Source organism: Lissotriton helveticus, chromosome 6, assembly GCF_964261635.1.
Source record: "Lissotriton helveticus chromosome 6, aLisHel1.1, whole genome shotgun sequence".
Lineage (NCBI taxonomy): Eukaryota > Metazoa > Chordata > Amphibia > Caudata > Salamandridae > Lissotriton > Lissotriton helveticus.
Genome location: NC_136067.1, coordinates 2,002,264,537 through 2,002,336,625, shown reverse-complemented (window position 1 = coordinate 2,002,336,625; position 72,089 = coordinate 2,002,264,537).

The window sequence follows — 72,089 nt, the reverse complement described above, 5'->3', positions numbered from 1 at the left end:
TCCTTTATTTGTTGGTCTGGAGCTAACCAAGACCTTTTAATTTTACAAACATGTTAGCTACTGTCTAACATCATTGTGAAGGACAAACACTCTGCTCTATCACATGGAGCATATCAACCCTCAAAGTAGTTCCCCCAGTGCTTTTGGAGACCATAAATTATTTTTGCTTTTATCCCAAAATTTTTAATAGTGGTGAGCGGCCAGCAGACTCCCCACAACAATAATTGTGTACATCATGACAAAGCAAAAGAAAATTACAAAGCAAAAAGAATGCCAGACCCACAGGCTTTTGTAATGCTTCTCTATGTTTAAAATGAAGCGTGCTGCAGAGTGTATGCATACATCAGGAAGTAAAGAATATTTTTGGAAGGCTAGTAAGAAGGAGATGTCTAAAGTCAACATGGGAGTTCACAAGGGTTTGAAACGTCATGTCAAGATCTTTTTGCCATGAAGATTTTAGTGTGTCTTCATTGTCTAAGTTGATATCCTGCACTCCAAGGGCCATAATATCAAGAACGGGCGATAACATTACCGCCCCTTTGGTGGCAGGAAACTGCAGCTAAAGCAGCGGTAAAGGGCTTGATAATATGCCCTACACAGAAGCAATTGAGAAAACATAAAATACTTTGGCATTGCAACAATCCCATACAACAAAATAAGCGGCAATCAGACATCAGTAGATTGGAGTCACGCCTGATAATTAGGTTTACAACTAAAGCCCATTTTGGGCTTAATGGGGACAAGGAATTACATGTACATTTATAAACAAATGTAAATATTTTGTTCCCTTAATTTCTGGGAGCTAGTCCCATGATCTATGTGTGTAGATATACCTATACAACATAAGGTATTATGAACTTTGGTAAAAGCCGAGATTAAATAGAGTATAAATCAATTGATAAATTGCTAATAAAATGGTGAATATACTATGAAAATGTACACATGTAAAAAGACGTTCTCAGTGCAGAAAAATATGATTGAACCTTTAGCTAAATACAAATCCCAAAATGCATCAAACTGGGTGTAGATTGCAGCACTATGAAGGGTGAAATAGAAAGGGGACTCACGTAACCATGACAAAGGCCATTTCTCGCCTGAAACATACTTGGTGGTGGAGGTGGTGCTTATGATGCTTTGATAAAACTTATCAAATCTCTGCAACTTCTGGAGTATTTTCAAACCTTATATATTCATTGAAAAAACATAGGTTTCTGGGGTGTTGTTGTTAGCTGGACATATCACTCATACAAAACCATTGAAATTCCTCAGTTATAGTTAGTTCTACTAACTGTAACTCTTGCGCCCGCAATCCACTGGTGATGATGTCACATATTACATCATTCATGACCTGGTCAGTGACATCACTGATGACATCTCAAATGACATACCTGATGACATCATTCAGTGAATGAAGTTTGGTCTGTTATTTAAATATGTATTAAATATACACCAATCTGCATTGAAGAATCAGTGGATATATAAATATCTAGATGAAGGATTTAGTAGCAGTGTGATTGACTGTTTACTTGACTAATTTATATTGTCTCCCTAAATATATCGGATAATGACTAAACTGTGTGAATATCTGTATTACTTTGTCAGTTGTTGTGTAAACTGCAGAGACAATTTTGTTAAATTATGTAAGCATGGACTGAAAATTCGCTCCGCTTGCTTAATCTGTGAATTTTTGACAAATTTGCAGTCCGCGAATAGCGCAAAATTATCAAAGAATTCGCAATTCGTAGGTTGGCAGATTTTTTTTTCTTGGTCGCGCTTCAAAAATACAATCTCGCGTGCGCGGCATTGACTTACCGTGATTCTGAGTTCGTCGAGTTGTTTTCCTCCCGGTTTGAGTGCGCTGCGCCATTTTCGATCTTGCTGTGTGATCGCGCGATACTTTTCGACCGCGAGTACGTCATGACGTGATCGTGCAAGACCTTTCGACCGTGAGTACGTCATGGAGTCATGCCATCTTGCACTGCGAGACTTTAAGAATGTGAATACGTCATAAGGGCCCGCGATCACGCATCGCAAGAGTAAACAATAGCGAATACGTAGAAATCGCTGGCAGCATAAACCTTCTGAAAATGATGATTTCGATCAGAATAACTCCTCAGATTGACATTTGGCTCCACTTTTTTGAGCAAGGAGTCAATTTTTAGGGGGTTGGGAGGAAAGAAGTGACCCAGAGTCTCCAACTTCCTGTTCCTGTCCAGCAGCTCCTCCCAGTGCTTTGTCCATTTCCTGGTCACTTTTCATTTGGATCTGGAGCTTTAAGAATTACTCTTTGTGGCTGCTGCTGGATATTTGTATTTGAGGACTTTTTGTTTGGTGTTGTTTGTTTGGGTCATTGTAGTTGCTGCAAATACAATTTATAAACTTTTTCACAACTTTAAAAAAATATATATTGTGGGTAGCCACAGTATCCAGTAGGCCCAGGGTTAGTCATGGGTGCATGATACAACTGTTTCTGTGACTTTTGTTGAACTTAAATATCATTTACGGTATGGATGGCATGGAATTGAATAGCTCAATGTTATATGTGGAAGTTTTTTTTTAATTTTGGGGTGCGTGTTAAAGCCACACTAGCCTATAGGTTCAGGGGTAGTCAGTGGTGCATGGACCAAGTCTTTCTGAGGGGTCTCTTGAATTTAATCATCATTTAGGGCATGGATGGCATTGGTTTGGGGTGATTTATGTATGTATTTTGAATTTTTGGGTGTTGTTGGGGCCTGTTCCATGGCCTGGCCATGTGGGTGGGCATATTGAGGCCAGGCCGTTTTCGGCATAGGCCAGTAGGCCTAGGGTTATGAATGGGTGCATGAAACAACTCTCTCTGTGTGGTCTCTCTTCTATTAATTTAAACATCCATTTTTTATTAGAATTGCATGTTTTATTTTGCGTCTTTCCGTTTTTGGGTGTGTTGTGTTAATAATAATAAATGCCTAGTTGCAATAGTATTAACACAACATTTATTTAACTGATGTTCCTCTGGCTTCTTTGCTTTTAGGTGCACAAAGACTGAGAACCAGGAATCATTCTCATCATCATCACTTGTTGTAGTGCCAGGAAGAAGTCCTGCTGCGTTGTGTGCACAACGTCACGTGACGTCATGTGTGGTGGCCACAGACAACTCTGCAACTCCTGCAACTGCATCCTGCTGTTCTGACATCTGAAGAAGATGGGCCCAAAGAAAGGTGGCCTTAGCTCCTCTACCAAGAAAGTTGCCAGTGCCACTGCCAGTAAGAAGGAGCAGAAGAAGCAAGTGGGGCCACTTACCAAGGAGACTGGTGTGCCGAACGACACTTTTTATGGGAAAAAAAACACCGCCTGCAGCAGCGGTGACCACCAGGGACCAAGCTGGGAGCAGCACCTCCGCATCATTGGTCTCAGTGCCACCACGCCAAGTTAGGCCCAAGCCCATGAGTGCCGCATAGGTGGCCACTTTAATTGCTCTTTCACCATCGACCAGTAATGTTGGCGTTGACTCATCACAAAGTAGCATCCAATCAACACAGGGTGTAACTCATCTGACGAGTGTTCAACCACAGCCTCAACAACAACCACAGGTGCAACAAGGAGAGGCGCAAGGAGAGGTGCAAGGAGAGGCGCAAGGAGAGGTGCAAGGAGAGGTGCAAGTAGAGGCGCAAGGAGAGGCTCATAGAGAGGTGCATGGAGAGGCACAAAGAGAGGCACAACTGCCCACAATACTTGTTACTCCAGAAGTAGGGGAACATCAGGAAATCGAGATTCATGCGGAGGTATCGACCGAGCAAGCCTTTGCTGATGATCCATTGTGTTCCAGATCCCCAGCAAAGAAAAGTTCAAGGAGGGCTAGTACAAATTCTTCTTCAAGCCCCCTTCCTTCTGATGATCTAGATCTTGATTGGCACCCACCAATTCACTTCACAAAGCTAGGTAAAAGGAAGGTTCCCGCACGCTTCAAGTTATGGGTGATGACGAAGAAGAAGTAGAAGTGGTGTATTTTGCTGCTGATGAACAGTCTGACGATGACGACCCAGTCATCACAGTCGTCACTCCAGCCCAAGCGGGCATGCAGCTGACAGAAATTTTAACCCTATCCCGAAATGCTGCTGTGCAGGATGTGGGCAGCGTGGCCCTGGTACCACCACCAACACAGGTAACTACTACACCAACATGACCTACAGCTTCCATATTTTCTCTTCAGAAGGGCCGGCAGGGACCTCCATCCAGCTCAACCTCCATTACCTCACGTAGTGGTGCTGTAAGTGCACAACAGAGTCAAATTCCTCCACGCCCATCCTCCACTTGTGGAAAAGTAAATTTTGCCATGTTATATGTGCCTACGTGTTCCCCTTCTTATATTATATGTGCATGATCGATATGCATGTATTCCCCTCTGAATCTGTCCATCTCTAGTATGCCAGTTTCCAGTCTTCGTGAAAACAACGAATATCAGGCCTATGTAAACCTGCGTTGCCACATTTTACAGTGTGCACGTTAATTCATTGAATTGTCCCCGTTTCTAGGCCTCAAAAGGGCCCGGACTCAGATTCAGCTCCTGTCTCCTGAACCCTCTCCGAGGAGCGATACAGCCCCCACCTGTATCCCTGACCCTTAGCTTACTTCTTGCCACGCAGTGCCCGGCCCGGCCTGGCTCTGCCTCCCAGTCTGCCAAGAATATGTTATGTTTCTAGTTATCAGTTCAGCCCTCCTTCTCTGCATTCCTAAGCTACTGAATCGCATCAATAGTTTCCGTCATAGTCTAGCCTTTACGTCTCCATGCAAGAGAAATACTGTATTAATATTCATAGAATATTCCTCGCACACACAATACATATAGAATTATGCACGCACCAGTCTTAGTGTCCATTAGCCTTTGCCCTGATAACTTTTGGATTCTATCAACATGTACTCTAAACACCAGATACTAGATATGCCTTGGGTACATGTCGCTCTGACACTCCAGACTTTAGTCTCCTCTTCTAGCGTAGAAGTCATAGCCCCCAGTTCTCCCTGGTAACACGTCATTGCCCATTTGCCCGCACCACTAGGTTAGAGGTCCCAGCTGCTTAGGTAGCCCCCTCCATGTTTCCGCCCCGTTTATGACATATTCTGTTACGTTTACATCACATGTCTATGTATACGCCCTGTACACGCCTTCTTGTTACTTCATTTTGTCCTTATCTTTCGCGACTGCTACGAGTCACGCCTACTGCTACGCCTACTGTATTGAATGTAATGCAATTGTTTTGATATATATGCTGTGAACTGTTACTAAAAGTTGTCCAAGCCTAGCGCATTTATTCCCAGATCCTGCCCCCGGCAGCTGCCATCCTATTCCCGTACAGGCTGTCCTGTTCATGTCCTTTATGCCTGATTAAAGCCTGTAAACTCCAGCTACCTCGAATCTTGACTCTTATTTATTGAGCTACCTGTTAATTGATTATTCTGAAAAATAGATCCGGTAATAAATTATTTATTTACCACACACTTCATCTGGCATTGAAAGTGGCACCTCCACCACCACCACCAGAAATCTCAACTCCCCAGTTTGGGACTTCTTTAGTATTAGCAAAAAGGCAGGAAACCAAGTTATTTGTCCGATTTGTAAACAAATAGTTAGTCGGGGTAAGCTTGGTACCAACTATGGTACTAGAGGCCAGAGAGGTCATCTCCAAAAACACCACAGCATCCAGTGGGAAGCGCACCTAAGTAACATCCGGAAAGCCAAAAGTAGAAATCCATATGTAGCCATTGATATTGCATCTGATGACGAGGAGCTGATCGTGCAGGGGGGAGGTGAAGAAGTGAGAGACATTTTTTCTGGTACACACAGTATGCCTGGCAGCAGCACTTCAGTGGTAGCGCCCACACCCTCTACCCCCAGCAACATCTAGGTGGCACAGTAAGAGTCTGGTAGAGACACCAATGCGAAAAAGTACATCAATGAGCCTAACTGGGTTGAAGAAGTCTGGATCCTCCCCACATATGAAAACGGTCCAGACCACCATTAAAAGCATGTTTTGGTCAGAGGCGCCATTTGAACTCAACCACCCAATGGCACATCTGTATAATGCAATGCTGGCTAAAATGTTAGCGCTGGACCTTCTCCCTTTTTCTTTCATGGATTGGGTGGGTTTTCTAGAACTTGTGGCAACAGTCTGCCCTAAATGGAAGGTTCCTAGCCGGTCAGAGTTGCGGTTCCATCACTACATCAAGATGTGCTGGATGTGATTGGGGCAGCTTTGCAGAAGAGTGCTGATCACACTATCCACCTGACAACAGACATGTAGACCAGTTGCCATGCCATTGATTACATGTGCATCACTGCACACTGGGTCTCTTTTGCGGGGGTTAGAGAGAAGATTGCTGCAGGTCTTGACAGTTTCACAATTTTTCAAGCTACTTGGAAACATGCTACAGTTGCCATGTTTGCCATGGAGAAATCTCATACTGCAGTCAACATTTAGGAGGAGTTTAACAGTAAGGTCTTTCAATGGCTGCTGCCAAGAAAGTGCATGATTTGTTATGTTTCCACAGATAATGGCAGTAATATAGTTAAGGCCATGTCTGATGGTGGCTATTTCAGAGTGCCTTGTTTGGAGCACAGCATTAACATTATTGTTCACGATTTCTTTAAAAAAATAAACACAGTCAGCAAGTTACTGACCACCTGCCGAAGAATCTGCACACATTTCAGCCATTCTTTTAAGGCCTGGAAGCAGCTGAGGAGCATTCAACATGAACGTAGACTGCCAGTCAAAGGACTCATCCAGGAGGTGGCAGCACGTTGGAACTCAACCTTCTACATGCTTGAGCGTTTGTTTGAGCAATACTTGGTAATCAATGAGCATGTCTTTCACGCACGGGGTGCTTCTATGAAAGACATGAGGCTAGACATGGAGGAATGGGACCTAGTTAAAACCCTGACTGACATGCTTCATCCTTTTGAGGGATTCACGTGTGAAGTCAGCACGGAGGACTGTACTTTGAGCAAAGCTATCCCATTGTTGGGCATGCTAGAGCACCAACTGAAGGTGGTGTCTTCAACGTTCCGAGTTGATGCTGAAAAGCAAGACATATATCAGTTGGTGGAGAGCTTATTAAGCTGCCTAGTTGACAATGCAAGGCTTAAAGCAATCCATTCAGAACAACATTACATTTGTGCCACTATTCTAGGTCAACGGTACAAAAAGGCACTGGCCAGCAATACATTCATTCCTTTTTCTGAAGCAGATGTTTCCAAGTACAAACATTGGCTAGCTCTGTCAGCCACTCGGTTTGAAAAAGAGCGCCAGGAAATTAAAGGAAGTACAACCACAAGTACTACTGAAACAGCAGGCCATCCGGCGTCAAGGTCCACTTCTGTGGCCAAAGGCAGTCAATTTCGCTCAGAGCCGTTACCGACACTAGCAACGGTATTATCATCATCACCTGCACCAGGCCCAACCATAATATTGTCGGAACTCATCAAGGGTTTGCTTGTTCTAGTGTCGATGCAAATGCAACATATGGTTCGCAAAGTGGAGCACCCCCGGAGGGCCTTGAGTGGATGGTGCAGGCCTATCTGGATGACCCAACAGAGGTCTTCTCCGATCAGAACCCATTGGTGTATTGGTATGGTGAAAGGGCTCAATGTCCACTGATCACCAAGCTTGCTATACATTTTTTGGCTTGCCCACTCGCAATCGTGTCTTCTGAACGTATTTTCAGTGCTGCTGGTGCCATTGTAACTTCAAAAAGGACCCGCCTCTAGCCCAAAAATGTGGAGAGGTTAACAATCATCAAGATGAATCAGCACTTCATACCACCAGATTACAAAATACGTGAATCCCCGCAGGAAGAAGAGGACACCGACTTAGGTGACGGTAGTTCTTTTCTGTTAGCCTACCTACTCCCAGTTCAATTCACAGAGTTTGAGGACGAGCTCTACTTCCCTGACACCTAGGCCTGAAATACTTACTTTTTTTTTTTTCGTTCTTATTCACTTTTATTTCTGTGTGTCTTTCTTTGTTTTGCAACTTTTAGCACAACAAAACTCTAATCACAACAAATCCATCAGCAACACTGTCTTCTTCTTATTTCCATATTGAAGGTGCCTCTGTCTGCATTCCTGAAGTTCACAGGTTCACAACTCAGTCCTGCTCCTATATCCTCATCCTCCAGACTCCCCCTATCCATTTCCCTCAAGGCAGATGGCCGGATTACGCAGAATCAAGAAACTGTCTCTTCGTAGACGAGTCACCTCAAAAAAAGTGGGACTGGAATGACTGACTATGCTGACTGTTACTTCTGAAATTAACACGAGAGGCTGCCCTGTGGCCCTTCACTTAAGAATAGGATGCTGACAAAAAGTGGAACAGGTAATGAATGATGAGATGGCATGCACTGGACAACACTGGCTGTCTGGCTCTGATGAAAGCAATTGGTGTTTGTTTTTTGTGCATGAAATGAATCCTCTGTGATCTGTTATTATTTAATCTTTTACACACTAAATGTAACTCAAGTCTGCTCTGTTTACCTTGTTCAATGCAAATTGTACTTCTACTGCAGGGGCCGCTACGTTGCATTTTTTTAATATGGAAAATGTCCTTGGACTCACTGTGTGTAGACTGTGACTGCATGAAGAACATTGAATTTGCAAATACCATGATGATGATGAGTCTTGATGATCAAAGTTACATAATATCTTTACAGTCACTCACTGGGATGGATGGTTCCTCATCGTCAATTTATGGAAGGACTATGGCCATTTCGTGAGTGGCAAACAGGTAAACAAGTCAACAACAACCACAGCAGAACTACATGTCTGTCTAGTCGTGGTATGAAGGGGTCGAGCCAGTGTAGTGTTATGCCAGAGTCCAGACAGCGGTTCATGTAAAATTGCGGCTATGTGGCTATGTGGCTTGTTTTATAAAATTAGAACTGCTTTGTCTGTCTGTGTCAAAGAGGTATGCAACATGGAGGTTGGTGCACTCAGTGGTGCCTGCCTTGACCGGCTGCATGGCCCTGGCCTGCTGTGTGCTAATTATTATCCTTGAAACAGAGACTCAGAGTAGGCACTTTAGAAATGATGCATGTATGTAATACTGTCGCCTTACCCTGTGTGATGGGAAAAACATTAACTCAGGCTTACCATAGCAATACGCAATTCCGCATCTGCCAGGTAGGCAGTGGACAGTGTGGTCACCAAGATTGATCGACGGAGCCTCCGATGGAATGAAGGAGTACTGTGAATAAGAGGAATGGCTGGATGCATGCAACTTACCAATTTGACCAGGACAACTACAACAAACAGATACAGTATCCACTTCACTGGTCCTTATCTTTTAAATAATGTTATTGTTGTGAACTTCTATGAGCGCGACTCTGTGCGTTTGCTCTCTGCTTCAAATTCATCCCTACAGCTATTTGATAAGTTTCTTTGCTAATGTAATGTACTACTAAGTGTTTATTCTCTCTGAGGGCATATGGGCAAGTAAAATTGCGTAATTAGTGCAGCCCTGTACTGTCAAATAGTTTAGTACTAGTTAGTAAGTTGTAGTAAGTACTACTTTTTAGTAACCTAACCATCCATTTAGCAAACAACTTCATGCATGCACTTCCTTTATGTGCCTTAAAAGATTTATGGATATATTTGTATCCAAAGATTAGTTTTTCTTCATTTGTTGTTTGTCAATGCTGTGTTATTTTTTCTCCCTCTCCAAAAAACTTTCCCAAAAACCCCCATTTCCATCCATTTTTCAAACCCTAACCCTCTTCCCCTGGGATGTGTGGTTTTCATTGAGGTGTGACTAAATGACACCAATAATTCAACACGCTTGCTGGGGAGGATAAGATCAAAAGCAACAGAAAATCAATTTCAAGGCAGGTCAAGGAATCCGAGGATATATTCATATTCTGCTTGACACGCACCCATGAGTATTTGCAAATCAATTCAGTATTTCATGTCCGCCATCGAGTGGATTCATCATCATCAACAACATCCTCCTACACTTGACGAATGCTTACGCTGCTGTGTCCTTCAGTACTAGTTCTTGTAGTAGCCATAATAATCCACGCAACTAGTAGTTAACTTTAGATTGAATACTTTAGCATTGCTTAGGCTACAATTTATGGCACTGTTCTGGTGTACTGTACTATCGTACTGTTCTAATACTCCTCTCAGGCCACTCAATGTTTAATTTCCTTTTTTTCAAATGCTGCTACTGCCAGTGTGTACCACTACTACTACCACCACAACGATGATATTTCATCCGCCCAGGATTCCATAGCCAACCTTAATCGCCATTTGCCATGCAGCCAGCCCTGTGCCTAGCCCTATTCTCAAACACGAATCACAGGTAAGATAAGCATTTTGGGGGAGGAAGAATAATGGAGAGACTGATGTTCGTACTAATAAAGTAGTATGACAGTTGAATTCACTAACTCTGTCAGTGGCACTTTTGTACAAACATGGGGGATTACTTAGACAATTTGAATCTACCAGCCAGTTAAGTTTCAGGAAAACAAATGTACAGTTAACACCCCCTGCCTCCCCTCAAAACAGTAAAAACGCGTATGCTGTGTTTAAGTTGAAAATAAATAAATATTTCGACCCTAACAAAAATAAAACTATCCTGCAAGATCCAACCCACCCCCCTCCCTATCCTTAACCAATGTCCATGGAATGTCCTCAAAAATCCCAAAACCCCAACGCCCAATTCCAAACCCCCCCAAAAGTCTTTAAAAAAGGGGCAAGGGACAGTCTCCCTCTACTTTGGCCAGCAGTATCCTGAGGCCAGGTGGTCACACAGCTCTCTCCGGAGGGCCTTGAGCAGGACTTTCTGCCTCACCACCTCCTGCTCAAGGCAGGCCACTCACAGGGTTAGGCGGTGCACACTTGCCATGCAGGTACTGTGGTGGGCAGCTGTTGGTTTTGCTGCTCAGCGGTGGCGGGTGGCTGCCGGACCACGGCACCATACCGCTGGAGGATTGTACTGGCTGTATGACCCAGGGGCAGTGGAGGAGGATGCAGCTGTTGTTGTTGACTGCAAGTCATCCTCCTCCTCCTGAACCACCAGCCACAGTTATTCAGAAACAATTGCCTCCAGCTTCCGTTGCCTGGCCCGGATAGCCAACTCCTCCCTTGATAATTTAGAAGGAGCATCTATATGAAGGAAGACAAAAATACTGCAACCAATACTCTTTAAGATTAACACAAAATAATTCAAAAGAAAGTTGTCACAGTAGCACTAGCAACTTGCAAACACAGAACATAACATTTGTGACATGCATCTATCTAACCTCCCACTTTGTCGGCCTCTCCTCTAACATTAGTGGAGTTTCAGGAATTCTACTAGCACTATGGACTCACTACATTAGACTCAAACAGTACACCATTCTTCTTCTTCTCTCTTGTTTAGCAAAATTAGTACGTAAACTTGTGGAAGCCAGCATAATGCCAGCGCAGTCAGCTTGCACCCAAGAAAAACAGACGCAAACCTTGATGACGCAGACTCGCGTAACTCTTAACAGTACATGCAGATGGGGAAGCTCTTACTTTTCTATTAAGTGTGGCACTGGCCATACTCTGTTACAAGTTACAACAAGGGCTACTGCTCAATTAATGTAACTTTCCCCCTGCCCTGCCCTGGGCCCTGACTACTACAAAAGGGAAATGAAGACGATAATATCCCTTCTCATGATATTTGCTTATATAAGGGATGACATTAGGTGCTTTGTTTTTATTGATTGAGTGAACACCGATAGGCCACACATGAATAACAGAGTTGAAAAAAAAATATTAACATAGGTAGTGAGTGGTCCCCATAATCGCCGGAGGAAGGCACTTGTGACTTGACTTGATAATGTGAACTATACAATATAGATACACAGTATATGCTGTGCTTGTAAACTACTAGTCAAGGGAGTATTCTGAAAAATGTCAACTTCTACTTCCCTCGGCTTTCCTACTCTGGCACGGACGTGCGGTGTTACATGCTCTTCAAACTAACACTCTTCATCCAGTGACCGTCTACTCTGTCTACTCTACATACACCTATGCTGTTATCTATGAGGAAGATACCAGCATCCAGCCATTCAAAGTAAATGTCAATCATTCTTCTTAATGTCTCAACTGAACAAACATTACTTTTTCTCACCGAAAAACACCCTTTTCATTTTATTTTGCAAACCGCCACCCATGCAGCCGTGCTTGACTTTCATTTGAATTTGACCCAAATGATATATTGAGCACACATACAGTTTCTGTTTCACCCACCCATGCAGTCCTCTTTTCTTTCTCCTTCCACCCATCCTTGCTTCAACCGGCCATGTATAAGATTCATACCAGCCACCTCTGCCTGCATTCGAAAACACGTATCATTGTTTGCCTGTCATTAATTTAACTAGCTCGTCCTTCCTTACACCCTTCTTTCCCTTTTCGTTCATCCCATCCATCAAGTTTATCTTTGATCTGACTTGGCTTCTCGATAAAACTTTCACAGCTGAGTTGAAGTCAAATTTAGAGGAGACCATATGTTACTCATCAACTCCCGCCGCTAATGCTACTGCTAATGCAAAGTCAAGGGTGACTGTCTTCTAACTGGTTGCCAAAAACTTAGTTCTAAATTTGTAAGTCTTCTTAACGGTATCGTGTACTTGTACTGTACAACATATACACCCCTGAAGTGACCCTACTCTGCAATCTCAATAAGTAAGGAATATAATAGCTTACCACTGCCCGCCACTAGCAAAGCATCCCCCACAGCAGCAGTTCCTGCTGGCACTGGTGGCTCCGCATACACCCCCAGAGTGACAACCTCCGCACTGGCCCCGGCACTGCTGGTGGGCTGTGCCCATGTTGTCCCACCTAGAAAAAACATTTCATATTTTTAGATGCCATATACACCACTCCCTATTTTGTTTAGGAATTAAATCATTTTTTACTACTTACACAAATTTTATTATTTGTGACTCTCTAGTCTAAACTAAAAATTCCCCTTTCGGAAGGGCAGGGTGTTTTTATTTATGCTTAGCCATAACATGCTAGACTTTTTGGCACAACTTAATGTGTAAATCAGCTAATGTTCAGTTTTCATGAGTTCACCGTTTCTCTTCTATGAAGTTGATTGTAATAAATGTTTTTATATAATGCACAATTAAAAATGAATATACAGAGTACACACAGAGCTAGTTGTTTTACTTTTAATAAAGCTTTAAAACTTACATAGACTCTGTAGTTTTTGGTCATGAGTGAGTGAGCGAAAGGGTTTGTATTTTGCAAGCATGATTCCGTGACTCTGAGAGGTCAGGACTCTGACTCCGTAGTCTTATGTTCTGGGTTGTATGTTCATTGGGGATCATCGCTGCATTTGGGAGCTAAATAATGACTCTGACACACTAGCTAGTCAGTAAGGAGATTAGGGGTTCAACTTCTGTTATGACTGAGCCTGGTATGTGGAAAGTCTAACTGCGCCTATATTATCACCAATGCCCTATTTCTTGTCCATAGTTCTGTATGTGCAGAATAGTCCCTGCAACAGTAGTAGTATGTCCTCCTATCCAATCAAAAAGTAAACTACTATCTTATTCTTGGTGGCTATTAACATTTTATTGTTGGGAATTGTCAAAGCATAAACATTAAGAAGACTTCAATAGACATTATGGACAACCCAGAGGACTGCACTCAGTGCCTGGAGCTATTGCTGAATAGGATTTTTTTTTAACACCTTTTGCCAACTGTGCAAGCTTAGCTAGCTACACAGACAGTCTAATAATAATAAATAGTAGTAGCACAGAGAGTCATAGCAGAGGCAGGATAAGAATTTAGAAACAGTCTACAAGAAGATCAAAGTCGATTTTGAAAAAAATAGAATTATGATGAATGTTTTGATTAAATAGGTGCTGTAAAAGTTAGGGAAGTATCATTATTAATATTAACAGGAAAACTTACTGGGGCCAGCAGAAGAGCCCTTGGTGGGCCGATCCTGGCCTTCCTGCTCCACTGGCGCCGCCACCGACACCTCTGTCCTCTTGCCCCTGGAGGACCTGATGTACATGAAAGAAATGTCAATATCATCCGTGTTTGTGTCTTTCTTTCATGTACCAATAAACTTCTTACGGGGTAACCCTGTATCGCTCAGAACCTGGGCAGTATAATTTCAATATAAACAATGGCTCTGTCTGGTATGAACTTGATTGCTTCAAAACATACCCAAATCCTTTAACAGTTGTGCGGTCATAGTTATATCAATTACTATAACCTCCAGAATAAATGATAAAGTGCAAATCCAAACAGACAGGGTCAAAAAGGGGTTTTAATCACTGAATTGCTTTTCATTCATGAATTGTTTTTCTGCAACAATGCCTAGAAAATGACCCAGAACATCAAATATTACTTTATATTAAACGGCGCATCAATTATAGTGAGTGAGATGTGACATATTGTGCAAAAGTGACACGAAAAATGGTGATTTATATACACGTGAGTGAGGGAAAGGGAGGAGGAAAAGGATTTCTCAAGGCCAGTTTCTAATTTAGTGGTTATTTTATCCAGTGTGCCACATAAGTTAGCTCTAGTATCCTGGATTCAGTTGACTGGTCCTATGATATTGTGTCATCGACGTTTCGACCCTGTTGACACCTTAGTTATGGGGGGGCGCCTATAGTCCCATTGTATTTGTATGTTTGACACAAAAGGGTATCAATGGTGATCTCCTCATCTTGGGCAATTAATCCTGTCCAGCGAAATGAGGAAGAATCATTAAACCACTAATTATTTAGCCATGTCCAGCGATGCTGAGCAGGTGAAGCCTATGTCTAATTTTTCACTGAACAGGACTCATCTGTTCTTAACCTTGGATAAGCCTCAACGACTCTGTGTCCCCTGCACATACTCAAATGTTAAAGTGCAGATTTATATTAAATGGCACATCCCCAGGCATGCACCAGTTAATGTGCACCACTGCTTTACCACCCATGGTGTGCCGCATTTACAATCAGATAGGAGAAAGCTGCTTCAAAACCCTGCGCCTGCTTGAAGCTGGCATAGGTCTTGACGCAGCATTGTATAGATGGGGCACCCCTGATCCTTGCTGGAGCTGCATCGCACTTACGATACAACTCCAGCAATGCGCCACCTTTACAGCACAGATGCGTCACGCATCTGTGCCTTTTTTGCCCCATGCTGCGCCGCATTGTAAATGCAGCACACCATGGGTGGCGGAACAGTGGCGCAGGATGACTGTCACATCCCTGGGGATGCGCCACTCATCATAAATCTATCCCTAAGCTTCTTATCTTGTTACAGATGAACTGCCATATGTATCATCAAAATATTTTACATATTATAAATAGCAAATTTTAAGGAATAAATAGCGATTCTTTACTATTCCTAATTTGCAATGAGCAAATTGCTAATTGCAAATTACCCATTCATTTCCATAGGCTAGGAGGCTCATAGGAATTAATGTTGCAAGTTGTGATTAGCAATTAGCTCATCACAAAATAGGATTTTTTTCAAGCGTGCAGGGGTATCTCAAGAACACCCTGCTGCACCCCTGAAAAAGAAATTTGGGAGCACATGTTACATCTACATGCCCTAATGGCATGTATGGGCGTCATATGGGACCTTTTTTTTTTAAAAAAAAAAAATGCTTTTTGAAAAGAATTCGCAAATTACCACAAACTAGAAGTTGGTGGTAGTTTCCAAACCCTTAATATCATTTTTTACATATTTTTTTTTGATACATTGCATTTAAGGAATCACAAATTTAGAATTATTGACATTTTAAGTAATTTCCACATGTGCACTGTTTTCTAAATATAATTTGAAAATCGTTTTTGGGGAAAAGTAATGGTTTGCAAATTTATGACAAGGACATAATGGTGTATGCTTCTCTATAAGGCATTTCAGTATCTCTAATGTCATTTTTCCCATATTACATTATAAGACCTTTCCCCATGAAGCACATTCCTTGTAAATATGCTCCCACCAGTGCATTGCAAATTTAGATTTTGACTGTTTCAGACACATAGCCATGTTGAAAGTGACCCAAAAAAATTGCAAACGTTTTAAAAAAAAACATTCATGTGTCTTAATGACATTTTAAGTCATTTCCCCATGGACAATGTTTTCTAAGTGGCACAAAAGAGGTATACACATATCATAAATCTGTCCCTAGCATTATAAATGATTAAATCAGGATGACAATAAGATGTGGCCTATCCAGAGGTTTGTTTAAGGTGAGGCCTACTCAGGATTGCAGATTAAAGTTATGCTTGATGAAGAATACAGAGGAGATAATTTATTGTAAAGGCCTACCAATGAAGTAAGTGATTTCTACTTCATTGCACCAGTCATCATAAATGTATCCATAAGCTTCTTATCTTGTTAGACATCAACCGCCATATGTATCATATAACTATTTTGCATTTCCAAAAAAGCGAATTTTAAGGAATAAATAGCGATTCTTTACCATTCCAAATTTGTTTGAGAAAATTGCTAATTGCAAATTACCCATTCATTTCCATGGGCTAGGAGGCTCATATAAATGAAGGTGCAATTTGCGATTAACAATTTGCTCATCACAAATTAGGAATTTATTCCAAAAGTGCAGGGGTGTCTCAAGAACACCCAGCTGCAACCCTGAAAAAGAAATTTGGGGGCATATGGCGAACATAAATTTTAACAACATTCCTTTACCTCAAAAACGATTTTCAAATCATAACTTCAAAACACTACACATGGGAAAATTACTTAAATTGTCCTTAAGACACATAAAAGCGTTTTTTGATTGGCTTTCCTGCATGGTAGGGTCACTTTTAACATGGCTATGTAACATAAACATTCAAAATCAAAATTTTCAATGTACAGGTGGGAGCATATTTACAAGCAATTTGCGCCACAAAGAAAGGTCTGACATTAAAATGGGAAAAATAACATCAGGGACAGTCAATTGCCTTATAAAGAACCATACACCATTATGTCCTTCTCATGAATTTAAAAACAATTCCTTTTTCCCAAAAACGATTTTCAGATCATAATTTCAAAAAACTGCACATGAGAAAATGACTTAAAATGTCATTGAAACACATGAAAGCGTTTTTTTATTGGCTTTCCTGCATGGTTGGTTCACTTTTATCATGGCTATGTAACACAAACATTGATAATTAAAATTTTCATGCACATGTAAGAGCATATTTACAAGCAATTTGCGCCACAGAGAAAGGTCTTACACTAAAATGAGAAAAATAACATCAAGGACAGTCAATTGCCTTATAAATAACCATACACCATTATATCCTTGTCATGAATTTAAAAACAATTCCTTTTCCACAAAAACGATTTTCAAATCATAATTTCTAAACACTGCACATCAGAAAATGACTTAAAATGTCATTAAAACACATGAAATCATTTTTTGATTGGCTTTCCAGCATGGTTGCGTCACTTTTAACATGGCTATATAACAAAAACATTCAAAATCTAAATTTTCCATGCACATGTGAGAGCATATTTACAAGCAATTTGCGCCACATAAATCATAATTTTCTCCTTAAAGCACACTATTCTCTATCTAAAGTAAAGAAATATTTTCTCACCTTAGCAAATACTTTGAGTTTGAAAACAGTCTCAGAAACACACCAATTTGTCTTCAGCAGAGCAAAAGGTATGCACTCCAGAGTCTGCAGCTATCAAAAGCACAGAAATGGTGTAATTCTTAACACATATTTCTCATGTCACCCAATCAAAACTCTTCCCTCACTTTTTTTCAAATGAAAACCCTTCCCCCTCTGCCCTTTCTGCCTATTTTCCATAGCAACCACCTCTTGGAGAAACTCTGGTGTTTGCAAATTCACACAACAATGTTGCAATTGAACTCTGAACTCTCAGTGCACCTGCATATCCAGTGCTTTCTTTCATTTAATGATTTTTTATTGACCACTCAAAATACATCTTTCAAAGAACACATCTCTACACCCTAACTTTCTGTTTTCATCAATCAAAATCCACCAATCACTGTTACTACTTCATGAACACAGAAACTCCACAGTTTTTTTCATTTCAAACTCCCATTTTTTCAACTGCCATTTCATTGCCACACTTCATCTGACTGCAGGAGAACCTTCTCTCACCATGTTTTCTGTCTGGATTGTTGGTCATAGTTATATTCACTGGGCTCAAAGGTACGTTGAAAGCAGGAATTTACCTAACCTCAATTTACAAGATGTGGAAATTAAGTGGTTTGGCCACAGAGGATTAAAATGTCACCAATTGATACCATTGGTGAAAACCTTTATGCATTTGCCCAAACCTGACCTGTTAATTGTGCACTGTGGAGGTAATGACTTGGGCACTTTGACTGGTGTAGGTCTGGAAATGCTTTTAAAGGACACCTTTGAGCAATTGATGGCACTTTTTCCTCAGACTGCCTTGGTATATTCAAATATATGCCAAAGACAGAAATGGAGGTGGTCAAACCAATTTTGTCCACAAATTGAGAAGTCGAGGAAGCATGTAAACAAATCTGTTTCAGCTTACATGAGAGACCATGGAATGGGCTCCCTGTACAACAATAACTTGCGTTACTACATGCAAGATATCTACAGAGGAGATGGAGTTCACTTCTCAGATGAGGGCAACAGAGTTTTCACTCTGAATTTAAAAATGTGCATTGGTACCTACTTATAAGTACCAAAATGTACCATAAACCCAAAAGCTCTTCTCAGAGCTACCCTACATCTAATCACTCACAATTATTATTTTACTCTAACTTTTTTTACTAATTTTCAACAAAGTACGCTCCCTGGGGCGCTACCCGGTACGCGTACCGGGAGCTAACCTCGCGAAATTTAAAAAAAAAATGTTTTTTTTTCGCACATATGGGCCTCCTCAGCCACCCTCACAAAACCTAGGGGGTCAAGATAAGTCTACCATGCCCCCTTCTACCTATTCTGAACATTATTTGCCCTCCATCTTGTATCATAATTCGACCGAAACACAAAATGGTGGACTCCCGTTACGCTTAAGGTTCGCGTACCAGGGCGCTCACCGGTTCGCGTACCGGGTCGCTTCCTGGGAAGCGCACCATCAAAAAAGGTGGGAAAGTAGTTCACACAAAAGCCACTTGAGACAATTTCACCAAATATAGATTAGCTCATACTACATACCAATCCCTACCATTTTCACAAATTTGATTGGAATTCCATTTAGCCATTTAGCCTATAGAACTCACTAAATACCGTGAGGTAAATTACTTCACAAAACACATCTGAAGTGTTGGAATTGACAACCAATTAAAATGTTACTTTCATTTTCTACTTTTTTTACCTGACATTTGATTGGTTATGTACCCGAATATATATAAAGGAAGAGAAGGAAACACAGCCATTTTGACTACTACTTCCTGGTGTACATTTCTATTAGAATTTTCATTAATAACTTCAACTTCTTTTTAAAGGTAAGTTGTTATTTTTAAAACTGAAGTATATTGAGCACTTTAAGTTAATATGGCAAACTTTTTCTGTTAGTTATATACTATCCCTCTGTAGTACTTATAAATTTAGATACACTTTTTTATATTCCTACTTCCACTCTGATACTATACACTGCCCAAAGATAAATTCTCTGTTAAAAACTGCCTATCTAAAATTAATCCCAACAGTGCCCTACCTCTACTAATATATATTTTTTTTATGCAAATTTCAGGAAAAATGGAAAGTGAACAAAACATTTCATTTGAAATTGTCCTTCCAGAGTCCAACACAGAAATCATTGATCCAAATGAGATTGAATTTATGGATGAATCTTGGGACCAAGAACTACTGCAATGTGTACAAGCAGTAGATAACCTCCTTGCAAATGAGGACATTTTACAACCTCAGAGACTACAATCTATATTCCATGATTATGAAATTTCTGACAATGAAATGTTAGAAAGTTTAATAAATTATAAAACACAATAAAAAAAACTTTAAAAAAAAAAAATAAATAATCAACAAAACCAACAATCAATTAACATACAGCATTTGAAAAGTCTATCATTCATTTTTCATTGTGATACGCTCCCCAGAACGCTTCCCGGTTCGCGTACCGGGCGCTAACCACGAAAAAAAATTAAATTTTTTTTTTTTTTTTTTTTGCTTAGCGGGGCCCCTTTAAAGCCTCCACATCAAACCTAGGGGGTCAGGGAGGAGCTAGTATGCCCCCTTATGGTTATTTCCCCCTTTGTTTTGGCCTCCTCTTGTCTCTCAATCCTACCGAGAGACAAGATGGCGGCCGCTCCGGACTGTTTAGAATGTTGACAGACACCGGAGAGCCAATCAGCTTAGCTACGCGAAGTTCCGGTACGCTTAAGGTCCGCGGACCGGAGCGCTGCCCAGAGCGCGCTTACAGATATATATCTTTTTTTAAACGTTAATTTCTCAAAATCCACTGGAGCACATATATTGAGACCTACAAAAGGCACATCGGGCTACCAGTCCCTACAATTTTGCCAAGTTTCGTGCAAATCCATTCAGCCGTTCGGGCTAAAAGTGAGGCTAACCGCCCTATGGAAAACTCAATGTTAAAAACACGTTTTGGGACCCCCCTTTTTTCTCGGCCCCCCCTGGACGAACCCCCCCAAAATTTTCAGGGGCTGCTCAGAAACAAAATGTTCAATTTTCCTGAAAATTTCAGCCAATTCCGTCCACAAACGCCAAAGTTATTAGACATAGAATTTTCAAAAATCCCATAGGGAAAAAATCCTAACTATATATACCTACTGGCGACCGCCAGTAGGTAATATATATATATATATATTACCTACTGGCGGTCGCCAGTAGGTATATATAGTTAGGATTTTTTCTCTATGGGTTTTTTGAAAATTCTATGTCTAATAACTTTGGCGTTTGTGGACGGAATTGGCTGAAATTTTCAGGAAAATGGCACATTTTGTTTCTGAGCAGCCCTTGAAAATTTGGGGGGGGTTCGTCCAGTGGGGGCCGAGAAAAAAGGGGGGTCCCAAAACGTGTTTTTAACATTGAGTTTTCCATAGGGCGGTTGGCCTCACTTTTAGCCCGAACGGCTGAATGGATTTGCACGAAACTTGGCAAAATTGTAGGGACTGGTAGCCCGATGTGCCTTTTGTAGGTCTCAATATATGTGCTCCAGTGGATTTTGAGAAATTAACGTTTAAAAAAAGATATATATCTGTAACAGCGGACCGGTTAGCGCTCTGGTTCGCGGACTTTTCGCGCAACGGAGCTTTGTGAAGCGAAGCTGATTGGTTCTCCGGCGTCTGTCAACATTCCAAACAGTCCGTAGCGGCCGCCATCTTGTCTCTCGGTAGGATCGAGAGACAAGAGGAGGTCAAAACAAAGGGGGAAATAACTATAAGGGGGCATAGTAGATCCTCGCTGACCCCCTAGGTTTGATGTGGAGGTTTTAAAAGGGCCCCGCGGGGCAAAAAAAAATAATAAAAATAATAATTGAACGGCTGAATGGATTTGCACGAAACTTGGCAAAATATTAGGGACTGGTAGCCCGATGTGCCTTTGCTAGGTCTCAATATATGTGCTCCAGTGGATTTTGAGAAATTAACGTTCAAAAAAAGATATATATCTGTAACAGCGCTCCGCTTCGCGTAACGGAGGTTTGCGAAGCTGATTGGTCATTCTGTCACTGGGCTATAGTTGGGCTACATCTGGCTGATATTTGGGCTACATTTGTTTTTTTGTGTGTCTGGCGGCCATCTTTGGGCTACATTGGGCTACATTGGGCTTCATTGGGCTACATTCGGCTAATTAGCAAATAGCTCATCGCAAACTAGGAATGGTAAAGAATCGCTATTTATTCCTTAAAGTTCGCTATTTAGGAAATGCAAATAACTTTGATGATACATATGGCGGTTCATCTCTAACAAGATAAGAAGCATAGGGATAGATTTATGATGACTGGCGCATCACCAGGGATGTGTTAGTCATTCTGTGCCGCTGTTCCGTCACCTATGGTGTGCTGCATTTACAATGCGGCGCATCACGGGGCAAAAACAGCACAGATGCGTGATGTATCTGTGCCGTAAAGGTGGCGCATTGCTGGAGTTGTATCGCAAGTGTGATGAAGGTCCAGCAAGGGTCGGGGGTGCCCCTGTCGCAGGGTTTCTGTTCTCACACAGAACTGTGGACAGAGGATTGGAACCTCGGCGAATTAGGGTGTCCCAAAACTCACGTTAGTAATCAAAAACTATTTAGCAAGCTAGGTACAGTGTCACATTGGATATAACAAACTCTCAATGTTTAGACAATCCAGAATATGAACTTATAGTACCTCAGGATACGTGGAACTCATGAACAGTCGGTCGTTATATATTTCTTAGAAACCAGAACATGGAGTTAAGAAGAACACATGTGTATTTGAAATGTTTATTTACTAATGCCGTCTTCTCAGGCGTAGTACCTTAGATAATACAAGTACACATATTATCAGTAGCAAAATTACCAGCATAGTTACTAGTACATAAAAAGTGAATGGTGATAGTATGTTAACATGCTGTAAATGAATAAGAGTTAGCAACACTTATAAGCAGCCGCGGGCCGTGGAGGGAGTTACGGTGAGGCAGGGAGGCGGGGAGGGGGAGAAGCAGGGTGGAGAATACAAGTACACATATTATCAGTAGCAAAATTACCAGCATAGTTACTAGTACATAAAAAGCGAATGGTGACAGTATGTTAACATGCTGTAAATGAATAAGAGTTAGCAACACTTATAAGCAGCCGCGGGCCGTGGAGGGAGTTACGGTGGGGCAGGGAGGCGGGGAGGGGGAGGGGCAAGGTAGAGAGGGCTCCACCCTGCTTCTCCCCCTCCCCGCCTCCCTGCCTCACCGTAACTCCCTCCACGGCCCGCGGCTGCTTATATCTCACCCTCCCTAATACACATATTATATTATTTGCTAAGAAGGTCTCTTTGTGTTGGTTTAGGGCGTGCCCATACTTTAGTGTCTTAGATTTGAAGGAATCACATCAGCATACACCAGCTCTCTCTTCATGTGAACCGCATCAACTGTTGTGTATGTGTGTTCGGCAAAGCAATATAAAACCCGCCTCATGCCCAGAATTGGCAGAAGTTGCACTTATGTTATGAGTATGAAGTCGTGGAGATCAGACCTCATAACAATTCTGTACCGTGTTGTTCTTGAAACTTTAGCACTCGCTGTACAGATATAGTTTAACAAGTAAAGCAGATAGTAGACCAATAACATATTATTCTCATGTAAACCACGATGAACTACTAGGTGGAAAGCTAAAGCAACAACTAAATGTCGTGTGCAGAAGTTGCAAAAAAGGAAAAATGGCGTTTAAACCGGTAATGAGCCCATGCTAACTTAACACGGTGTAAAGATATGCAGGACCTAGATGACACCTCCTCATGATCCGGAAACGAACTGAATAAGATAATAGAAGTGCCATCTCATGAGAGCAGATTGCAAGTTTATATGTGGACGGTCCGCAAGGTAAAGCATTAAAAACTAGGAAAATTCAATGCTAAAGAAAAATAAAACAGCCAAGTACTTTATCGAGTCTTAAGCCAATAGGCAAGGTAAATAATAAAAACTTGACAATTAAGTCAATGAATTGTCAATGAAATGCTAGTACTCAGCATATGAAACATGAAAAAGGTCTATGACATAACTGTGTATGCAAAATAAGCTGCAACAGCCTCCAACAGGAAGTCACCGTCTTCATCCGAAAACAGTTCAGCCATCCAATTTAAAAGCGGAAAAGAACATACGTGCTCTCCCAGCACCGGATCCTCTATCACCATCAGAGGACAGCTCGGTGGGTTTTCAAGAAAGCTGTGTTCCAAGAAAGACTGTGCTGCCGCCAGTAAATTCCAGGGACCAAGTAGTCCATGCATCAATGCCACAGCCATAATCCTTTCGCCAGGACAAATCAACTCGTGAGTAATGATAGGAGTCATCAGCTGATTAAAGTCGACGTCAGGAGAAACCGGTCTGCAGAGACACAAATCAATGGCCCAATCGAAATCACAGGTCAGGCAGTGAAATACAGGCTGGACACAGGTGAAGTAGGAGAACCGAAAAGATAATCCATATGCCGTGCTTAATATCGCCAACGGCATTGTGCCATAATATTCTAGCATGCGATTGCGGAACAGTGTCAGCAGCTGCAGGGTCGGAGGTTGCATAGGAGGGACATCCATATTTAAAAATGTAAAAAAGCACAAGAGCGTCCGCTGGTAATGCAAGTAAAAATGCAATCCACGAACCAGAGTGGAGAAAATGGAATGAAAGGGAGCAGGGATGACTCCAAAGATTTTCTCAAATGAAGTCACGAGACCACTGGTAACAACTTTAAAAAAGTGTGCCAGGGATTTTGTGGAGGATGCGTTAAAGATAGTCGGAAACATGTTGCTGAAATTGAAAGGCAAACCTGTGTACGGGTGTTCGCTATGTGAAGTACGAAAGTTTCACGGGCCGAACTCAAGGCCACCTCTCTCTGAGACAAAAGAGCTCTTATTCTTGTCATGCCGTTGAAACGTGTCCCAAGGTTGGTATTTGTGGCCAGATTGAAAACTCCCTATGTTCATGTGTGGGAGGAAATAGAACATTTCTGCAGCAAATAACCCGTTCACTTACTGTTACGATAAAAGGAATACTTTTAATTAACTCAGAACAATCTTCATTATTGAGCATCAAATAACTACCATTTTCCAACAACTTGAACGTGGGGATGATAGCAGGAACTGGCGTGCCTTGCATCACGCAAGCCATATTTGGTCGGTGTTTGTTGCATGAATCGTGTAACTGTATGTGCCTACACATTAGTGAATGATCTGGCGTCTCAGTGCATTCCTCTCCATTCAGATAAACTTCTTGATCATCTTTGAAACATCTGTATGTGTATGGAAGCGACCAGACCTCATGAACAAAAGCACTACCTAAAGGTTCATAAAGACCTATTGGTATATATTTCATACAATTTGAAAACTTATATAAAGCAAAAGGCAGCGTTATTAAACCGTCGATAAGGCATGTTGCCAAAAAACCCGCAATCCTCTGCTGATGATGTCACTGAGCATGTCATGAATGATGTAATATGTGACATCATCAGTAGTGGATTATGGGTAATAGTATCTCTAGTTTACTCCCCTATAGCTGTCTTTCTTTTAACATAAGTGTGTGTTTCCTTCCCTTATACTTACTGTTTTTGGTTCGCTTCCAGTTCGCGTACCAGCGAGCGAACTAGGAAGCGAACTAAGAGAAATAGAGGTTGGCACAGTTCCAAATATTGTACCAATTTTTTAATAACGGGGAGGTAGTTCTGAAAAGAACTTTTTTTTTTATTTTTCTGAACATTTTTTTACTGTAAGGTTCCCGATTCGCGAAGCGGGAACGAAGAAAAAAAAATATTTAAAAAAATAATTATTCATAAACATATAAAATATATTTTTGGATTTAAAGAAGAATAAATTTTACAGCTACAGATATTAGCTGTTAAAAAACCAATGAAATTCACTGAAAAAACCATAGGTTATAGACCATATATAGTTAGGAATTAGCATTTACAAAACCTTGAAAATTCACTGAAAAAACCATAGGTTATAGACCATATATAGTTAGGAATTAGCATTTACTAAACCTTATTTTACTCACACAAAACCATTGAAATTCCATATATAGTTAGTTGCACTAACTATATATCGCGCACCCGCAATCCACTGCTGATGATGTCACATATTACATCATTCATGACATGGTCAGTGACATCACTGATGACATCACTGATGACATCTCAAATGACATCACTGATGACATCACTGATGACATCTCATTTGACATCAATGACCACATCACTGATGATATCATTCATGTGACAATACAATGCATCTCCTCACATTTTAATATAACCTCTGTTTCACCCAGTGTTAAAAAGAGAGTATAATTTTTGAAACCATTGACACACCAATACTAGTTACTACATACGCACTCACTGATTGCTACGTCTACACACACCTTCACTCATTCACCCATACAATCATTCATACATACAATCACTCATCTTTACAACACTATCATATGCACTCATACACCTATACAGACACTCACAGTCTGCCACGCATCCATGGAGTTACTCACACACCTAGTCAGTCCTGTAAAGAATCAATGACACTTCCATTTTCTTGTCTATACAGTTAAACATAGAGCACCTTACATTTTCAAACATATACTAACACATACTTACCTTCTTATACAATCATTGATACAAGTACAGATTGATCTGCACAGAGTCACACACCTCCCAGCTAGCCACACACACACTCAGTCTCCCATACAAATACTTGGGCAATCAATCAATAACCCATATAGTTACTCATATAGCTACTGATCAACACATGCAGCAGTTTACAGAACAACAGACATAATGATGCACAAATTAAGACAGTTTAGTCACTAACCCATGCAGTCAGTGAGACACATTTAATCACTCACTCATACAGTCAGTCATGCACCTACTAAATCCTTCGTCCAGACACTTACACATCCACTCATTCTTCAATATGTAAGACATATTTAAACTTTATAGAAACAAAAAATCACTGGATGTTGTTATCAGTGATGTCATCAGTGATGTCATTTGAGATGTCATCAGTGATGTCATCAGTGATGTCACTGACCATGTCATGAATGATGTAATATGTGACATCATCAGCAGTGGATTGCGGGTGCGCGATATATAGTTAGTGCAACTAACTATATATGGAATTTCAATGGTTTTGTGTGAGTAAAATAAGGTTTAGTAAATGCTAATTCCTAACTATATATGGTCTATAACCTATGGTTTTTTCAGTGAATATATATATATATATATATTCACTGAAAAAAACATAGGTTTTACACACGTTATAGTTAGGAAGTAGCATTTAAAAAACCTATGAAATGTTGTGATCAGCTGCTTTTACTAGCTTATTAAAAGAGACTGATTTACTGTCTGGCAAAGTTAAATATATAAATCTTTCTGAGTCTACACTAGTAGTACTTGATACCCTACAGTTCTCACAGTCATGCTGCCATTGATAAGAAAGCCCAAACAGGTGATCTACATCTACACCTTCATCATGCAATACATCAAGCATATACATTAAAAACTCCTGACAATCTTGCTGACTATTTTGAGAGAATTGTGTTTGGCCTGAACATCTGTCTAACAGATTTCGAATTTCAGACACACTTTCTATGTTTGTTCTATCAGTGCTACATTTCTCTAACACAGAATTTAACAAACTGCAAAATCTTTGATCAGAATTGACCACAATCTCTTCTTTTACATTTTCTAGAGAAAACAAAACATTAACCACTACATTAGCATAGCAGTTGACACCAGAACTGTTTTCAAATTGAAAACCAACAACATCTTCAACAGAATCCTTTTTGTTTCTGCTTATAATTTCAGGTTCATCGACTTTTCGTCTTTTTGCTACAACCTCCCCAGTATTGGTCACATTTCTTCGTTTCCGGCCTACCACACGTTTCTCAAACAAAGGATACTGAGGCAAATGTGGCGCATACTCTCTTCTCAACCTATTGTATTCCTTAACACAATCTAGATCCGCACAAATGTTTGTGACATCACACTCAATCAAGTACAATCCCGATAAAGTCCTAACTCGTGACAATGCCTCATATGCCATACCCTCCTTGAACACAGAACTGCCAATATTCACCAATGCACAGTCTACACTTAAACCTTGCGATTTATGGATTGTCACCGCATATGCCAAGCAAACAGGAAACTGCTTACGACGAACATATAAGTCTTTTACAAGCAAAAATCTAGCAGAACAACGAGCAATTAGCTGTACTTCCTCAATGCCATCAAATTTAATTTTTAAAAATTCAATTCCATCTCTATTTCTGTATTTCACAAAATCAACAACATTACCCATTGATCCATTTACCAGACCTCTTTCAACATGTAAATTCCTTCTTAAAATTATACGGCAGTTCAAGCACACATTCAGAGTCTTTTCAAAACCCGCAGTTTTAGATATACTCTTCTCTAATGAATCCAATTTAGTTTTCAGATTCTCAGACAAAATAATTGTTGATCCCATATGCTCTACTCTGTCAATAGCTTCCAGTTTCACAATCTCTTGCTTTTCTAAATGCAACATTTTGTTGTTGAATTTGGCACATTCTGCAAGAGTTGGCATCAAACATATTCCAGATTTTTTCTCAGTAACTTTCTGAAAAATATTCTCAGGCACAACATCTTCGTCTGGATATAAATGTGTCAGTAATCGTGCATGTAAAGCTTCTTTCCCATGCTCGGTCACTTTTCCAATTCTAACATCTTGTAGAATAGTCTTGTAAACTTCATCCTTTGCCTGACGCATATTTTCATGCAGTTCAGCATAATTGAAGTTTAACCATATATTGACGTTGCCAATGCTGCCTAAGCACTTCCTGGTATCTTCATGCGTGAGCATTTTGAACACAGGTTGCCCTTTCACTGGTGTCAGCTGCAGAAGATCTCCGAAAACAATGATGTGTTTGCCACCAAATAACACATCATACTCTGTTTTGAGAACTTCTTGCATTCTGAAATGCACAAAGGCAAGCATGACATTGGAAACCATGCTTACTTCGTCAATGATAAGAAGTTTCATTTTCCTCAAGACTCTTGAAACTTCAAAACAAGCATCTCCAGATAGCTTGTGATATTCTAATTTGTTGTCATGCTCCACTGGCAGCATCAGTAAACGATGTAAAGTAATCCCTTTAATGTTATGTGCTGCCAGTCCAGTTGGAGCGGTGACAACACAAGACAGCGATGACTCTGTCCTTTCCTGCAAATAACATGAAATTGCTTTAATAAGGAAACTTTTTCCAGTTCCCGCTTCTCCACTCACGTACAGTCGGACAGGCTTTAACGACGTACATGAGCACTCTTTCTTGTCATGACTTAATCCATGATCAATTTGCATGGTAAGTTCGTCATATATTTTCCTCTGCTCAACGTTGAGTTGTCTTTCCAACTCTTCTAAGTTAACCGCATCCTCCTGAGCATGTGCCATGGCTCTTTCCACTTCATTCATAGCAGTGGCAGCTTCATTTTCGATAAGAGGTCCTCCTAGTGGATCCTGTTTAATGAAGCAGAACTCTGACTGTCCTGAGAACTGTCTCTGGCAATCTCGGCTGCAATCGTTGCTTCCTGCTCAATTCCCACATTCATCATTTCTACATATGTGGGAAAAGCAGGACATTCTATGGTCTCCTTGGCAGCATTGAATGAGTCTTCGTAACAAAGGAAATCTCCAAGCAGTTCCTCTTCTGCACGCCAAGGCTTAAAAAGTTGCAAAAGTGCTAAATAGAAAAACTCCTTTTTTTCAGGAGATTCGCCACTCAATTTTCGATGGTTTATCAAGTGGCATTTTCTTTGCTTGACCAGACATCCCTCACTTCCTATTACAGCATACACTCCTTTCTCAGTATCTTCTTTGATGTTCCTCTTGAATATGTAATTTTGCAGAACCTCATACAGACAAACATTCTCGAGGTGACTGCTTCGATTTGGATAATATGTATCCAACATGTTGCTCTTCAAAATGTCGGTACTGTTTGGCTCCTTTTCCGCCAAATACTCAATTTCCCGCACAGGTTTCAGAACTCGATTACGCGTTGCAGCAAGACCAACACTCGCCCAAACGATACTCCTGGACTTGGCATAGAGACTTGCTGAAGACAACCGGTCAGAACATTCGTAAGCTCCGATTTCTCGATGCGACAACATCTTCAAACTGAAACTGTACAACTTCTTGCTGAGGCTCTTTTAATGGGAAATGTCCTCCCACATATCCTTCAATTCTGTCTTCTCTTTTTTGGTGATGTAAGATGTCACATACCGAGCCACAGCCATACAGTTATCAGCCACAAACTGTATATCCATGTTAGCATTCCACATGGACAAAATCACCGGGTTGTAGTCGTTGATGTACTTAGACTCTTCGTTCCTCTTCAAATTGTATGTGTTTTTAGGTGATTTCTTCATCACATTATGTCGCAGCGAAGACATCAAACTGTTCACTCTTCCTTTAGAAATCACCGGTCGTGGAAAGCCGAAACGACATTTGGTGTAGAACTTGTCTTTGTTCCGGAATTTACGACAACAGTACTTTCCACATCGATGGCTTTGGAAACGTAGAACTTTTTCTCTTAGGCTTTTTTTCTCCTTTGCGTTTGGAACAGCACACGTAGAATACTGTTCTATGAAACTCATCACTGAGTCTTCTGCATCTGTTCCAAATTTAGGTGCATCCTTGATCCACAGCAACATATGTATATGAGGAGCACCTCTTGCTTGGTACTCCTTCCTCCAGAAGAAATCCAACACCTCTCCAAGAGGTGGATTCTTCTTATTCATGATGAAAGACATCATACCTTCAAATCTATGATTGAAGTACCTACATACATTGACTGGATCCAAAGAGCACAGTTCTCCGGGTGTCTTGAATTCGATGTTTTCTACGTTAGCATTTGCCTCTCGTAGAAATTCAAGTAAGTCTTCCCAGCCATACTCAGCACAGCTCAAAGTGAGGAACCATGTGGGAGTTCCTAAGTTCCTCAGCATACATTTTAAATCACCATGACGACGGTACCAGTACTCATTAGTACCACGCTGACACGCCATGAGATTAATCAGGTGAGAATCCAAAATACTGTCTTGGACATTGACTTTATCCATAAAGTCACTTGCCGAGATGTTTTGCATGTGTATACCACTTTTCAAGATGTGGTTCACTGCATATGACAGTCCAGACAGATCGCTTTCAAACAGGAGATGAAACAAATAAGGAATGCATTGTCGAAACCTAGGATCTCCTGCATACAATCGCAAAGTTCGGTATTCAGAAGCAGGAATTTGATGAGGTCGCTCATCATATCTTCCTCCCTGACCTGTTGGAAAAAGCTGTGGGAAACACCGAGCTTCCAAACTTTCCTCCCAAACACTAATGGGACTCCCTTTCGCTTGTTTCATTTGAAACAACTCAATAGAATTCCCGTGCAAATCCATTCAGCCGTTCGATTATTATTATTTTTTTTTTTTTTGCCCCGCGGGGCCCTTTTAAAACCTCCACATCAAACCTAGGGGGTCAGCGACAATCTACTATGCCCCCTTATGGTCATTTGCCCCTTCGCTTTGGCCTCCTCTTGTCTCTCGATCCTACCGAGAGACAAGATGGCGGCCGCTACGGACTGTTTGGAATGTTGACAGACGCCGGAGAACCAATCAGCTTCGCTTCACAAAGCTCCGTTGCGCGAAAAGTACGCGTCCTGGAGCGCTGCCCGGTCCGCTGTTACAGATATATATCTTTTTTTAAACGTTAATTTCTCAAAATCCACTGGAGCACATATATTGAGACCTACAAAAGGCACATCGGGCTACCAGTCCCTACAATTTTGCCAAGTTTCGTGCAAATCCATTCAGCCGTTCGGGCTAAAAGTGAGGCCAACCGCCCTATGGAAATTAACATGGGAAAAACGCGTTTTGGGACCCCCCTTTTTTCTCAGCCCCCCCCTTGACGAACCCCCCCAAAATTTTCAGGGGCTGCTCAGAAACAAAATGTGCCATTTTCCTGAAAATTTCAGCCAATTCCGTCCACAGACGCCAAAGTTATTAGACATAGAATTTTCAAAAATCCCATAGAGAAAAAATCCTAACTATATATACCTACTGGCGACCGCCAGTAGGTATATATATATATATATATATATATATATATATATATATATATATATATATATATATATATATTCACTGAAAAAACCATAGTTTATAGACCATATATAGTTAGGAATTAGCATTTACAAAACCTTGAAAATTCACTGAAAAAAACATGGGTTATAGACCATATATAGTTAGGAATTAGCATTTACAAAACCTTATTTTACTCACACAAAACCATTGAAATTCCATATATAGTTAGTTGCACTATATATCGCGCACCCGCAATCCACTGCTGATCATGTCACATATTACATCATTCATGACATGGTCAGTGACATCACTGATGACATCACTGATGACATCTCAAATGACATCACTGATGACATCACTGATGACAACATCCAGTGACTGTATGTTTCTGTAAAGTTAAAATATGTCTTACATATTGAAGAATGAGTGGATGTATAAGTGTCTGGATGAAGGATTTAGTAGGTGCATGACTGACTGTATGAGTGAGTGAATAAATGTGTGTCACTGAGTGCATGGGTTAGTGACTAAACTGTCTTAATTTGTGCATCATTATGTCTGTTGTTCTGTAAACTGCTGCATGTGTTGATCAGTAGCTATATGAGTAAGTATATGGGTTATTGTTTGGTTGCCCAAGTATTTGTATGGGAGACTGAGTGTGTGTGTGTGTGGGTGGCTGGGAGGTGTATGACTCTGTGCATAGATGTGTGAGCAGTTGATTCACTAGATGTATGGGTTCAAAAGTGCATGTAGAAACACCTGTATGGGCGGTTGACTGAGTGCATTGGTGAGTGAATGGATATCTCAGTGCTACATGTCAAAGTAAGTACATATGTAAAACACAGTACATGTGACAGTTGACATATATAAATAACTGTGCATAAGAGCCAGTGAATGTGTGAGTGGCTGCATGGATCATTGAAAACTTGTATCAGTGATTGTATAAGAGAGTAAATATGTGTTAAAATATGTTTAAATAAGTAAGGTGTGTATAACTGTATAGTTGAGGAAATGGAGGTGTGATTGATTCTTTGCATGACTGATTAGGTGTATGAGTAACTCCATGAATGAGTGACAATCTGTGAGTGTCTGTTTACACTGAGTGTATCTAAGGTTATATTAGATTCTGAGGAGGTTCATCGTATTATCACATGAATGACGTCATCAGTGATGTTGTCAGTGATGTCATTTGAGTTGTCATCAGTGATGTTATCAGTGATGTGACTGACCATGTCATGAATGATGTAATATGTGACAACATCATCAGCAGTGGATTGCGGGTGCGCGATATATAGTTAGTGCAACTAACTATATATGCGAATTTCAATGGTTTGTGTGAGTAAAATAAGGTTTTGTAAATGCAAATCCCTAACTATATATGGTCTATAACCTATGGTTTTTTCAGTGAATATATATATATATATATATTACCTACTGGCGGTCGCCAGTAGGTATATATAGTTAGGATTTTTTCCCTATGGGATTTTTGAAAATTCTATGTCTAATAACTTTGGCGTTTGTGGACGGAATTGGCTGAAATTTTCTGGAAAATGGAACATTTTGTTTCTGAGCAGCCCCTGGAAATTTGGGGGGGGTTCGTCCAGGGGGGGTCGAGAAAAAAAGGGGGTCCCAAAACGTGTTTTTAACATTGAGTTTTCCATAGGGCGGTTGGCCTCACTTTTAGCCCGAACGGCTGAATGGATTTGCATGAAACTTGGCAAAATTGTAGGGACTGGTAGCCCGATGTGCCTTTTGTAGGTCTCAATATATGTGCTCCAGTGGATTTTGAGAAATTAACGTTTAAAAAAAGATATATATCTGTAAGCGCGCTCTGGGCAGCGCTCCGGTCCGCGGACCTTAAGCGTACCGGAACTTCGCGTAGCTAAGCTGATTGGCTCTCCGGTGTCTGTCAACATTCTAAACAGTCCGGAGCGGCCCCCATCTTGTCTCTCGGTAGGATTGAGAGACAAGAGGAGGCCAAAACAAAGGGGGAAATAACCATAAGGGGGCATACTAGATCCTCCCTGACCCCCTAGGTTTAATGTGGAGGTTTTAAAAGGGCCCCGCGGGGCAAAAAAAACAAAATGTTTTTTTTGTTTTTTTTGCGTGGGGAGCGCCCGGTCCGCGAACCGGAAAGCGTTCTGGGCAGCGTACTGCAATGAAAAATGAATGATAGACTTTTCAAATGCTGTATGTTAATTGATTGTTGGTTTTGTTGATTATTTTTTATTTTCTTTATTTTTTAAGCAGTTTTTTTTATTGTGATTGTGTTTCATAATTTATTAAACTTTCTAACATTTCATTGTCAGAAATTTCATAATTATCATTGAATATACATTGTAGTCTCTGAGGGTGTAAAATGTCCTCATTTTCAAGGAGGTTATCTACTGCTTGTACACATTGCAGTAGTTCTTTGTCTAAAGTTTCATCGAAAAATTCAATATCATTTTCATCATTGATTTCTTGGCTGCTCTCTTGCAGGACAATTTGAAATTCAACTTTCTGTTCGCCTTCCATTTTGCCTGAAATTTAGATTAAAAAAATATATATTAGTAGAGATAGGGCACTGTTGGGATTAATTTTGGGCAGTGTATAGTATCAGAGTGGAAGTAGGAATATAAAAAAGTGTATGTGATTTAACGTAAGTAAATTCATAATTATACAAGAGAAGCCTAACTCCATCCATAACTATAACAGAGAAGTCTATCTAAATCTATAACTACTACAGAGGGATAGTATATAACTATCAGAAAAAGTTTACCATATTAACTTATAGTGCACAATATACTTCAGTTTTAAAAATAAAAACTTACCTTTAGAAAGAAGTTGAAGGAATTAGTGAAAATCCTATTGAAAATATATATTAGTAGAGATAGGGCACTGTTGGGATTAATTTTGGGCAGTGTATAGTATCAGAGTGGAAGTAGGAATATAAAAAAGTGTATGTGATTTAACGTAAGTAAATTCATAATTATACAAGAGAAGCCTAACTCCATCCATAACTATAACAGAGAAGTCTATCTAAATCTATAACTACTACAGAGGGATAGTATATAACTATCAGAAAAAGTTTACCATATTAACTTATAGTGCACAATATACTTCAGTTTTAAAAATAAAAACTTACCTTTAGAAAGAAGTTGAAGGAATTAGTGAAAATCCTATTGAAATGTACACCAAGAAGTAGTAGTCAAAATGGCTGTGTAAAAAAAGTAGAAAATGAAAGTAACATTTTAATTGGTTGTCAATTCCAACACTTCAGATGTGTTTTGTGAAGTAATTTACCTCACGGTATTTAGAGAGGTCTACAGGCTAAATGGCTAAATGGAATTCCAATCAAATTTGTGAAAATGGTAGGGATTGGTATGTAGTATGAGCTAGTCTATATTTGGTGAAATTGTCTCCAGTGGCTTTTCTGTGAACTACTTTCCCACCTTTTTTGATGGTGCGCTTCCCAGGGAGCGACCCGGTACGCGAACCGTTGAGCGCCCCGGTTCGCGAACCTTAAGCGTAACGGGAGTCCACCATTTTGTGTTTTGGTCGAATTAAGATACAAGATGGAGGGCAAATAATGTTCAGAATGGGTAGAAGGGGGCACGGTAGACTTATCTTGACCCCCTAGGTTTTGTGAGGGTGGCTGAGGAGGCTTATATGTGCGAAAAAAAAACATTTTTTTTAAAAATTTCGCGAGGTTAGCTCCCGGTTCGCGTACCGGGTAGCGCCCCAGGGAGCGTACTTTGTTGAAAATTTGTGAAAAATGTTAGAGTAAAATAATAATTGTGAGTGATCAGATGTAGGGTAGCTCTGAGAAGAGCTTTTGGGTTTATGGTACATTTAGGTACTTATAAGTAGGTACCAATGCACAGTCTTAAATTCAGAGTGAAAATTCTGTTGCCCTCATCTGAGAAGTGAACTCCATCTCCTCTGTAGATATCTTGCATGTAGTAACGCAAGTTATTGTTGTACATGGAGCCCATTCCATGGTCTCTCATGTAAGCTGAAACAGATTTGTTTACATGCTTCCTCGACTTCTCAATTTGTGGACAAAATTGGTTTGACCACCTCCATTTCTGTCTTTGGCATATATTTGAATATACCAAGGCAGTCTGAGGAAAAAGTGCCATCAATTGCTCAAAGGTGTCCTTTAAAAGCATTTCCAGACCTACACCAGTCAAAGTGCCCAAGTCATTACCTCCACAGTGCACAATTAACAGGTCAGGTTTGGGCAAATGCATAAAGGTTTTCACCAATGGTATCAATTGGTGACATTTTAATCCTCTGTGGCCAAACCACTTAATTTCCACATCTTTTAAATTGAGGTTAGGTAAATTCCTGTTTTCAGCGTACCTTTGAGCCCAGTGAATATAACTATGTCCAACAATCCAGACAGAAAACATGGTGAGAGAAGGTTCTCCTGCAGTCAGATGAAGTGTGGCAATGAAATGGCAGTTGAAAAAATGAGAGTTTAAAATGAAAAAAACGGTGGAGTTTCTGTGTTCATGAAGCAGTAACAGTGATTGGTGGATTTTGATTGCTCTAAACAGAAAGTTAGGGTGCACGGATGAGTTATTTGAAAGATGTATTTTGAGTGGTCAATAAAAAATCATTAAATGAAAGAATGCACTGGATATGCAGGTGCACTGAGAGTTCAGAGTTCAATTGCAACATTGTTGTGTGAACTTGCAAACACCAGAAGTCTTCCAAGAGGTGGTTGCCATGCAGAAAAGGCAGAAAGGGCAAAGGGGGGAAGGGTTTTCATTTGAAAAAAAGTGAGGGAAGAGTTTTGATTGGGTGACATGAGAGATATGTGTGAAGAATTACAGCATTTCTGTGCTTTTGATAGCTGCAGACTCTGGAGTGCATACCATTTGCTCTGCTGAAGACAAATTGGTGTGTTTCTGAGACTGTTTTCAAACTCAAAGTATTTGCTAAGGTGAGAAAATATTTCTTTAATTTAGATAGAGAATAGTGTGCTTTAAGGAGAAAATTATGAATTATGTGGCGCAAATTGCTTGTAAATATGCTCCCACCTGTGCATGGAAAATTTAGATTTGAATGTTTGTGTTACATAGCCATGTTAAAAGTGATACAAACATGCTGCAAAGGCAATTAAAAAACGCTTTTATGTGTCTTAAGGACATTTTAAGTAATTTTCCCATGTGCAGCGTTTTGAAATTATGATTTGAAAATCGTTTTTGGGGAAAAGGAATTGTTTTTAAATTTATGACAAGGACATAATGGTGTATGCTTCTTTATAAGGCAATTGACTGTCCCTGATGTTATTTTTCCCATTTTAATGTAAGACCTTTCTCTGTGGCGCAAATTGCTTGTAAATATGCTCCCACCTGTGCATGGCAAATTTAGATTTTAAATGTTTGTGTTACATAGCCATGTTAAAAGTGACCCAACCATGCTGGAAAGGCAATACAAAAACACTTTCATGTGTCTTAAGGACATTTTAAGTAATTTCCCTGTGGGCAGTGTTTTCAAATTATGAATTGAAAATCGTTTTTGAGGTAAAGGAATGTTGTTAAAATTTATGTGCGCCATATGCCCCCAAATTTCTTTTTCAAGGGTGCAGCAGGGTGTTATTGAGACACCCCTGCACCTTTGGAAAAATTCCTAATTTGCGATGAGCTAATTGCTAATCGCAAATTGCACCTTCTTTCATATGGGCATCCTGGCGCATGGAAATGAATGGGTAATTTGCAATTAGCAATTTGCTCATCGCAAATTTGGAATGGTAAAGAATCGCAATTTATTCCTTAAAATTCGCTATTTTGGAAATGCAAAATAGTTATATGATACATATGGCGGTTGATGTCTAACAAGATAAGAAGCTTAGGGAAACATTTATGATGACTGGCGCAATGAAGTGGACATCACTTACTTCATTGGTAGAGCTTTACATGTATTATGTCCTCTGTATTCTTCATCAAGCGTAACTTTAATCTGCAATCCTGAGTAGGCCTCACCTTAAACAAACCTCTGGATAGGCCACATCTTATCGTCATCCTGAATTAATCATTTAAAATGCTAGGGACAGATTTATGATAGGTGTATGCCTCTTTTGTGCCACTTACAAAACACTGTCCATGGGGAAATGCCTTAAAATGTCCTTAAGACACATGAATGTGTTTTTTTAAAGCGTTTGCAATTTTTTTGGGTCACTTTTAACATGGCTATGTGACTCAAACAGTCAAAATCTAAATTCACCATGCACAGGTGGGAGCATATTTACAAGGAATGTGCTCCATGGGGAAAGGTCTTATAATGTAATATGGGAAAAATGACATCAGAGACACTGAAATGCCTTATAGAGAAGCATACACCCTTATGTCCTTGTCATAAATTTGCAAACCATTACTTTTCCCCAAAAACGATTTTCAAATCATAATTTGAAAACACTGCACATGTGGAAATGACTTAAAATGTCCTTAATTCAAAATTTGCTATTCCTTATTTTGCGATTGCACTGAAGGATTTGCAAATTTTGCGATTCCTTAAATGCAATGTATCAAACAAAAAATATGTAAAAAATGACATTAAGGATTTGGAGACTACCACCAACTTCTAGTTTGTGGTAATTTGCGAATTCTTTTCAAAAAGCATTTTTTTCCAAAAAACAAAAGGTGCCATATGACGCCAATACATGTCCTTAGGGCATGTATGTGTGCCATATGCCCCCAATTTTCTTTTTCAGGGGTGCAGCAGGGTGTTCTTGAGATACCCCTGCACCCTTGAAAAAATTCCTATTTTGTGATGAGGTAATTGCTAATCGCAAATTGCAACCTTCATTCCTATGAGCCTCCTAGCCCATGGAAATGAATGGGTAATTTGCAATTAGCAATTTGCTCATTGCAAATTAGGAATGGTAAAGAATTGCTATTTATTCCTTAAAATTCGCTATTTAGGAAATGCAAAATAGTTTGATGGTACATATGGTGGTTCATCTGTAACAAGATAAGAAGCTTAGGGATACATTTATGATGACTGGCAAAATAAAGTGCAAATCACTTACTTCATTGGTAGGCCTTTACATGTATTATCTCTTCTGTATTCTTCATCAAGCGTAACTTTAATCTGCAATCCTGAGTAGGCCTCACCTTAAACAAACCTCTGGATAGGCCACACCTTATCGTCATCCTGGATTAATCATTTAAAATGCTAGGGACAGATTTATGATAGGTGTATGCCTCTTTTGCGCCACTGTGCGTCACTTTTATGATGCAGCGGCGGTGCAAAAGATTTTGCTATGAGGCGCCAAAATTACAAATTGATGCATTTAGGCAGATATGTCATGGTGTAAAAAAAACGTACCACATGAAACCGATGCAGCAGTGATGCAAAAGATGCACCATGTTGCAAGACAGGCCTCACTTGGGGCCATATGTATCAAGCTAATTAGCATTCGCAAAGATCAAAATTCTGCGAATTTCAGCCTTTGCGAATGCTAATTAGACAAATGGTATGTATCAAACAAGTTTGATGCAAAATAAGGAATAGCAAAATTTGCTATTCCTTATTTTGCGATTGCACTGAAGGATTTCTCAAATTTTGCGATTACTTAAATGCAATGTATCAAACAAAAAATATGTAAAAAAATGACATTAAGGATTTGGAAACTACCACCAACTTCTAGTTGGTGGTAATTTGTGAATTCTTTTCAAAAAGCTTTTTTTCCAAAAAACAAAAGGTGCCATATGACGCCCATAAATGCCCTTAGGGCATGTATGTGCGCCATATGCCCCCAAATTTCTTTTTCAGGGGGTGCAGCAGGGTGTTCTTGAGACACCCCTGCACCCTTGGAAAAATTCCTATTTTGTGATGAGCTAATTGCTAATCGCAAATTGCACCTTCATTCCTATGAGCCTCCTAGCCCATGGAAATGAATGGGTAATTTGCAATTAGCAAATTGCTCATTGCAAATTAGGAATGGTAAAGAATTGCTATTTATTCCTTAAAATTTGCTATTTAGGAAATGCAAAATAGTTTGATGGTACATATGGTGGTTCATCTGTAACACGATAAGAAGCTTAGGGATACATTTATGATGACTGGCGAAATAAAGTGCAAATCACTTACTTCATTGGTAGGCCTTTACATGTATTATCTCCTCTGTATTCTTCATCAAGCGTAACTTTAATCTGCAATCCTGAGTAGGCCTCACCTTAAACAAACCTCACCTTATCGTCATCCTGGATTAATCATTTAAAATGCTAGGGACAGATTTATGATAGGTGTATGCCTCTTTTGCGCCACTGTGCGTCACTTTTATGATGCAGCGGCGGTGCAAAAGATTTGCTATGAGGCGACAAAATTACAAATTGATGCATTTAGGCAGATATGTCATGGTGTAAAAAAAACGTACCACATGAAACCAATGCAGCAGTGATGCAAAAGATGCACCATGTTGCAAGACAGGCCTCACTTGGGGCCATATGTATCAAGCTAATTGGCATTCGCAAAGATCAAAATTCTGCGAATTTCGGCCTTTGCGAATGTTAATTAGACAAATGGTATGTATCAAACAAGTTTGATGCAAAATAAGGAGTAGCAAAATTTGCTATTCCTTATTTTGCGATTGCACTGAAGGATTTGCAAATTTTGCGATTACTTAAATGCAATGTATCAAACAAAAAATATGTAAAAAATGACATTAAGGATTTGGAAACTATTGTGGTAAATTGGTGGTAATTTGTGAATTCTTTTCAAAAAGCTTTTTTTCAAACAAAACAAAAGGTCCCATATGACGCCAACACATGCCCTTAGGCCATGTATGTGTGCCATATGCCCCCAAATTTCTTTTTTAGGGGTGCAGCAGGGTGTTCTTGAGACACCCCTGCACCCTTGGAAAAATTCCTAATTTGTGATGAGCAAATTGCTAATCGCAAATTAAACCTTCATTCCTATGAGGCTCCTAGCCCATGGAAATGAATGGGTAACTTGCAATTAGGAATGGTAAAGAATTGCTATTTATTCCTTAAAATTCGCTATTTAGGAAATGCAAAATAGTTTGATGGTACATATGGCGGTTCATCTGTAACAAGATAAGAAGCTTAGGGATAGATTTATGATGACTGGTGCATCACCAGGGATGTGTCAGTCATCCTGCGCCGCTGTTCCGCCACCCATGGTGTGCTGCATTTACAATGCGGGGCATCATGGGGCAAAAATGGCACAGATGCGTGATGTATCTGTGCTGTAAAGGTAGTGATTGCTGGAGTTGTATCGCAAGTGCGATGCAGCTCAAGCAAGGCTCAGGGGTGCCCCATCTCCACAATGTTGCGTCAAGACCTATGCCTGCTTAAAGGAGGCGCAGGGTTTTGACGCAGCTTTCTCCTATCTGATTGTAAATACGGCACACCATGGGTGGCAGAGCAGCGGTGCACGTTAACTGGTGCATGCCTGGGGATGTGCCATTTAACATAAATCTGCCCCTTTACATTTAAGTATGTGCAGGACACACAGAGTCGGTGAGGCTTATCCAAGGTTAAGAAGAGATGAGTCCTGTTCACTGAAAAATTAGACATAGGCTTCACCTGCTCAGCATCGCTGGACATGGTTAAATAATAGCTGCAAAATATTACTCTTGTTAAACAATTTTACTATTATAATCTCTGAGATTTGTCTCTTACTCTGCAACATCTCATTGTTGTTATCTTTCTTTAAAGATAAAGACAACATCAACATGAGCGACAATCTGCAATCAGTTGATTTTGACCTCATCATTGAACTTGTAATTGAAACATCAGTGGATGTTGATCCCTTGGATGATTTAAATCCTGAGGATGAAGAAGAGCGTGATGAGGATGCAGATTTGTCCGAATTATATGACATAGGGTGGGAAGCTGACCTGCTTGAGCCTATGGAACTATAAACATTTATTTTTAAAATTTATAATAAATAAAAAGTAAAAGTGTAAACCGTTTAATCTAAAAATAAAGACACCTTCAAAAATAGGTTATGTGTAGTGTCTTCAATAAAATATTAAAATATGCTCATAAAATTAGATCAGATTCACATATAAAATAGCACAGGTAACATAAATATAAATGTCATTTCTTTTCTGCTATTTCTGTATTGTAATTTTGCCAAGGACTCAAAAATCTTCTATTTAAAATGTCAAGTAGTGTGTTAAGTTTTTGATCACTGTTATTGATTTACTGTTTGGTAATAATGGTTAATAACATTTTTTATTATATTTTACCACAGATTCAACTGCAGATCATTTCAACATTTCACCATGCCAACGAAAGAAAGAGAGAGAAAGGCTGCAAAACGTCAAAGACAGCAGGCCAATCAAAAGAAGCAGCAGTCCTCTAACAAAAAGATTTGTCAAGTCACGAAGAAAGCACTGGGTAAGAGTACAAAAACATTCATAAGAAATATGTGTAGTAAAAAAAATATTACTACAGAAAATGTTTCAGTCCATAAAAAGAGAAGCAATTCAAATGGAAAGGAAAGGCCAATCAAAAATGTTACTGCTAGAGCAAGAGATAACTCTGTGCATGATAGTAGAAGGAAACAACAGTTTAGGGACATTCGTAAACGAATGTTCCGCAACAGGATAATTGGCAATTTGTTAAACAATATTAAGAAAGGTCAACAGAAAGTGCTTTTTTATAAGAGAAAAAAAAAGTTGAGAAAGTTATTGATCAGGCATTTGAAATTAAACGTAAGTTATTTATTTTGATAATCAATAGAATTAGGAAGCTAAACAAGGCAATTTATGATTTCAAAAGAAATAGTAGATGGAAGAGAATAGTTAATCGTAGTAATTTTTGTGAAGTTTTTTCTGGAGAATGGATGCATAGTTCAAGCTGTGAGGCATTTTTTAATGAGGAGAGTTATTTCCAGGATAATGATTTGGTGCATGCAGTTGACACCAGTGGTCGTGCTTATGAAGTGAAAGATGGTTGTCCAGTTGAAAAAGAAAAACTTGTGACAACAGAGACAGAAGAGGTGTTAGGTAATGAGGTTTTAGGAAGACGTGCTAAGGGTCCTGTGTACACCTGGAAGTGTAGTAGTATTTGCAGTGTGCGACAGGATTCCATCAATTTGCTTTGTGATTTTGTACGGTCATTTAATAAGAAAAGTTTGAAGCAGAAAATAAGGTTGTTGCAAGAATTAGATCCTTGCAGAGTGAGAGAAGTGACAGGTTTGCATGGTCATTTACTGGCTTGTCTTTCCAGGAGAGTATGCCAGAGTGTTTTTCATCATTTCAGGATGCTAGCAGTGCATCATAATAAAGTGAGGAAATTAGTTAGAATGTTGTATTATGCTAAGAGTCCAGCAATTATGCTTAAACAATTATGCGCTGCTCTTTTGCATGGTTCTGAAATAGATGTGAAGAACATATGTGAAGAAATTGAGTTTTGTTACTTTGGAAGTAAAGAGGAGAATGTTGAAATTGACCCAGATGAAGAGGGTAATGTGGAAGATAGTGTACAGGTTTCCAGTACAGATAATTTCCAGAGGGAAATTGCGACGTTTCAGGTGAAATCAAGTGAGAGGCCTAATTTCACTTGTGTGTGTTGTCGACGCACTTATTATAAGAATCAGACTATGTTAGTGGATTTATATGCAAAAAGTGAAAGGGAAAATAATAGTGAATGGAAGGATTTTGCAACATACTTGATGGTAGAAAATTGTTTTGATTTGGGATTCGATCAACGTGTGTGTACTTATTGTTGTTGCAAATTAAATCAAAACCAGATGCCTGCTAGAGCAGTTCATAATAATCTGGAATTGGTTGAGATTCCTTCTGAATTGAAGGATTTAAATACTTATGAATCTATTTTGATTCAAAGTATCCATCCCTTTCAGGCTATTGTAAGAATGGAGCCAAAGACAGGGAAATTGCCTCCATCAGATTTACAGAGAGGATTAAAGGGAAGAGTTGTTTATTTGCCTCTAGATTTGAAGAAAAACATTAACACAATTGGAGTAGAAAAAGTGGAAGAGGAACCTCTGGTTATCTTAGTTAATGGGGTTCCGACAAAGAATAAGAAAATATGGCAAGATTTAGTAGATGTTAGGAAAGTTAAAAAGGCAACATTGTATTTGAAAAAAAATAATAAATACTATAAGAATGTATATGTTGCAGAAGAGGAAGTAAGTGAGGAAGAGGATAGCGATTTGTGTGCTGGTCAAATTGAGAAAGTAGAACCCTCTACTAGTGAAGAAATATATGAACATTATAGTGTTCATCCTTTGCATTCCAAGGAAGTCATGGGGAATGCTATTGAGTTGTTTCAAATGAAACAAGCCAAAGGGAGTCCCATTAGTGTTTGGGAGGAAAGTTTGGAAGCTCGGTGTTTCCCACAGCTTTTTCCAACAGGTCAGGGAGGAAGATATGATGAGCGACCTCATCAAATTCCTGCTTCTGAATACCGGACTTTGCGATTGTATGCAGGAGATGCTAGGTTTCGACAATGCATTCCTTATTTGTTTCATCTCCTGTTTGAAAGCGATCTGTCTGGACTGTCATATGCAGTGAACCACATCTTGAAAAGTGGTATACACATGCAAAACATCTCGGCAAGTGACTTTATGGATAAAGTCAATGTCCAAGACAGTATTTTGGATTCTCACCTGATTAATCTCATGGCGTGTCAGCGTGGTACTAATGAGTACTGGTACCGTCGTCATGGTGATTTAAAATGTATGCTGAGGAACTTAGGTACTCCCACATGGTTCCTCACTCTGAGCTGTGCCGAGTATGGCTGGGAAGACTTACTTGAATTTCTACGAGAGGCAAATGCTAACGTAGATAACATCGAATTCAAGACACCCGGAGAACTGTGCTCTTTGGATCCAGTCAATGTATGTAGGTACTTCAATCATAGATTTGAAGCTATGATGTCTTTCATCATGAATAAGAAGAATCCACCTCTTGGAGAGGTGTTGGATTTCTTCTGGAGAAAGGAGTACCAAGCAAGAGGTGCTCCTCATATACATATGTTGCTGTGGATCAAGGATGCACCTAAATTTGGAACGGATCCAGAAGACTCAGTGATGAGTTTCATCCAACAGTATTCTACGTGTGCTGTTCCAAACGCAAAGGAGAAGAAAAGCCTAAGAGAAAAAGTTCTGCGTTTCCAAAGCCATCGATGTGGAAAGTACTGCCGTCGTAAATTCCGAAACAAGGACAAGTTCTACACCAAATGTCGTTTCGGCTTTCCACGACCGGTGATTTCTAAAGGAAGAGTAAACAGTTTGATGTCTTCGCTGCGACACAATGTCATGAAGAAATCACCTAAAAACACATACAATTTGAAGAGGAACGAAGAGTCCAAGAACATCAATGACTACAACCCGGTGATTTTGTCCATGTGGAATGCTTACATGGATATACAGTTTGTGGCTGATAACTGTATGGCTGTGGCTCGGTATGTGACGTCTTACATCACCAAAAAAGAGAAGACAGAATTGAAGGATATGTGGGAGGACATTTCCCATGAAAAGAGCCTCAGTAAAAAGTTGTACAGTTTCAGTCTGAAGATGTTGTCGCATCGAGAAATCGGAGCGTACGAATGTTCTGACCGGTTGTCTTCAGCAAGTCTCTATGCCAAGTCCAGGAGTATCGTTTGGGCGAGTCTTGGTCTTGCTGCAACGCGTAATCGAGTTCTCAAACCTGTCCGGGAAATTGAGTATTTGGCGGAAAAGGAGCCAAACAGTACCGACATTTTGAAGACCAACATGTTGGATACATATTATCCAAATCGAAGCATTCACCTCGAGAATGTTTGTCTGTATGAGGTTCTTCAAAATTACATATTCAAGAGGAACATCAAAGAAGATACTGAGAAAGGAGTGTATGCTGTAATAGGAAGTGAGGGATGTCTGGTCAAGCAAAGAAAATGCCACTTGATAAACCATCGAAAATTGAGTGGCGAATCTCCTGAAAAAAAGGAGTTTTTCTATTTAGCACTTTTGCAACTTTTCAAGCCTTGGCGTGCAGAAGAGGAACTGCTTGGAGATTTTCTCTGTTACAAAGACTCTTTCAATGCCGCCAAGGAGACCATAGAATGTCCTGCTTTTCCCAAATATGTAGAAATGTTGAATGCGGAAATTGAGCAGGAAGCAACGATTGCAGCCGAGATTGCCAGAGACAGTTCTCAGGACAGTCAGAGTTCTGCTTCATTGAGTCAGGATCCACTAGGAGGACCTGTTATTGAAAATGAAGCTGCCACTGCTATGAATGAAGTGGAAAGAGCCATGGCACATGCTCAAGAAGATGCGGTTAACTTAGAAGAGTTGGAAAGACAACTCAACGTTGAGCAGAGGAAAATATATGACGAAGTTACCATGCAAATTGATCATGGATTAAGTCTTGATAAGAAAGAGTGCTCATGTACGTCGTTGAAGCCTGTCCGACTGTACGTGAGTGGAGAAGCGGGAACTGGAAAAAGTTTCCTCATTAAAGCAATTTCATGCTATTTGCAGGAAAGGACAGAGTCATCGCTGTCTTGTGTTGTCACTGCTCCAACTGGACTGGCAGCACATAATATTAAAGGGATTACTTTACATCGTTTACTGATGCTGCCAGTGGAGCATGACAACAAATTACAATATCACAAGCTATCTGGAGATGCTTGTTTTGAAGTTTCAAGAATCTTGAGGAAAATGAAACTTCTTATCATTGACGAAGTAAGCATGGTTTCCAATGTCATGCTTGCCTTTGTGCATTTGAGAATGCAAGAAGTTCTCAAAACAGAGTATGATGTGTTATTTGGTGGCAAACACATCATTGTTTTCGGAGATCTTCTGCAGCTGACACCAGTGAAAGGGCAACCTGTGTTCAAAATGCTCACGCATGAAGATACTAGGAAGTGCCTAGGCAGCATTGGCAACGTCAATATATGGTTAAACTTCAATTATGCTGAACTGCATGAAAATATGCGTCAGGCGAAGGATGAAGTTTACAAGACTATTCTACAAGATGTTAGAATTGGAAAAGTGACCGAGCATGGGAAAGAAGCTTTACATGCACGATTACTGTCAAATTTATATCCAGAACAAGATGTTGTGCCTGAGAATATTTTTCAGAAAATTACTGAGAAGAAATCTGGAATATGTTTGATGCCAACTCTTGCAGAATGTGCCAAATTTAACAACAAAATGTTGGATTTAGAAAAGCAAGAGATTGTGAAACTGGAAGCTATTGACAGAGTAGAGCATATGGGATCAACAATTATTTTGTCTGAGAATCTGAAAACAAAATTGGATTCATTAGAGAAGAGTATATCTAAAACTGCAGGTTTTGAAAAGACTCTGAATGTGTGCTTAAACTGCCGTATAATTTTAAGAAGGAATTTACATGTTGAAAGAGGTCTGGTAAATGGATCAATGGTTAATGTTGTTGATTTTGTGAAATACAGAAATAGAGATGGAATTGAATTTTTAAAAATTAAATTTGATGGCATTGAGGAAGTACAGCTAATTGGTCGTTGCTCTGCTAGATTTTTGCTTGTTAAAGACTTATATGTTCGCCGTAAGCAGTTTCCTGTTTGCTTGGCATATGCGGTGACAATCCATAAATCGCAAGGTTTAAGTGTAGACTGTGCATTGGTGAATATTGGCAGTTCTGTGTTCAAGGAGGGTATGGCATATGTGGCATTGTCACGAGTTAGAACTTTATCGGGATTGTACTTGATTGAGTGTGATGTCACAAACATTTGTGCGGATCTAGATTGTGTTAAGGAATACAATAGGTTAAGAAGAGAGTATGAGCCACATTTGCCTCAGTATCCTTTGTTTGAGAAACGTGTGGTAGGCCGGAAACGAAGAAATGTGACCAATACTGGGGAGGTTGTAGCAAAAAGACGAAAAGTCGATGAACCTAAAATTACAAGCAGAAACAAAAAGGATTCTGTTGAAGATGTTGTTGGTTTTCAATTTGAAAACAGTTCTGGTGTCAACTGCTATGCTAATGTAGTGGTTAATGTTTTGTTTTCTCTAGAAAATGTCAAAGAAGAGATTGTGGTAAATTCTGATCAAAGATTTTGCAGTTTGTTAAATTCTGTGTTAGAGAAATGTAGCACTGATAGAAGAAACATAGAAAGTGTGTCTGAAATTCGAAATCTGTTAGACAGATGTTCAGGCCAAACACAATTCTCTCAAAATATTCAGCAAGATTGTCAGGAGTTTTTAATGTATATGCTTGATGTATTGCATGCTGAAGGTGTAGATGTAGATCAGCTGTTTGGGCTTTCTTATCAATGGCAGCATGACTGCGAGAACTGTATGGTATCAAGTACTACTAGTGTAGACTCAGAAAGATTTATATATTTAACTTTGCCAGACAGTAAATCAGTCTCCTTTAATAAGCTAGTAAAAGCAGCTGATCACAACATGGAGTGTAGCCAATGTAAATCTGAAATGATGTCCACATTATTTATACGAACATATGGCCAGTATGTCATTTTAATGTTCCAACGATGTAGGCCTGATGGAACAAAATTGACAACTTTAATTAAAAATTTTGTAGCTTCGCAGTTGTCAATATCAGGAAGGACTTTTGTAACTGCAGCAATTATATATCATGACGGCCCTTCAATAACATCAGGACATTACACAGCTTATTTAAAGTCTAGAAATGGCTGGTCATTCTGCAACGATTCTGTTTTAATTTTCAAAAAAAAATTGCCGTATGACCTTAAAAACTCTTACCTGGTGTTTTTAAAACCAAAATTTTAGGGAAATAATCTCGGGATGTGCTCTGTGGAATTTCAAGAAGTTCTAATGGCTCCTACACAATTTGGCCTTGAGGATAAGTGTAGTTCAGAGACATAACTTCTAACCATAAGACTGGACGTCATGGAGAAATAAGTGCACTTTGAATGAGTTCAGAAAAACTATTTCTTTTTATAAGCTAATTGAAGCAGCCAATCAAAACATAGAGTAGAGGGAATGTAAGTCTGCAACGCTGTCTACTGTTTTACATTGCTTTGTGATTGAAAGTGATGTAGAGAATTAAATCATTGTAGTAGTCATAGAGTTAGTGTAAGTCTGCTTCATAGTAAGCAGTATCAGTGTCATAGGAAATGTAGAACATGACTGAGCAAGAAGGGGAAGATATTACTATTCCAGGATTGTGAAAATGATCTTCAACATTTTAATTCTGAAAGTTGCGGAAATGCCAAATGACGGGATTGGCTTACAAGAAATCCAAGAGTTATAAATGGGTCTGACAAGATTTGGCCTTGTGGAAACTTGTGGTAGAGAGCAAGAAGTCATTTATTGCATGTAACATGTTTTTAAAAACGATGGAGATTTTCTTTCAGAAAGTGGCGGGCTGAAAGTAATAACAGCACAAAAGAGTGTAAGCTGTTCATAGGACATCCTTTGACGTCATGGAAAGTAAGTTAACTTTAAGGAGTTCTGAATTCTGATTTCTTATGTTGTATGGGTTTTTTAAACACAATCATTTTGATTGTGTTTTTTTTTCCCCGCTGTTATATGATGAATACCTTCAAGTCACTGTTTTTAGTGAATTTTGATACATTCTGAGAACAGCAAAAATAAACTATTTAACATGTATAATTAATTCTGTACTGTTTGCATTTATGATGTATATGTAGAACTGTGTAGGAGGCATGGAGAAGGTGAGGCTTCTGTAAGTGTCAAAGTTGTTGCATGCAGTGCTGCACTTCTGCGTATTCTTTCATATGCTAGACTACATCTGCACAATGAGATACCTAAGCAAAGGAAACACAAGTGATGTGATTGTGAAATGAGCAAAAGAAATTGCACGTATTTCAATTACATCACCTGTGTTTCCTATCATTACGAATCACATTGTGCAGATCAAGTTTAGGTCTGTCCAGGGAAACATAGGAGGTTTGGACTTTGTTCAAGAGTGCAGTGGACATGACTCACTTCTTTGGTAGACCTTCACATGTATTATGTCCTCTATTCTCTTCAACAACTCGAAATTTCATCTGCAACCCTGAGTAGGCCTCACGTCAAACAAACCTCTGGATAGGACACATCTTATTGGCATCCTGAAGCAATTATTTAAAATGTTAGTGTCTTGCGACACTTTTCTGAGACAACAGCAATGCAAAAGATGCACCATGTTTTAAGATAGGCCTCACTTCATCTGCATCAAGATACTGTTAGTTTAAAATGTATAGCTTTATGACTGTTTTGGGGGCCTGGAGAAGCAGAAGCTTCTGTAAGTGTCAAAGTTGTTGAAAAACTGTTTGTCCTTCAATCTTTTCCCTTGTCTTTTGTAATTTTTAAATACATGTTTTAATATTTTTGAAATGTTTGTTCTCTCTTTCACAGATTGAAAGTATAAAAACAAAAAGTGAGTAATTTAACGACAATTATAAGGTAAATGCTTTGTACTCTTTTCGTTACATTTCTATCACATTCACCTACTATTAGTTCCACTGCTTCATTTCTTTAACCCTCAGTTTCCTGCCTTTGCTACTTCCATCATTCCTTTCTCTATTACTTACTTACTCTACTCCTTCCACTCTTTTTCTCAGTCCCTTTTTTCTCATAGTTCCTCACGCTTGTTCACTAACTCCGTCTCTATTACTCTCACTGTCTCTGACTGATCACTCTTTCACTACTTGTTCAGTATGCTTTCTCTGTGTAGTTGAAGCACAGTAAGGGGCATATTATCAACACAGCCAAATAAATTATCACTGCTTTTATCGGCAGAAAACTGCTGCAAAAGCGGCTTTAGCGGCAGTTTTCTGCCGCAAAAGCAGCTTTAGCGACACATTTCTGCCAATAAAAACTGCAAAACTTTTATTGCCTATGTTGATGATATGGCTCTATGTCACTTACACTTCTTTGCTGTTTCAATTAATCTTTTTCTGTTATTTTTTGTTTTCTATTTTCTATTTTTTCTCTCTGTTATTCCTCATGTTTTAATCTTATTTTGAACATTCACTCACATTCTCCAAGAAACTCTTCTTTGTTAATGTTATACTCTCTTTTTTTTTTCTTTGTATTAAACAGTATGTCTTCTTTACTCCCTTTAGCTGTCTTTCTTTTAACATCACTCTCTGTTTACTTTCCTTATACTTACTCTTTTTTTTTGTAAACATTTTTTTGGTTAGCTCCCGGTCCGCGTACCGGGAAGCTAACCGGGGAGCGAACCAAAAGAAATAGAGCTTGCCAGAGTGCTAAACATTCTAGCAATTTTTTTTGAAAGGGAAGGTAGTTCTGAAAAGAACTTTTTTTTTTATATTTTTGTTGTTTTATATATATTTTTTTTTTTTTTAACATTTTTTGTTTTTTTTGTATTTTTTGAACGATTTTATATTTTTTTTGTTTTTTTTTTGGGGGGGGAAACAACAAAAAACAGGCGTTGAAAAGGGCTCAACAGGAGCAAAAAAAAAATTACTGGGGGCGGTTAAGGCAATCATGGTGTTCATACGCCAGGTTTATAGCGTTTATGCTCATGTTGCCACACGCTAACAACGCCCGACAGTGCATACAAGAGTGTATCATGTGGCCAAAATGTTCTTGTATATTTGGCACTGTTTCCCGTGCCTCTTCTGGTGTTAATGAAATTGGTATTCTTGGTCTGGCCACAGGAGTTGGTCTTGGATTGTCCTGCAAATCCCTTATTTCCGCCCGGCTGTAATTGAGCGGATGGTTCCTTGTCATGTGCCTGTGCATTGTGTGATTTCCGTAACTATATTTCTTGTCCGTCCCTCGGGATAATTGTTCTTTGCATATGAGGCAGGTGACATACCTCGCATTGACTTTTTTTTGGCCACGAGGGATCGAATAAAACTGCCAGATGAAACTGGCTTTCTTTCTGGAAACCCGGGGCACCTCTTCTAAGAACTGTGGTTCTTCTCCCTCCTCATCCATTTCTTCCTCTTCCTCCTCAGTGTTGGTCATGACCTGGGGAGGTGGTCCTCTCTTCCCATGAGGAGGTGGTGGTGGTGGTGGGGGTCCACCAGCTGAAGCTACCAATGAAGCCATTTCTCATATAGTAGTAAAGGTCTTCCTCTCACAATGATGAAAGTCAGAGTGAGGAAAGAAGGAGGGGTTTTCATCATTTGGGAAAAACAATACTTCTCAACCAATGAAAAGTGTTATTTTTAGGTCACCTGACCTAGCCTTACATCATTATGAAACCAAAAGTGAAATGAACCAATGAAAAGTTTTATTAACAAGTCACATGACCTCTCACGCTCATGTTACGCGCTGCGGAACGCGCCCCGGTTAGCTTCCGGGTCGCTGAGCTTCGCGCCTCGGTCCGCGCCCCGGGACACTTCCGGGTGCGCTAACGCGGTACGTCACAAGACGCATTACGCGGCAACGCGATACGTCGCGCTTTCGCGACGCGACGCGGATCGCTTCCGGGGAGCTGCGTTTCGCCACTCGGTCCGCGCCCCGGGGCACTTCCGGGTGCGCTAACGCAGTACGTCATAAGACGCATTACGTGGCAACGCAATACCGTCACTATGTTGATTTCTTACCGGTTCGCGGACCGGGTCGCGGCATTAAATTGAGCTAACGGGAAGCTTCCCGGTTCGCGGACCGGGAGCGAAACAAAAAAAATATTTTAAAAAAATGATTAATAAACATATAAAATATATTTTTGGATTTAAAGAAGAATACATTTTACAGCTATAGATATTAGCTTTTAAAAAACCAATGAAATTCACTGAAAAAACCATAGGTTATAGACCATATATAGTTAGGAATTAGCATTTACAAAACCTTGAAAATTCACTGAAAAAACCATAGGTTATACACCATATATAGTTAGGAATTAGCATTTAAAAAACCTTATTTTACTCACACAAAACCATTGAAATTCCATATATAGTTAGTTGTACTAACTATATATCGCGCACCCGCAATCCACTGCTGATCATGTCACATATTACATCATTCATGACATGGTCAGTGACATCACTGATGACATCTCAAATGACATCACTGATGACATCACTGATGACATCTCAAATGACATCACTGATGACATCACTGATGACATCACTGATGACATCTCAAATGACATCACTGATGACATCTCAAATGACATCACTGATGACATCACTGATGACATCTCATTTGACATTACTGATCACATCACTGATGACATCATTCATGTGATAATACGATGAACCTCTTCAGACTCTAATATAACCTTATATACACTCAGTGAAAACAGACACTCACAGACTGTCACTCATCCATGGAGTTACTCACACACCTAGTCAGTCATGCAAAGAATCAATCACACCTCCATTTCCTCAACTATACAGTTATACACACCTTACTTATTGAAACATATACTAACACATATTTACTCACTTATACAATCCTGGATACAAGTTCACAATGATCCATACAGCCACTCACACATTCACTGGCTCTTATGCACAGTTATTTATATATGTCAACTCTCACATGTACTGTGTTTTACATATGTACTTACTTTGACATGTAGCACTGAGATATCCATTCACTCACCAATGCACTCATGCACACAGTCAACCGCCCATACAGATGTTTCCACATGCACTTTTGAACCCATAAACCTAGTGAATCAACAGCTCACACATCTATGCAGAGAGTCATACACCTCCCAGCCACCCATAAACACTCTCAGTCTCCCATACAATTACTTGGGCAACCAATCAATGACCCATATAGTTAATCATATAGCTACTGATCAACACATGCAGCAGTTTACAGAACAACAGACATAATGATGCACAAATTAAGACAGTTTTGTCACTAACCCATGCACTCAGTGAGACACATTTAATCACTCACTCATACAGTCAGTCATGCACCTACTAAATCCTTTGTTCAGACACTTATACATCCACTCATTCTTCAATATGTAAGACATATTTTAACTTTACAGAAACATACAGTCACTGGATGTTGTCATCAGTGATGTCATCAGTGATGTCATTTGAGATGTCATCAGTGATGTCATCAGTGATGTCATTTGAGATGTCATCAGTGATGTCATCAGTGATGTCACTGACCATGTCATGAATGATGTAATATGTGACATGATCAGCAGTGGATTGCGGGTGCGCGATATATAGTTAGTACAACTAACTATATATGGAATTTCAATGGTTTTGTGTGAGTAAAATAAGGTTTTTTAAATGCTAATTCCTAACTATATATGGTGTATAACCTATGGTTTTTTCAGTGAATTTTCAAGGTTTTGTAAATGCTAATTCCTAACTATATATGGTCTATAACCTATGGTTTTTTCAGTGAATATATATATATCCAACAAATGACAGGATCACTTTTGAAGTGAGGCCACACGAAGAGAAATTCAGCTCACGTATGTTTAATGAAGGTTTGCCAGCAAGCCCATTCAGACGCACGAACATCCATAAAATCACTGCCAGACGCGTTTCAGGAATCACCTTTCTTCAGTGGAATTAGTTTGTAAGAGCGCTGCTGCTCCTGCAATCTTCTTTTAATCACCTGCCTCAGTGGGCGTGGCTGCAAAGCCTCTTGGTAATTGTAGTGCATCAATGTTCAATCTAAGTGGACGCGCTGTTAACAATAAATTAAAACTCAATCTTGGATGTGAAAGTCATTCAGGGGACCAGCCCTGCTTTGTAACGGTCATTAGGAGCTAAAGCTTACACCAGCCTTCCTCGGTTTCAGCTTCTTCTTCGTTCTGTTTTTCGCCGCATTCTGGTGATGCAGACACAGACCTGCTGAGTCCAGTGGGTTTCACCTCATGACCGGGACACTGCCATTATAAATCCAACAAATGACAGGATCCCTTTTGAAGTGAGGCCACACGAAGAGAAATTCAGCTCACGTATGTTTAATGAAGGTTTGCCAGCAAGTCCATTCTGAACGTACGAACATCCATAAAATCACTGCCAGACGCGTTTCAGGAATCACCTTTCTTCAGTGGCATTAGTTTGTAACAGCGCTGCTGCTCCTGCAATCTTCTTTTAATCACCTGCCTCAGTGGGCGTGGCTGCAAAGCCTCTTGGTAATTGTAGTGCATCAATGTTCAATCCAAGTGGATGCAGCGAAAAACAGAACGAAGAAGAAGCTGAAACGAGGCAGCTGCTGTAAGCTTCAGCTCCTATTGACCGTTACAAAGCAGGGCTGGTCCCCTGAATGACTTTCACATCCAAGATTGAGTTTTAATTTATTGTTAACAGCGCATCCACTTGGATCGACTTGCGCACGGGAAGCTGATTGGTTCTCGGGTGTCTGTAAACATTCGAAACAGTCCGCAGCGGCCGCCATCTTGTGTCTCGGTAGGATTGAGACACAAGAGGTGGCAAAAAACAAAGGGGGAAATGACCAAAAGGGGGCAGGGTAGTACCCCCCTGACTCCCTAGGTTTGATGTGGGGGCCATAAAAGGGTCCCGCAGGGCAAAAAAATATTTTTCTTTTTTTTCGATTTTCGCGGGGGGAGCGCCCGGTACATGCACCGGGGAGCGTACCGGGGAGCGTACCAGGGGGATAACACAGTGAAACAGAAAAATAATAATTTAAAGTGATTAGAGGTAGGGTAGCTCTGTATAGAGTTGTTGTATTGTTTGGGTGTTTTAAGTAGCAACATGTCTTAAATTTAATGTACACCATTTCCGATGTAGATATCTTGCATGTTGTTACAGAAGTTATTGTGCTATATGGAATCCATATCATAGTCTGTCAGGAAAGCAGAAAGAACATGGAGGCAGGAGATGAAAAAGAGATGTCAAATACACATTGGAGATAATATAGTGGGAGAAAGGAAGTATCTATGAGCAAAATTACTATGTAACATAAAAAAGTTGCACAGTATACTATAAGTCTGACTTTACATTATAATCAATTTGGTACTAGTTTAAGAATTACATATAAAAATGAATAATGTCTCAAACAATTTTAGAATTTTTAAATATAAATGTATTTTTCTGATTCTTTTTCCAAATTAAACATAACTTCTATCATTTGACTGTCAGAAATGTCAAATCCACTGATTCTACACATTGTAGTAGTTCATGGTCCCGTGATTCATCCAGGAATTCCAAGTCATTGGGTTCAATTATTTCCTCATTGTTCCTCTCTAGGACAATTTCAAAGGAAATGTTTTTTTCTCCTTCCATTTTCGTGCTGATATTTGCATAAACAAAATATATATCAGTAGAGATAGGGCACTGTTGGGTTTAAGTTCAGACAGGTAGTTTGAATTTTTTAACAGTGCTTTGGGCAGTGTATGGTATCAGGCTGGAAGTAGAAATATAAAAAAGTGTATGTGATGAAGCCTAAGTAAATTCATAATTATACAAGACAAGCTTAAATCCATCCATAACTATAACAGAGAAGTCTATCTAAATCTATAACTATTACGGAGGGATAGTATATAACTATCAGAATTTTTTTTCCAAATTAACTTAAAGTGCACAACATACTTCAGTTTTCAAAATAACAACTTACCTTTAAAAAAGAAGTTGAAGTTCTTAGTGAAAATTTTCTTGAAATGTACTTCAGGAAGTAGTAGTCAAAATGGCTGTGTTTCCCTCTCTTTCTTTATATATTCAGGTACATAACCAATCAAATGTCATGAAATAATAGTAGAAAATTAAAGTAACATTTTAATTGGTTGTCAATTCTAACACTTCAGATGTGTTTTTGTGAAGTAATTTACCCCAGGATATTTAGAGAGGTCTACAGGCTAAATGGCTCAATGGAATTCCACCAAATTTGGGAAAATGGTAGGGATTGGTATGTAGTATGAGCTATTCCATATTTGGTAAAAGTGTCTCCAGTGGTTTTTATGTAAATTAACTTTTAAAAAAATTTGGGAGCGCTTCCCGGTGCGCGCCCCGGTACGCATACCGGTGAGCGCTACGGGAGTCCTCCATTTTGTGTTTCGGTAGATTTGAGACAGAAAATGGCGTATAAACAACTTTGGGAATGGGTATAAGGGGGCACGGTAGGCATTCCCCGACCCCCTAGGTTTTCTGAGGAGGGCTTAGGAGGCCCATATAGGCCCAAAAAATGTATATATTTTAAAATTTTTGCTGGGGAAGCGCCCGGTACGCGCACCGGGGAGCGTACCGGGGAGAGTACTTTGGTGAAAAATAGTGGAAAAAGTTAAAAAAAGGGAATCATTTGGAGTGATCAGAGGTAGGGTAGCCCTGAAAAGAGCTTTTGGGTTCTGTGGCTGATTTAGGTACCTACAAGTAGGTACCAATGCACAGTCTTAAATTCAGGAGGAATATTCTATTCCTTTCGTCTGAGAAGTGCACACCATCTCCTCTGTAGATATCTTGCATGTTGTAACGCAAGTTGTTGTTGTGTATTGAACCCATTCCATAGTCTCTCATGTAAGCAGAAACAGATTTATTCACATGTTTCCGTGCTTTCTCAAATTGTGGACAAAATTGGTTGGACCACTTCCATTTCTGTCTTTGGCATATATTGGAATATACCAAGGCAGTTTGTGGAAAAAGTGCCATCAAATGATCAAAGGTGTCCTTTAAAAGCATTTCCAGACCTACCCCAGTCAAAGTGCCCAAGTCATTTCCTCCACAGTTCACAATTAAGAGGTCAGGGTGTGGCAAATGCAAAAAGGTTTTCACCAATGGAATCAATTGGTGACATTTTAATCATCTCTGGCCAATCCATTTGATGTTCACATTTGTTAAATCAAGGTTGTGAAAATGTCTGGTAGCTGCATACCTTTGAGCCCAGTGGATATAGCTATGTCCAATAATCCAGACAGAATACATGGTGAGAGGAGATTCTGGTGTAGTCAGATGAAGTGTGGGAAAGAAATGGCAGTTGGAACAATAGGAGTTTGCAAAAAAAACTGTAGACTTTCAGTGCTCTTGAATCAAAAGCAATGATTGGTAGATTGAGATAGTTGAAAACTGAAAGTTAGGGTGCATGGTTGTGTTCTGGTTAAGAAGTAATTTGAATGGTTAAAAAAAAGTCATTTAAAGAAACATTGCACCAGATAAGCTAGTGTATTCGCAGGTCAAACATCCTTGCTGAGGTGATTTGCAACATTGTAGAATAAACTTTTAAACCTGAGAGCTCAGTGAGGAAGGAGTTGCTATGGTAACAGGTAGAAAGGGCTGAGGGGGGGAAGGGTGTTTGTTTGAAAATACAGAGGGAAGAGTTTTGATTGGTTACCATGAGCAATATGTGTGTAGAATTAGAGGTTTTCTGTGCCATTAAGGTTTGCAGTGCCTGGAGAACATACCTTTTGCTCTGTTAAAGAAATATTGGTGTGTGTATCTAACACTGTTCTGAATCTCCCAAAGCATTTGTAAAGGTGAGTTATGATTCATTTAGATAGAGAATTTAGATTCAGAAGCACATTGATTTTCTTTGCTTTTGGTTTGTGTGATGCTTTTTAAAAATACATGGTTTCTATATTTGCAAAATAGAGGATTTGTATTTTGTGAAATAGTGATGTTTCAGTAGTGAAGTTAAATGGTTGTACATAGGACCTGTGTTCTGATCCTAAAATGGTAATTGAAAAACGATTTTAGTGCAAATCAATGGGTTTCAGTAGTAAAAATGAATCCTTGTACATAGGACCTGTGTTCTGTTCCTAAAATGATAATTGAAAAACGATTTTAGTGCAAATCAATGGGTTTCAGTAGTGTAAATGAATGGTTGTACATAGGACCTTTGTTCTGTTCCTGAAATGGTAATTGAAAAACGATTTTAGTGCAAATCCATGGCTTTAACATTTTTAAGAAGGAATAAATAGTGTGTGCTCAATTACATAAAAATATTTGAATCTTTTACGAACATGTTATCTGTTTTACCTCAGATTGGGAAGCAGACTGAGTTTCTTTGCTGTTGGCTTTTTTCATTTTTATGGGAAATGCTTGGTAGGAATGTTTGCAAGAGATAGGAAATGTATTTTTTAAAATAGTGACTTTTTAGTACTGAAATGGAATGATAGTACATAGGACCTGCACTGTGTTTTTAAAATGTTATTGAAAAATCAATTTTGGGGAAAATTAATAGCTTATACATTTTTGAGAAAGAATAAAAAGTGTGTGCATGATTAAATAAAATAATATGAAGCTCTCACAATCATGTCACCTGTGTTACCTCAGATTAGGAAGCAACTCCAGCAATGCATTCTTTACATGGGGAAAGCCCCATGTGAAAGCCTTTGCTCAGTCTTATGCCTCATGTGAGGCTGGTGCAAGATTTTGACATAACAGTGTCCTAAAATTGACGCAGTGATATCTCATAGATTTCACTGCGTCACTATTACGAGGTTTTTTGCGGAGGAATGCCCCCTCTGTGTACATTACACCTGACAGAGGTATAATGTGGCGCAGAGGTTTAAAAAGTGACGCATCTACCTACATGCGTCACTTTTTAAATATGGCGCAAAAGATACATGTTTTATGCCGCCGATGCGTCACAAAAAGTGACGCATCAGCAGTGTAAAACTAACGCAGGGCCTCATAAATGAGGTTCATCTTTTTTTGCACACTAATCCAGTTTAGTCCTGTGTACTGCACTCTTGGACACAAGCCTCACCTTTTGTGCTCTTCTGGACAGGGTTCATCTCATCTGCACTGCTGCTTAGGCGTCAGAATCCTATCACATGGGGAAAGCCCCATGTGAAAGCGTTTGCTTCAGTCTTATGTCTGCTGTGAGGCAGGTGCAATATTTTGATGTAACAGTGTCCTAAAAGTGATGCAGTGAAATCTCATAGATTTCACTGCGTCACTAGTATGAGGCTTTTTGCGGGGGAATGCACCCTCTCTGTGTACATTACTCCTGACAGAGGTATATTGTGGTGCAGAGGTTTTAAAAGTGACGCATCTACCTACATGCGTCACTTTTTAAATATGGCCCAAAAAGGTACATGTTTTATGCTGCCGATGCGTCACAAAAAGTGTCGCATCAGCAGTGTAAAACTAACGCAGGGCCTCATAAATGAGGTTCATCTTTTTTTGCACACTACTCCAGTTTAGTCCTTTGTACTACACTCTTGGACACAAGCCTCACCTTTTGTGCTCCCCTGGACAGGGTTCATCTCATCTGCACTGCTGCTTAGGTGTCAGAATGCTATCACATGGGGAAAGCCCCATGTGAAAGCGTTTGCTTCAGTCTTATGCCTGCTGTGAGGCTGGTGCAAGATTTTGATGTAACAGTGTCCTAAAAGTGACGCAGTGAAATCTCATACATTTCACTGCGTCACTATTTCGAGGCTTTTTGCGGGGGAATGCACCCTCTCTGTGTGCATTACACCTGACAGAGGTATATTGTGGCGCAGAGGTTTAAAAAGTGACGCATCTACCTACATGCGTCACTTTTTAAATATGGTGCAAAAAGATACATATTTTATGCTGTCGATGCATCACAAAAAGTGACGCATCAGCAGTGTAAAACTAACGCAGGGCCTCATAAATGAGGTTCATCTTTTTTTGCACACTACTCCAGTTTAGTCCTGTGTACTGCACTCTTGGACACAAGCCTTACCTTTTGTGCACCCCTGGACAGGGTTCATCTCATCTGCACTGCTGCTTAGGTGTCAGAATCGGATCACTGAAAGAATATCGACGGACAGAATATCGACCATCAAAAATATCGTTGAGAAAATATCGACAGTCAAAATATCGAGTTTCTATCTACAAACAGGTAAGTACAAAAATATCGAGTTAAAAATATTGTTTACAAAAATATAGTTGTAAAAAATATCGTATTTACTAAAAACAGTGTTAAATTAAATTAATATTAATAATTAATTACTAAAATATACTTAAAATTACTTAAATTAACTTATAATAATTAAATAATTAATGAAAGTTAAATAAATATTTTTTATTTCATATTTATTAAACATATATATATAGTAATAAAATATAATAAAATAATACCCAACAACTGAAAACTGACCCTGAACCCTAAAAATACCCCTTTACCCAAAAACTGAAAACTGACCCTGAACCCTAAAAATACCCCTTTACCCAAAAACTGAAAACTGACCCTGAACCCTAAAAATACCCCTTTCCCCAGAAACTGAAAACTGACCCTGAACCCTAAAAATACCCCTTTGCCCAAAAACTGAAAACTGACCCTGAACCCTAAAAATACCCCTTTACCCAAAAACCCAAAACTGACCCTGAACCCTAAAAATACCCCTTTACCCAAAAACCCCAAAACTGACCCTGAAACCTAAAAATACCCCTTTACCCAAAAACCCAAAACTGACCCTGAACCCTAAAAATAAAAACGATATTACTCCACTTACCTTAAAAACGATATTACTTCACTTACCTTAAAAACGATGTTTTGGCTGTCGATATTCTGTCCTGTCGATATTTTCTCCAAACGATATTTTGGAGTCGATATTATGTCCAAACGATATTTTGGAGTCGATATTATGTCTGTGTACCGTCAGAATCCTATCACATAGGGAAAGCCCCATGTGAAAGCGTTTGCTTCAGTCTTATGCCTCATGTGAGGCTGGTGCAAGATTTTGACGTAACATTGTCCTAAAAGTGACGCAGTGATATCTCATAGATTACACTGCGTCACTATTACGAGGCTTTTTGCGGTGGAATGCCCCCTCTGTGTACATTACACCTGACAGAGGTATAATGTGGCGCAGAGGTTTAAAAAATGACGCATCTACCTGTATGCGTCACTTTTTAAATATGGTGCAACAAGGCACATGTTTTATGTCGCCAATGCGTCACAAAAAAATGACGCATCAGTAGTGCAAAACTGACGCAGGGTTTTATAAATGAAGCTCATCTTTTTTTTGCACACTACTCCAGTTTAGTCCTGTCCACTGCACTCTTGGACAGAAGCCTCACGTTTTGTGCTCCCCTGGACAGGTTTCATCACATGAGCAGTCCTGCCTAGGCCTCATAATCTTTCTTTAGAATAAAATTTGAAAAAAAGAGAACAGGTGATATGTATAAGCTTTTCATTACACTACTGAAACATTTATAGGGCAAATTAATGTGTTTTACATTTTTGGGAAAGAATAAATCATGTGTCCATGATTACATAAAAAAATTTGATCTTTTCACAATCATGTCACCTGTTTTACCTGAGATTAGGAAGTAGATTGTGGAGATGAGGTGAGGCATGTCCAGAGGGACAGAGGAGGTGAGGTGTATGTTCAAGACTGTAGTGGGAGAGAGGCCTTTCCTGGGAAGCATAGGTGGTGAAGCCTTTGTATAAGAGTGCAGAGGACTAGACTTCATGAAGTCTATCCCCTTCTGGACTCTTAGACACAGGTCTCATCTTCTTTGTAGCTGTGGACAGAGCTGTCTTCCACTACACTCTTCAATACAGGCCTGACCTCTTCTTCACCCCTGGAGAATCCTGACTTGATCTGTAACCCTGAATAGACCGTTTGGTTTTTGTCATTGCTTTGTTGTTTGGTAATAGTGATCTATAATGTGCTATTTTTTTCTTTAACACAGATTAAAATAAAAAATTCAAGAATGAGAAAAAATGCCTTCAAGGGAAAGGCGAAGAAAACAAGATAACCGCCAAAAAACAAAAAGAGCAACAGAATTACAGCACTCTTCCACAACAAATACTTCAAAAAACAGGAACAAAGCTCCTGGTAAGAAAAGTGAGTCTTTCTTACGTAACATGTGTACATCCCAAAAAAATAATGGACAGCATGTAGAAAAACAGAATGAGAGCGTAAATTTGAAAAGCAAGGAGAGAACCTTAAAGAATTCTACAACTGAAGCAGGAGAGAATAATATGTATAGGAATAGAAGGCAGAATCAGTTTAGAGACATTCGTAAACGAATGTTTCGCAATAGGGTGGTTTTAAATTTGTTAAAAAACATTAGGAAAGGCAAACAGAGAGCTGCTTTTTATAAGAAAAAGAAAAATGTAGAGAAGATTGTTGATCAGGCTTTTGAAGTTAAGAAAAAGTTATTTATTTTAATAATCAATAGAATTAGGACACTTAACAAGACAATTGATGTTTTCAAATCAAACAGTAGATGGAAAAGAGTAATTAATCGGACTCATTTTTGTAAAGTTTTTTCAGGAGAATGGATGCACAGTTCAAGTTGTGAGCCATTTTTTAATGAGGAGAGTTACTTCCAGGATAATGATTTAGTGAATGCAGTTGACACCAGTGGTCGAGCGTATGAAGTGAAATACGGTTGTCTGATTGAAAAAGAGAAACTTGTGGCTAGAGAACCAGAAGAGGTGTTAACTGATGAAGTTTTAGGGAGACGTACTAAGGGTCCAGTGTACACTTGGAAGTGTAGTCGTATTTGTAGTGTGCGACAGGAATCAATTGATTTGTTTTGTAATTTCTTACGTACATATAGTAAGAAAAGTTTGAAGCAGAAATTGAAGTTGTTGCAAGATTTAGATCCTTGCAGAATGAGTGAAAAGACAGGTTTGCAAGGCCATTCACTGGCTTGTCTTTCTAGAAAAGTCTGTTAAAGTGTTTTTCATCATTTTAGGATGTTAGCAGTGCATCATACCAAAATGAGGAAATTAGCGAGAATGTTGTATTATGCAAAAAGTCCAGCACTTAAGCTTAAACAATTAAACAGTGCTCTTTTGCATGGAACTGAATTAGATGTGAAGACGATTTGTGAAGAAATTGAGATTTGTTATTTTGGTGAAAAAGAGGACAGTGTAGAAATTAGCACAGCAATTCAAGGTAATGTGGAAGACAATGTACAGATTTCAAATATAGAAAAGTTTGAGCAGGAAATTACCAGGTTTAAGGTGAAATCAAGTGAAAGGCCGAATTTTACTTGTGTGTGTGGTCGACGAAGTCATTATAAGCATCAAACTATATTAGTTGATTTATACGTAAAAAGTGAAAAGATGAATAATTATGAGTGGAAAGATTTTGCTACTTATTTGTGGGTGGAGAATTGTTTTGATTTGAGTGCTGATCAGCGTATTTGTAAATATTGTTATGATAAATTAAATCAAAATAGAATGCCTGCTAGAGCTGTTCATAATAATCTGGAGTTGGTAGATTGATGGATTTAAATACATATGAGTCTATTTTGATTCAATGTGTCCATCCTTTTCAGGCAATTGTTCGCATGGGGCCTAAGATAGGGAAATTGCCTCCTACAGATTTGCAGAGAGGATTAAAGGGAAGAGTTGTTTATTTGCTTCTAGATTTAAAAAAAAATATTGATACAATTGGAATAGAAAAAGTAGAAGAGGAACCTTTAGTCATTCTAGTTAAAGGGGTTCCGACAAAGAGTAAAACAATCTGGCAAGATTTAGTGGATGTTAGGAAAGTCAAAAAGGCAACGTTGTATTTTGTCAAAAATAATGAGTATTATAAAGATGTATGTGTTGCAGCAGAGGAAACAGCTGCAGATGAAGACAGTGATTGTTCAGGCGGCCAAATTGAAAAAAGTTGATGTGTCTAGAAGTGAAGAAATATATGAACATTATACTGTTTATCCTTTGCATTCCAAAGAAGTAATGGGGAATGCAATTGAATTGTTTCAAATGAAAGCAGCAAAAGGAAGTCCCATTAGTGTATGGGAAGAAAGTTTGGAAGTTCGTTGTTTTCCACAGCTATTTCCGAGGTCGAGGTGGACGATATGACGATCGACCACTTCAAATTCCTGCATCAGAATATCGAACTGTAAGATTATATGCTGAAGATCCAAGGTTTCGTCAATGCATTCCCTATTTGTTTTATCTACTGTATGAAAGTGACTTGTCTGGGCTTTCTTATGCAGTAAACCATATACTGAAAAGTGGAGCACATCTGCAAAATGTTTCGGCGAGGGACTTTATGGAGAAAGTGAATCTGCAATATAATATTTTAGAATCTCATCTAATCAATCTCATGGCATGTCAGCGTGGTACAAATGAGTATTGGTACCGTCGTCATGGGGAATTGAAATGTATGCTAAGAAACTTAGGAACTCCTACATGGTTCCTCACTCTTAGCTGTGCCGAGTATGCATGGGACGACTTACTTCAATTTCTACGAGAGGCAAATGCAAATATACAAAATATAGATTCAAAACTGCTGGAGAACTGTGTTCTTTGGATCCAGTGAATGTATGCAGATATTTCAATCATAGATTTGAAGCTATGATGTCTTTTATTACGAACAAAAAAAATCCTTCCCTTGGAGAGGTTTTGGATTTCTTTTGGAGAAAGGAGTATCAAGTGAGAGGTGCTCCTCATATACATATGTTGTTGTGGATTAAAGATGCACCCAAATTTGGAACAGATTCGGATGAGACAGTGATGAGCTTCATTGAAGAGTATTCAACATGTGCTGTTCCGAAAACTACAGAAGAAAACAGTTTAAGGCAACAAGTTTTACGCTTTCAATCCCATCGTTGTGGAAAGTACTGTCGTCGAAAATTCAGAAACAAGTACAAGTTCTACACAAAATGTCGTTTCGGCTTTCCACGACCAGTGATTTCTAAAGGAAGAGTAAATAATTTGATGTCTTCTCTGCGACATACTGTGACGAGGAAATCACCAAAAAATACATACAATTTAAAAAGAAACGAAGAATCCAAGTACATCAACGACTACAACCCAGTGATTTTGTCCATGTGGAATGCTAACATGGATATTCAATTCGTTGCTGACAACTCTATTGCTGTGGCTTGATATGTGACGTCTTACATCACAAAAAGAGAAAAGACAGAACTGAAGGAAATGTGGGAGGACATTTCACATGAAAAGAGCCTAAGCACGAAATTATACAGTTACAGTCTGAAGATGTTGTCGCATCGAGAAATTGGAGAATATGAATGTTCTGATCGATTGTCGTCAGCAAGTCTCTATGCCAAATCTAGAACCATCATTTGGGTGAGTCTAGGTCTTGCTGCAACACGAAATCGAGTTTTGAAATCTGTACAAGAGAGAAAGAACCAGAAAGTACAGATATTTTGAAGACAAACATGTTGGATACATACTATCCAAATAGAAGTCCTCATTTTGAGAACGCTTGTCTCTATGAAGTTCTGCAAAGATATATTTATAAGAGGAACATCAGAGAAGATATCAATAATGGAATATATGGTGTCATTGGATGTGAAGGATGTCTAGTGAAACAGAAAAAAGGTCATTTGATTAATCATCGAAAATTGAGTTGTGATAATCCAAATAAAAGAGAATTGTATTATTTTGCTCTTTTGCAACTCTTTAAACCATGGCGTGAAGAAGAGGAACTACTTGGAGATTTTCTCTGTTATGAAGACTCTTTTAATGCAACGAAGGAAACCATAGAATGTCCTGTTTTTCCAAATTATCTGCAAATGTTGAATGAAAAAATAGAGCAAGAAGCAACAATTGCTGCAGAGATTGCGAGAGACAGTTCTCAAGGCACTCAGAGTTCTGCTTCATTGAGTCAGGATCCAATAGGAGGACCAATTATCCAAAATGAAGCTGCCACTGCCATGGATGAGGTGGAAAGAGCTATGGAGCAAGCTCAAGAGGATGTAATTAATTTAGAAGATTTGGTGAAACAATTAAACCTTGAGCAGAAACAGATATATGACGAAGTCACAGAACAGGTTGAACATGGATTGAGTCATGAGAAGAAAGAGTGCTCATGTACATCATTTAAGCCTGTCTGACTGTACGTGAGTGGAGAAGCAGGAACTGGAAAAAGTTTTCTGATTAAAGCAATTGCATCTTATCTGCAGAAAAGGACTGAATCACCGCTGTCTTGTGTTGTTACCGCTCCAACTGGGCTGGCAGCACATAATATTAAAGGGATTACTTTACATCGTTTACTGATGCTGCCAGTGGAGCATGATAAAAAATTGCAATATCACAAGCTATCTGGAGATGCGTGTTCCGAAGTTTCGAGAGTCCTGAAGAAAATGAAACTTCTTATCATTGATGAAGTAAGCATGGTGTCAAATATAATGCTTGCTTTTGTGCATTTGAGAATGCAAGAAATTCTTAGAACAGACTATGATGTTTTATTTGGAGGAAAACATATTGTTGTTTTTGGAGATCTTCTGCAGTTGACTCCAGTGAAAGGACAACCTGTGTTCAAAATGCTCACGCATGAAGATACCAGGAAGTGCCTAGGAAGCATTGGAAACGTTAATCTATGGTTAAACTTCAAATATGCAGAACTGCTTCAAAATATGCGGCAGGCAAAGGATGAAGATTATAAAAATATTTTACAAGATGTAAGAGTCGGAAAAATAAGTCAGCAATGGAAAGAAGCTTTACATGGACGGTTAATTTCAAATTTGTACCCAAATGAAAACATTCTTCCAGAGAATATTTTTAAGAAAATTAACGAGAAGAAATCTGGCATATGTTTGATGCCAACTCTGAAAGAATATTCCATGTTCAACAACAACATGTTACATTTAGAAAATGAATAGATAGTGAAACTGGAAGCTACAGATATAATAGAGCATATAGGAGCAACAATTGTTTTGTCTGAACATTTGAAAACAAAATTGGATTCAATAGAGAAGACTATATCTAAAACTGCTGGATTTGAAAAGACTCTGAATGTGTGTTTGAATTGTCGTATCATTTTGAGAAGGAATTTAAATGTTGAAAGAGGTCTGGTAAATGGAGCAATGGGTCATGTTGTTGGTTTTGTGAATTACAAAAATAGAGATGAAATTGAAATTTAAAAAATTAAATTTGATGGTATTGATGAAATAGAACAAATTTGTCGTTGTTCAGCTAGATTTTGGCTCGTGAAGGACTTATATGTTCGCCGAAAACAGTTTCCTATTTGTTTGGCATATGCAGTGACAATTCATAAATCTCAAGGTTTAAGTGTAGATAGTGCTTTGGTGAACATTGGAAGTTCTGAGTTTAAAGAGGGTATGGCATATGTGGCATTATCACGAGTGAGAACTTTATCAGGATTGTGCTTGATTGAGTGTGATGAGACAAAGATTTGTGCAGATCTAGATTGTGTTAAAGAATACAATAGATTAAGAAGAGAGTATGCTCCACATTTGCCTCAATATCCTCTGTTTGAAAAACGTGTGGTAGGCCGAAAAAGAAGAAATGAGATTAATTGCAGTGCGGTATCAGCAAAAAGGCAAAAAGTAGATAAAAGTGTAATTGTAAAGAGAAAGAAAAAGGATTCTGTTGAAGATGTTGTTGGATGTCAGTTTGAAAACAGTTCTGGTGTCAACTGCTATGCTAATTTAGTAGTTAATGTTTTTTTTTTCTTCAAAATTTACAAAAACAGATTGTCGAAAATCGGGAACAAACTTTGTGTTGTTTATTGAATTCTGTGTTAGAGAAATGTAGTAGTGATAGAGCAAAAATAGAAAGTGTTTCAGAAATTAGAAATCTTCTAGATATATGTTCAGGTCAAAATCAATTTTCACAGATAATTCAGCAGGATTGTCATGAATTTTTAATGTATATGTTTGATGTATTGGAAGATGAAGGAGTAGATATAAAAAATCTGTTTAACCTTTCTTATCAATGGCAACATGACTGTGATAACTGTGCTTCATCAAGTACTACTAGAATAGACTCTGAGAGATTTATATATTTGACTTTACCAGACTGCAAATCAGTGCCTTTTAATAATCTAGTTAAAGCAGCGGATCACAATATGGTGTGTACCCAATGTAAGTCTGCAATGCTGTCCACATTATTTCTACAAAATTATGGTCACTATGTCATTTTAATGTTCCAACGATGTAGACCTGATGCAACGAAAGTGACAACTTCTATTAAAAAATTCTTGGCTTCTCAGTTATCGATATCAGGATGAACCTTTACAACTGTAGCTATTCACTCACCGGACCTCCCAGGTAAGGAGTGGCTGCCTTCATCCCCCAATCACTCTTGGATCCTGCCAGCTGTCTCCCCCCGCCGCCGCAGCCTCTGACACCGTGCTGCGGCCGCCGAGCGGGGGAGACTACAAATCCCGGCCTGCATAGCGGCAGGAAGCCGCCAGAGCACACTTCCGCGCCAGGAGGCGCTACAAATTCCCCCTACAGACCCGCGTCGCGGGAGCGCGCGGGTGCGCCGGGCTAAGCCCGGGCAAAGGGCGGGCCCTCTACGGCCCTCATCGGACATAGGAGGACGGGGACGGGCCACTCCCTTTGGCTGTTTGTTGAGGTAATTTACCAACTTTTATTACATACCTACATGCCCAAGCCCAAAGCAGGGGAAATGCCCAATACAATCCCAGATGATATATTTGCCGATTCATCATCTAACTTCCCATGGCTGGAGGACTTAAATAGTCCGTGCAAAGTCAAATATGTTCCAGCAGCACTCTCCCCCATGCGAAATCGTAGCAGCTCACTATTATCTACAAGGGAGTTGAAATCCATACCTCTCAGGGTTACCCCTGCCAAAAGGAAGATCGAGGGGGACAAAGATAATGGGAGTCTTACTAAACCTCAAATATCTGATAAACTTTCGGTAAGCCCAATTCCACCTTCAATCAATTCTCCTTCTACTGCGCCACCTGATGCCCATCTGGACGATTTGCTATCACCTCCCCACCAGGCCCTTCTGACCATGATCGAGCAACTGTTGAAATCTTTAATACACCCCTTGATGGACAAAATCAATACGCTAGAGAATAAACTCACGGGGCTGGAGAACTCCATTGACTCTTTCCTGAAACCATCAGCCCACGTCGTTACAACTGATTGCTCGCCGACAACTGCCCATACAAATCTATCTAACCCGATCATTCCTTATGATGCGGCGCCTATTCAACCCTTAACCACCACTTCCTTGTTGCCCACCAAACCCAAAGGCCCCTTGAAAGTGACAACACCACGTCATATCCCACCTAAACATGTTCGAACCACCCACATACATTTACCGCCAGAAGCAGCACCTTTTGTAATAGTCCTATCGGGAGTCCCTGAACTTACAAAAGGCAAAATTGAGAGTCACAATGAACTTATGAACAAGGTCAAGTTCTGGCTAACAAAAAATAGACCTCTGCCTTACCATCTTGATGGCCACATAATAAGTGTCCGGAGGGTGGGATGGCTTGGACCCCTTAAAAAAGACATCTTGGGGGATTTGATCCTGATTCGATTTAGGAGCAGACATATTGTGCCATACTTGCAGACATGGCTACCTCAAAACGAAGATGGTCTTATTTCTATTTGGGACCTATATGACTTTTACCCTTACATGCCCTATAATCATTCAACTAGTACATGGGGCTTTGATAACATCCCAGTGGGCAGAGGAACCCATTTAAGTAACGGCAATAGTTTTTCACTGCCTACTAACTGTCCCATACCGTGGTTTCACAGCCCTTTGTGTCGTAATTATTAAATCTTTTGGAATACTGTGACCTATAACGTTGCCTAAAGGTAGTGTAAAGTACGTCTAATACGTTAACTGTGTAAATCCAAAGTCTTTATGAGATTTATTTTATTTTTAAATGTTTTTGAATGTATTGTGGTATGTGTCTGTATGCTTTTATGATTTTAATTTTTAAAATCGAATAAAGCTTATTATTATTATTATTATAACTGTAGCTATTATTTTTCATGACGGTCCTTCTACAACATCAGGGCATTACACATGCTATTTAAAAACTTCTAAAGGTTGGACCCAATGTAACGACTCTCATTTGACTTTCAAACAACGTTTGCCTTTTGGCTTTATAAATTCATACCTAGTGTTTTTACAGCCAAAATTTAGGTAAAAGTAATTGGCCTATGAAGACGGGAGTAGTTTATAAAGGGTATTTTGCTGTTTAAAAATATATTCTGAGTAAAAGTGATCCAGGCAATATAAAAAATTGACTTGTCATATAGGTACTGTAAGTGGATCTCATAGTAAGTGATATTACTATTATACAAAACGATGAACATGAGTGAGTCAGAGATGGTTCTACAAATACTTAAATATTGTGAAAATGTTGTAATGCTTTCTTTCAGAACGTCGGGAAAAAGGTCATTTTAGAGTGTCTGAGAATTAATTTGAAAATATACTTATACATCTGTCACTATTTGGCCAAATGGAAAGGTGCAGGAATGAGTAAAGAGTCATGACTGAAAAAAAGGAGTATATGAAAATATTGAAAATATTTCAGATGTTCTTGGAGCTTTTCTTTTAGAAAGTCGATGAAATGGATTTTTAAGTGAACAGCAAAGTACTTCGCAACGAGAAAAGGACCTCCATGATATACTATTTGGCCTCAAGGAAAAGTAAGTCAATCAAAGATTAGCGTACATTTGTCATTTGTCAGTATCTAAGATTTTTTTTAAAACACAATCTTTTAGATTGCGTTTTTTTTTTCCCGCTGTCATATGATGAGTAATTTGAACTCACTGTTTTTAGTGAAATTCAATATATTCTGAGAACAGCAAAAATAAACTATGTAACATGTTGTAGAAGTTATTCTATACTTTGTATTGTGTAAATTAAATTGTATTCCTATTCTCTGACACTCACTTACCTTTTTCCATCCTCTTTCAGCTCTTTTTACTCACTTATAATGTCTTTCTCTCACTCTCTGTAACCACCGTTTCTTTACTCTACTTCTTTGACAACCCTTCATTCTCATCTCAACTGTCTGCATCCCCTCTCTCCCTTGCATAACTTTTCAGCTTTCAGTCTCTCTGCTTTACTTCCCTTTTCCGTATTTTCCTCCTTTGCTGTTTTAGTAATTTCTGTTTACTCACTCAGTAGTATTATTGCACTCTATCACTATAAATCACCCACTCTCCCTTGCTTATCTTTGTTTGCTCCTTACTTTTGACTTCTTCTCTCTATTTTTCGTTCACTAATTCTATGTCCTCAGTGCCTCACTGTCCTTGTCTTATGTTCACTTGTGTTTATCTACCTTCTATCATTTCTTTTAGAACAACTTCACTGCTCCTCTCTCATCGTTCTTCATCCCATTTCTTTTACTCTGATTCTATTACTATCCCTCATTTTCTTTCTTTCAATGTCCTTCTCTTTACTTTCATCACCAAATTATTTTCTCTCAGTACCACTGTTTCAGTCGTCTTCTCCTCTCTTTCCTTTTTTTGCTCCCTTACTTATTCTCTTCTCTAAGTCATTGTACTCCACCTCACTCAGTTTTTCTCTTAGTGTGTCTGTCTACTAACTTCCTCAGTCCATTTCCCTCAATCGTTGTATATTAACCTCTCTTTCTTCATCCTTTCACTCTTTGACTGTTCTTCACTTACTCTCAGTTATCTTCTATTCCTCATTCTTCTCAATGCATCCTTAATTAGACTGTTTCCTGTCTCAGTCATTATCTTTTCACTTACTATTGTTTCCAGATTTAGTTTTGCTAACTCACATTGTTTTAGTATCTTTCTTACCTTCAGTTCATTTCTCTGTTCTTCTCTTCCTCTGTGTCAGTGAATCTATATGCCTTACTCTTAGTAATTATAACTTATTTTTTCTTCTCTCTTTCACAGATACAAAGTGTAGTAAAAAAAGAATAATTAAAGTTACAT